The sequence below is a fragment of the Centropristis striata genome, chromosome 4, assembly GCF_030273125.1.
Source record: "Centropristis striata isolate RG_2023a ecotype Rhode Island chromosome 4, C.striata_1.0, whole genome shotgun sequence".
NCBI classification, from domain to species: domain Eukaryota; kingdom Metazoa; phylum Chordata; class Actinopteri; order Perciformes; family Serranidae; genus Centropristis; species Centropristis striata.
In genome coordinates, this window is record NC_081520.1 from 42,802,197 (window position 1) to 42,874,285 (window position 72,089).

Sequence of the window (72,089 nt, forward strand, 5' to 3'; positions counted from 1 at the left end):
ACTCATAATCATAAGGTTATTATTATTATTTATAGCTCTGCTCACTTCTCATTTAAAAGATTTATATAAGGTTATATCTCTCCAGAAACATGTTAAAGTAATTATTCTCACTGTGATTTGTTGGTTAATATTTCTTGTTTCCATTCAAATGTGTTATTGAAACTGCATTAATGTCATTATAAAAACCTTAAATATGAGCATTAAAGCCTAATATCTTTGCTGTCTTGCACAGTCATGTTCATCCTAAATGTGCCAGATTAGAATATTGTGATATTTAGATCATTTTAACTCCAAACACACATGATCCTATGCTGGCTCAGATGTGTAAAGGCTATCTACAGAATATTTTCACATCACTGCCCTGCTCGTGCTGGCAGGCCAGATCTGATCAGGGTCCAATGAGAGGAGGGCGGGACAGAAAGAGCGCGTTTGGAGAGGGAAGCTGCACCTCCCTCTCCATAGCGCAGCGCCTCCTCAGCTCGAGGAGCTGCTAGTGATTCTGCTCCGTGCCAGATCCTGCAGCTGTCTCTCTCCCCGCTGCTGGGGGAACTCGTGACCGACCCACGGCGGACTGTTTCCCCCTTCAAGTGTCAGCGCAAACCTGAAGGATATCGCAACTTTGAAACACAGTTTAGGGCTGAATGGAGACACCTGACAGCTCGGAACGCCCCATCCAGCGTGTTGACTGAAACCTTTGCAAGTGTGCAGCTACAGGAATGTGGAATACAAGTCTGTGTGAGCGGTGAGTGTTGTAATGCTTCTAATCCTCTCTGTCTGTCTCTCTCTGTCTCTCTCTGTCTGTCTGTCTCTCTCTGCTGTGTGACTGTTTATCAGACTGCATGGAGGCGTTCCGCGATATTAACTTTGGAGCTTAAACGTCGAGTCTGTGCACGACTGCTTCTGAATGCATTTACATTGAAAGCAACAGCATGTTGCAACAGCTCCCTGCTATATTTAACTTATTATTGTGTGTTTAGGATTGTTTTTGAGTTCCAAATATAAGCTTTAAAATGAACTGTGTCCTCCTCCAGGACCTGCCTCTGCCCCTGACACCATGACCACAGACCTGAACCTGACCTCCCTGCTGAATGTCTCAGACCTCCACAATCACACCCGAGGATGTTCCCTCACCAAGACCGGCTTCCAGTTCTACTACCTGCCCACTGTGTACATCATGGTCTTCATCACGGGGCTGGTGGGCAACAGCCTGGCCATCTGGATGTTCGTGTGCCACATGAGGCCGTGGAGCAGCATCTCCGTCTACATGTTCAACCTGGCGCTGGCTGACTTCTGCTACGTGCTCTCGCTGCCCTTCCTCATCTTCTACTACTTCAACAAAACCGACTGGATATTCGGGGATATTCTGTGCCGCCTGCAGCGATTTATATTCCATGTGAATCTTTACGGGAGTATTCTGTTCCTGACCTGCATCAGCGTCCACAGGTACACCGGGGTGGTGCACCCGCTCAAGTCTCTGGGCAGACTGAAGAAGAAGAACGCTGTTATTACCAGCGCGTTAGTGTGGGTGGTGGTGGTTATAGCCATCTCCCCCATCCTGTATTACTCCAGGACCGGCTTAAAGCGTAATGCCACCACTTGTTATGACACCACCACGGAGGATGAGCTGCCTGGTTATTTCATCTACAGCATGACTTTGACTGTGTTTGGTTTCTGCATCCCCTTCATCATCATATTCTGTTGCTACGGCATGATAGTCAAGTCGTTGATCTATAACGATATGAACAACGTGCCGCTGCGGCAGAAATCCATCCACCTGGTGATCATCGTGCTGGCGGTCTTCGCCGTGTCCTACCTGCCGTTCCACGTGATGAAGAACCTGAACATGCGGGCCCGGCTGTACTTCCAGAGCCCCGACATGTGTGACTTCAACAACCGCGTCTACGCCACCTACCAGGTGACGCGGGGGCTGGCCAGCCTCAACAGCTGTGTGGATCCTGTTCTTTACTTCCTGGCTGGAGATACGTTCAGGAGGAAGCTTTCACGGGCCACTAAGAAGCCCTCCAGGAAGGGGGACAACGTCCTGCAGTCCAAGAGCGAGGAGACGGCTCTGAACAGCCTGGCGGAGTACGTGGAGAACGGGGACCGGAGGCTGTGACGGGGACCGGCACGCCTGTGGGTCTCTGTTAGCTTTAGAAACCATGTTGGACTTTGTAACAAGTAAATGCACTGTGTGGACTGAAGGCTGCTGGTTTATAGAGCCGGAGGAGAAAGACTCATTAACCCTGTGGTGACCATCACCTGCCTGCAGCCTGTCATGTTGATAAGCTATCGTACTGTATCGTCCCGTTCTCTAAATGTTAGAGCCATCACTCTTCTTTCTAATCGAGCAGTAGGTGTTGCTTACACTTCGGACAAAATGATCATTATGACCAGGCGAGCTGGGGGGAAATAGGCTTCACTACAAGCTCTAGTGTGGCGTTCATCAATTTGTTGTGGAGGAAATAGGAGTGAGAGTCCTCCAGCCACCAGCTGATGCTTAATCAATAGCCATTAAGCAGGTGAGAGCTGGTGGTTAAGGAAGTGTACCTGGGATGGCTTTTAGAGGGAAAGTAAATGCACTGAAGCTGAGACTGCTGCATGGATGCTGCCGTGCACACGTTATAATGCACTATGACTGGAGACTCTGCTCAGAGTACCTATCACTCCTCATTTCTCCCTCCATCTATTACTGACTGGACCAGGAATGTGGTCTCTAGTTTTTCATTTTGACAGCTCTGAGGTGAAGGTCCACAGCGGCTCTGTTACCAGTTATTCTCTCCTTGTTAACATGTTCCTGACAGAAAAAGAGAAGATAATACTTACAGTATTTTGTGTATATGATACTCCAGTGAATGTTGTTGATGTGCGCTGTACAGGATGTTGTGACGTTCCACAGTAGTTGGTGTTGTTTTGTTCACGTCAGTCTCACTAATCCAGACGTTTCGGTGCATGAGTATCACACAGTGAAACGCTGACTAACTGCAGCAGGTTCTAACTATCCTAATGTTTATTGCAGCGTAGAGAAAAAATCACATCTTTAAATGAGCAGACACACTCGATCACTGCTTGGTGACGACATATTGAAGACTTGTTTGTATGAGATACCTCAAAGTAAATACTGCACTGTGTCCGTGTTTTGACAGAAAGTCATTTCTCTTTTGCATCTGTTGTAATCACTCTGGAGAAATGATTGTGAGCTCTCAGTGTGTTTCACCTGAACTATGTAGTGTTTGATGTCTGTGCTAATACCTTTGTAAATCTGTAATGTGGTCAGTTATTGTCAAGAGGATCTGAATCACCTGTACAGGATATATGGGGCCACGTGTATCTTTGTCAATAAATTTTTATATTTAAAACATGTCAGAGAATGAAATCAGACTTAATTATTTTAAATATGATATCTCATTTTAAATCTATGACTTGTAGCATCTTGTTTGTTCCAGCTGCTCGTGTCCTCAGCTACATTAGTGAATTGTTACGAGTGAACAAACATGTTGCATGTGGAGACATTAGGGCCTCCTCCTGCTCCTCCTGCTCCTCCTGCTCCTCCTGCTCCTCCTGCTCCTCCTGCTCCTCCTCCTCCTCCTGCTCCTCCTGCTCCTCCTGCTCCTCCTCTCTTCCCGCTCCTGTTGACTGATTTTTTAACCAAGCCAGGAGGAAGTGAGGGGACGAGGACGGAATAAAGAGTGGCACCTTTTTCTCCTGGCTTATCCTAAGACAGCTTTTGTGTCCGTCACAATGGAGCTGGGTTATTGATGCAGACAGGACCTCAGGGCCCCCCTTCACTACCAGGACCAGGAATACAAACGGCTTTTGATTTCCTGGCTTTGAGGTGAAAACTGCATAGCTGGACTTGGCAAACATGTGTCTCGCTCTGTGTGTGTGTGTGTGTGTGTGTGTGTGTGTGTGTGTGTGTGTGTGTGTGTGTGTGTGTGTGTGTGTTAGAAGCCTGAAGGCAGCAGAGACCTTATCCAAGTAGGTGGCTGTTGTAGCCGTTATTTCTGTTTGTTGGTCATTTCTGCTGTTTTATCATCAAAAGGAGACACTGTGACATGCACATGGGCCAAGCTATATTAATATGTATGTCCATGTGTTTATGTGCAGAATATATATCTCCTGTGTTCTGTGATCAGATGAAAGGAAGGTTAGATCCAGCCTGCACATATCGAGCCAGCCTCAGAGCTTTGGAGCCTGAGTGTCAAATCTTGACTTGCAGAGTCGGGTGCTTGCCAGAATCTCCTCCCTGCTTTCTCAGCCACCTTTCACCTCTTTTCACTCACATCCTCCTCTCTTTTATTCTGACTCTAGAATTAGAAAGAGGCTTTTCTTCTCTGCGTTTAACACCTTCAGGGGAATACTATTTGAATAAAGCTGGGAAGAGACAGAAGGAAGAGCCGATAGGAAGAGTAAAGCAGCTGTGGAGGAGAAAGTTAGTGTGTTTTTTACCAGAGCCAGTGTTGGTGGCAGGCCTGCAGGGTAATCACAGTCAGCCTGCTTTGTTCAGGGAGATTTACAGAAGGAGCTGGCACCACCACATCCATCACAGGCCCTGCTATTCACCGCTAACCACACAACAACCAGACATGATCCAAATGTCAGGCTGGTGTTTGGAGAGGAACACATGATAGAAACCGTCACGGGACAAACTGATCAAAGTGGTGTGGTCGAACAAAACCTAGTGGATCCATTGATCATGTGACAAAAACCACATGAGGAAATATAAGAGCCAATAATTAAGTTCCCACGTTTCTGCTGCATTAAAGTGAATCAGACAACAACCTGTAACCCTTTTATGAGGACTTCTTTCCCGATTTTACATGCATAATAAAATTACATAATTAAATAAACATTGGGCCTCATGCAGAAAGCATCATACAAAGGTCCCCTTATTTTAGTTTTTATCCATAATTTATTAGTTCAATTTAGTTTTCTTATTTTGCTACAAGCACTAGTAAAATAAAACAGAAACAAGGAAACAGCCTATACGTTTTCTATTTTAGGAAGATAAACACATTAATTGATTATTATAAAAGTAGATAATTGTCTTCATATATTTAAATATTATATGTTTTAATATTGTGTTGTTTGTGTATGTTTTTTATTAAAATATGTTTTACTATATTGACGCTCTGGAAAGTATGGTTTACTTTCTGAAACTTTGATGACCAGTTTGATGGTTTTACTGCTCAGCTTCCTGTTTTTAGCCAGCAGGCCTTATAAGGAGCTCAGGGGGCGTTACCGAGCAGATTTAGATTATTTAGAATGTTTCGTCCATCTGCACTTGACTTCTCTTTTTTTCTCTTAACAGAAAATGATGAGAATGTACAAGATACATGAGAATGTTACTGCATGATGCACATTATGCATGATTTTTTGATTATATTTTTTTGTACTCAGTGGAAACTCTGCTCTGCTGAGGATGTGCAGAGCCGGAGAGAGCTAGTGTTTGTACATTACACCATGCAGTTTATCAAAGAACTCACACAACCAGGTATTCATGTTTTCCAAATGTAGCAGTGAAGTAAACATGTTAGAGTCAAATATTTTGTTTAGTGACTCTTGTTTACAGCACAGTGCTCCTGCTAGCATCCAGCATGGAGCGTTATTCTACTTATATGGTCATGTCACAGTGTAATGACATACTTGGGACGTTATTTTGAACTTTGTAAAATGATAAACCATGCAGCTGTGTACCTTTGAGACAGGACTCCAAACCAAACAGTGGTGGGCAGGTAAGCATAGATCTCACCTCAGTGACAGGATGTTAATACAGACAAGTGTGAAGAATATTTTCTCAGGTTGGACGGAAGACGCCGCTCGAGACTAAAGCGTCATCGTTTGGCTGCTGAAGCTGATTGTCAGTGTGTGAATGTCAGATAACACCTAAAGTCTTTTTATAGAGTTCACAGACGAGTGTGTGTTCATGTGACACAATGTGTTTATACTCAGATCTTCTTCTGGTTTCCTTTAGAACAGACACTATCAGCTTTATACAGTCATGGAAACAATTATTATGAACTAAAGGTTCATTTGTTTGGACAGATATAATTATAACAACAAAAATAGCTCATGAGAGTTTAATTTAAGAGCTGATATCTGGACATTTACATGTTTTTTTTGATAATGATTTTGATTATTATCAAGAAAACCATGAAAAACAACTATATATATATATATCAGCTCTTATTTAATTAAACTCTTATGAGCTATTTTTATTGTTATAATTATATCTGTCCAAACAAATGTACCTTTAGTTGTACCAAGCATTAAAATGAACAAGAAAATGATGAAAACAAGGAGGTCTAATAATGTTTCCTTGACTGTATATAATGGGTAAAATGAGCTCCTCTGCAGCAGCTAACAGCTAACAGCAATGGCTTTTTTATTTTGACTTTCATACTTTACATACATTTTGCTGATAATTCTGACAAGTCCATTTTTTAATGTGCCATATATAAAAGAGTATTTTTACATTGTAATCTTGCTACTTTTACTTAAGTAGCGCATCTGAATACCTTTTCCACCACTGTAGGTAAATATAAGATTTATTTATACCACATTAATTCACAGTTTAATAAATTAATATGAAATAATAAGCATTGTAACAAACACAAGAGCAACTACATTTATAAAGCAGAAAAAAATACATAAAAGCAAAATATATGTTAATAAAAGCAAGAAAATATGAGTAATTACTGATTGTTTTTGTTTTAATTGTTAATTTTATTGTATAATCTAACGATGACCATCCATCCTGTTGTGTTTGTCTGCACCCACAACAATCCTGCCAAGATAAAAAAAATAAAAACTGTATGCTGCCATGGAGCATGAGTGATAGAATCAGAATCACGATGACCCGGGGCGTGGCTGCTCTCAACCTGGAGACTGATTTGATACGAGAGTCTTCAGGCAACATGTCCGCCGTCCCCTCTGGTGGCTCTGAGCCAATGAAACCACTCCATGTTCATCATGTTGTCAGACATTCTGCACATGTTAAAGCTAAATATAGACCTCCATCTAACATATAGACCTCCATCTAACATATAGACCTCCATCTAACATATAGACCTCCATCAACACTTCTTCCTCTGTTACTGTACAGATGATGTGAGCATAGGAGTGAATGGGGACTGTCACCATTATGAACTCTATGAGCTGCTGTAGAATCATGCCTATGGCCTGGCCTGCTGCCAGTAACAATAACATTAGACTGGGCCTGTATATAAGAAGTGTGATATAATATAATAATATAATATATTATATAAGGATGAGATGGGAGAAACAGTGTGAGAGGGAGCGTGTGCTGTCATATTTCCACTGTCATCAGGTTTACGATCAATATCTCTGCAGCCACTCCCGTCTGGCTTCTGCTTGATTTTCTGCCGCTTCTTGGCGTCGTCATCGATCAACTTGAACGATCGGCTTTCTGGCTGACACCCACAAACTCATGTCGTTGATTTCGTACAATGGGCTTCCAATGACCCGATCAAGCGGTTTGATCCGGACCTGCAGGACGTCTGAAAGTCTCAAAGCGGTTTGGACTTATAGTGGATCTGGAAGGTAAAGCTGAGGCAGTCTGCCCTTTAAGAACAGATATCAGAAATGCTGCTGCAAGGTGACAAAAGCGTTGTGAGACGGAGCCAGACGAGCTGGCCTGTCTGATAAGAGTTATGAGATAGCAAGTGGAGCTCTGAAATGAACTGAGGTTAAATAAAAGGTGCTCGCTGCTTTAAAGGATCGGGAGGGACCCGATAAGGCAAACAGGCTGAACTACGGCCTGACCAAATGTGCTGTAGGCACAAAAAATACTGCAGCAGAAAGAGAAAGAAGTGTTAAGGATGAAAGCTAAAAATAAAAGAGCATCTGCTGTTCTGTGCAGTATACATAGAGAATGTATAGGCTCAGTGAAGGAGGAAGACTAATGGATCAAGGTCACAATCATAAAATAAAGAGATTTTGTTGAAAAGGAACAAACAAACCTGACTCATCTATCTGATTCTATACCAGGAGCTGTTTCTCTTTGTCTGGAGTCAAAATACACTGTGAAATGTAAAGGCTAATCTAATAACAAGGGCAATCCATCATGAAGCCAAAAAGAAAACAGTTTAGAGTTTCTAGAAATATTTGCAATCATTTCTGAAACAAGATCCACATTAAAATGAAGTTAGAACTAAATGAGTACCAAAGGCCTCACCAGAAGAGCTTTAGAAGACAAGCGTGACTTCAAAAACTAAGATATTGTTCAAAAAGTATGAAATAGGAACTAAAAACTAAGCATCATTTAGCCTGCAGCTGGTCTGCAGGTTGTGATTCTACAGTAAAGGATGATGAGCTGTTCACTCCACTGAGAGTCCAACGCTTTTATTAGCTGGAACCCGTCAGTCTGCTGCAGGCTGCAGGAGGAATCTCTGGAGAACTAAGTTTATGTAGCAGCAGATCACATCCACGGCTCCGTATTCACACAATGTCAGCGTGTTACAGAAGAGAATATGCTTGAAGCGAGATGGAACAAGAGCTGTGCAATGAGTGTTATGTAGGCATATCTATATATACAGCAGGTGAATAATGGAGATATTGAGACATAGCCACATCAAACACAGCCGTCCAAGGAAGGAGAGGAGTCGTCTTTCTCCTCCTGCAGCTCCGGGTTAGAAGACGGACCACTAGACAGCTTGAGCCAAGGTTATAATAGTTTTGGATTTTTCATTTGTTTTAGTTTTAATTTCGTTGTGAATTTTTGTTTTCAAATTCAGTTAGTTTTAGTTAGTTTTTAGAGTGAGTTTGCTAGTTTTAGTTTAGTTTTTATTTTTTGAAAATGCTTAGTTTTAGTTTAGTTTTTATTAGTTTTAGTGTTAGTTTTAGTTTTTTTGTAATGAGTATGTGCCTTCATTTCCTTTGGTTTATCATCTCAGCCCCAATAAGGTTATTAACTCTTACAGTTCTGGTGTTTTGTATTTTGGTTCTAGTGTAAACATCCCAGTCTCAGTAAACATATTCACCATGTGTTCCTGCATGTTGAAATAGAAACACTGAATTATGAATGAAAAAAGTTGGCAAAAACGAAAACTAAGGACATTTTCAGTTAGTTTTAGTTAGTTTTGTTACCACACAATACAGTTTCAGTTAGTTATCGTTTTTGAAAAAACTCTAGTTTTTATTTTTATTTCAGTTAACGAAAATGTTTTTTCAATTTTAGTTTTCGTTATTTTGTTAGTTTTCGTTAACTATAATAACCATGGCTTGAGCTACAACTTCATGAAACCCTTTAACAATTTAGCTTGATAAACATAGTTTATGGCTCTGTTATTATCTCAAAATGCTCTTCAGGAGATCTCAAATATTAGAAGGAAACCACTAAACTCAGGAATTGATTCCATGCATGAAGCTGAAGATCTCATTGGCTGCAGGTCTCTCGCTCTGTGGGCTCCAAAGAACCCGTGTGTTTAAAACAGATATAGATATCTATAGAAAATATAGAAAACAGATAATAGATATCTATAGAAAATATAGAAAACAGATATAGATATCTATAGAAAATATAGAAAACAGATAATAGATATCTATAGAAAATATAGAAAACAGATAATAGAGAGCTGAACAGTCAGACAGACAATAACTAAATGGGAACTTGATCTGATTTGATTGACAGCGATCAAACACACATTAATGTTGCTAAACTATGCTAGAACTATGACATTACCTCTCGGAGCTCAAAGTGAAAAAAAAACAAAACAATACATCTTAGAAATTTTAATTTTTTTGATATTTTTTTGCTGCAGTCGATTATTTTTAAAAAATCCAACATGTCATCAATTTTATGTCATTTGTAATTTAAATATGTTATAGAAGGAGAAGTAGAGTCCAACAACAGATAATGCTCCAATATATTACATTTATTTATTTTACTCCCATGATGATATTTACAGCGTCTCTTCTTCAGACAGATAATCAATAAAAGAAGACCCAGGCTCTGATCATGTTATATTTAAGTTATTTATAAGTCATTAGACCTGACAGACAGATGAATCTCTACTATACATGTTTATCATGTGGTTTCTATAGAAGCTTTGAACAAGTTTATAATGCATTGTACTATAGTGTTCACTGATGTGTATTTATGCATATATGACTCTTTAAATAGTCATAAATGAATTTATATGATGGATCTATTTAAGCTACAGACCTCTAGTTCAGATGTAATGTGCCCAGAATCAGATCATTATACTGTAGGGAAATATTTAGAATGTTTTTGGAACATATGAAATATATTTATTTACTGTTTTTCAGTGATCAGACCTTTATTATATGCTGTTATTGCATCCAGCTGCTCCCTGACTGTGAGGCCATCAGAACTCATAACTACTCATAATGTTCAATAGATGTCTGTGTTTAGTTTATCACACCAGCAGCTGCAGCCACAAACAATCAAGACTTTTTAAATTATGTTTTTATTGCTTTTCCTGAGCATTCACACTAAAATTACTGGAGAATGTTTGGTGCTGCAACATGCTGTTATGGTTCTCAAGCAGCTGCTCCTGGATTTACATCTTTTCTTTTCTTTTCTTTTCTTTTCTTTATTTTTATTTTTATTTTTATTTTTAAGGCCTGTCCGTTGCCCTTATTAACAAGAACATTTAACTATTATCATTTAACTATTATGAATGTGAGTGACGTCAGTTAGTTTTATGTCACATGATGAAAAGGTGAAAGGTCATCGTGCCGTCCGTCTCGCTGTCACAGTGGAAGCGTTTAGATGATGAGTTTTTTTATTTTTTTATTTTTCATTATTATTAATTTATATCAAACAGCAAGACATTGCAGTTACAAAGAGGTGGAAACGAGTTACACAAAAATAAACAATACAAAAAATAGAAACAAAAAAAATAGAGGAGAAATTAAATGGAAAAGAATGAAGCAAAAACAAATAGATAAATAATAATAAAATAAACAGACGGTAGATTACACGTTAAAGACATTAAAGGCCGTGCATATGTTGTTGAGATATACTGTTCAAACTCTGACTTCAACAAAAATAAATTTGTTTCTTTACTTGAAAACTGTGGTATTTTAGCAAAAAGAAAAATTACATTTATAAAAAATATGCATCATCATCGTTCTTTTTGTGATCAAAACAGCCAAATATGACATCTTTATAATAAAGTTAAACCAGTGAACATATAGATGGTGAGTTTTGTGATTATGACGTTTTATCCAGAGCGTCACGCAGCATGGAGCATTATGTAATATAATATGGGTCCTGACCTTATTTCTATAGTCTATGGTCCTGACTGCTGCTTCTGCTGCTGTATATATATATATATATATATATATATATATATATATATATATATATATATATATATATATATATATACTCTCAAAATCCTCTCTGAGCCTTTTATATGTTTCTATGCTAAGAAGATAAATAAGAAACATGTAAGTAATCTATGGCATGCATGGATGATTCACCATCTTTACTGATTGACGTGTTCTGCTGTTATACATTATGTTTGTTGTTATACTCTATTTCAAGTTCAGAATATAATTTAAAAAAGGAAGTGTTTCATCTTTTTTTTTTCACTGAGTTTAGAGTTTTTAGAGTTTCCAGTGACTGATCTGGTGCAGGAGGTAAAATGTGTGATCTGGACCAAAACCTCTAAGTTTGGCAAGAGTTTGACATAGTTTATATCCCAAGTGTCCTTTTTCTGATTCTGGCCATGCACATTTATTCCTGCATGTGGAATGTAATGTGAAATAGTTTTGTTGTGTACTGTAATTAAAGTATATTGAAGTTATACTGTATATAATGATTTGGCACAATAGCAACAAGCTGGACAGAATGTGCAGCTGCAGCCTGTTAACTCTGGGACACTATGAGTTACTGGGACACTATGAGTTACTGGGACACTGATGAGTTACTGGGACACTATGAGTTACTGGGACACTGATGAGTTACTGGGACACTGATGAGTTACTGGGACACTATGAGTTACTGGGACACTATGAGTTACTGGGACACTATGAGTTACTTCCTGGTGCTCAGTGAGAGATCACAGTGGATTAGGAAACATGGGGAATGGGAATGTTAATTTTTTTAAATCGTATTTTATTCATTAAAAACAACCAACAATAATCACATCCTGTTAAGCTCGGCCTTTGTCTCTGTGATTTATATATAAATCAGACTGACTGCTACTGCTGGTAAAATGAAACAGTAGAAATGTTTCTATCACAAATAACTCTAATTCAAACTTATTTTTATTTTATTTTATTACAAATCTGATAAAGTTTAAAACATTTTTAGTGAAGGGCTTAAAAAAATCATTTAGAATCTAATTAACAACTGCAGCTTTGAAAATTGACATGAAAAAGCCGTGATAGTAAATCTCCCTTAAAGCGGACACATGGTGCTAATTGGCACTTAACTCTGCCTTTGTAACAGTAATTGAGCTACTTCAAAGAGAATCACTTCAAAGTAATTTTCTGTACCACCATTGTTTAGTCACTTTCTCTCCACATACTGTACGTGTGCAGGCTGCAGATGGTAGAAACAGGATTCTTCTCTCTGCAGCTTCTGGAGCTGAACTTCCTGTTCTGGCATGTGAGTGTTAATGATCCACCAGGTAGAGCTTATCAGCAATCGATCAATACACTGAGACACAGCATGCATGCTCTGCAGATGACTCTCAGTGTTTTATTGCTGCAGCATTGTTGGTTTGGGTGTGTTTGGAGTGTGAAATGTACCAAAGGAAGGTCTAATTATTTCCTCTTTACATCTAAACAAAGTGTGACCACTCCCTGGTTCACTAATGAATCAAGCAGTGAATTAGAACTGTTATGAAATGTGAACATTGCTATTATAAACAGTGTTTATCCACTGATTTAGATTTTAATGGTCAGAGGTCAAAGGTCATTGTGATCTGATCTCACAAAAGGTGTATTTCACCGTAGCTCAAGAATTTGCAAGACAAAATTTCACACAAATAATGAAAAGATGTCATGTTGCATCCAAAAAGTCAATGTAACCGCAACATCTCAAGTTTCTGCAATAAACACTTTTCTGGCCATATTTCATCACATTAGAGGAGATTCTGATCATATTTCACATTTAGTCAGACAATGAATTGGTGACACTAATCTAGTGCGCCCAACTGGAAGCTGTGGTGACTGAATATATCTTACTGGGCTGAAGATGTCTGTGAATAATTCAATTTTGTAATATATAACAGGGTTGTCTACTGTCATGGCTATATTAGTTTGGACAGGCAGAGATTTAAACTTGTCTGCAGAAGCATACATGCATAACTGCAAGGAAGAAATTCTTTTTTTATTTCTTAACATCAGATTTCCTTAAATTTTCATTATGTTTTTAAAGTATCCACTCAAATGTATTCACAATTATTGACAAGCCTGCACACACACAGGCATCCTCAGTCTGCCCATCCACTCCATCCATCATCCGTTAGAGAAAGAGATGATCAGCAGCAGCATTCTGCTCTCTAGAAACAGCTGACGGAACATTCTGCCTCTAAACTGCTGCTCCTCTGCACATCTAGAGAGAGTGAATCAAAGAAAGACAGCTGGACAAAATGAATTTGTACTTTTCCAACCCAACACCCACTCCGTGTTACTAGTTCTGCTTGTGACCTCTCCCACTCCTCCATAAATTCACCTCCTCCTCCCCGACCTCCTCCTGGTGATCAGACACCTCCTTCCATTCCTCCTCCTCTCCTCTTCTCTGTTCTCCCTTCAGCCTCCTTGTTTAGATTCTATTATCCTGTCCTGCTTGGCTGCCTCACCCTATTAATTCTAGCACTTCTGTGTGTGTGTGTGAGTGTGGTGTGTGTGGTGTGTGTGTGTGTGTGTGTGTGTGTGTGTGTGTGTGTGTGTGTGTGTGTGTGTCAGTGTGTGTGTGTGTGTGTGTGTGTCAGTGTGTGTGTGTTTATAGATGTCTGTGTAGACTATAAGTGGTGGCAGTGTGAGAGTGGAGTGGCTACCGAATGGCTCCTAATGATTAATGGTGTGTGTGAGGCGAGGTGAGGAATGGCAACACACACACACACACACACACACACACACACACACACAGACATGTGGACACACACTCTCCTGCCTGGTGCAGGTGTCAGGTGTCAGGTAATATGTTGTGTGTCCTCTGGATGAACAGAGCCGTTGTGTCTCTCAGTGTGTCAGACAGAGAAGTGAGATGGGGAAGCAGTTAAATGAAGTGAAAGCATGGATCATTAAAGAGGAATATACTGTGATTGTGAAACTACGGATCCTGACCATAACAGGTTTAAACGGTTGTGAAAACTCCTTCTAAACTCTCAGGAAACTAAAGTCTGACAGTTAGGAGGAAACTGCACCAATAACAGCCTGTAAATGACTTGATTCTGATTCTGACTTGATCCTACAGTTTCTGCACGGGCTGCAGTTTACTTTGATCCTTGTTTGGGATTCCCCTCTACGTGTGTGTGTGTGTGTGTGTGTGTGTGTGTGTGTGAGTGTGTGTGTGTGTGTGTGTGTGTGTGTGTGAGTGTGTGTGTGTGTGTGTAAACTGATCCACTTGTCCTGGATTCCCTGCTAAACTTAGCTGAGTGTCTGTGGTCAGCCTGAGGTCCTGGATCACTGAGACCCTGTTCCTGTGTCTGCAGCAGGCTGGAGGACCTGTAGCTGATCTCAGACTATAAACCTGATCAGAGATATTGTAGATATTGATCCAGCTGGGACAGCGTTGGGTGACGGCAGCGTGAGGCTGGAGTCCAAGGTTTTATGGCTGACAGGGTCGAAGGTCATTCCCTCATTAATGTAGATAGATGCACTTTAAATGAAGTCAGAGTTGACCCTGAGTCCTCGTCTAGTCTGAGCTGCTGACCACTGGAGACAGATTTTACTTTTTATTTAAAAAAAATAAATCTCAAAATGGATTAATTTGAAAGTCCTAGTTTGTCGTTGTGGTCTGGAGCGACCTTTGACCCTTCTCTGTAGTCACTTATACTGTGTTTCCACTGAAGTCAGTCACACAGAGCCAGTGTTATAACACTGATCTACAGTGAATAATAAAATGAATGGTGGCTGATTTCTGTTTCAGGATTCCTGAAAGTGATATACACGGCTCATAAAGAAACATAAAAGAAATTAATATTAACCATAACAATCAAAGATGAGTGTTATTATACAAGTGGTTTGATAATGTCATTACTCAAGTTTTTAAATGTTTAACAAATGGCAATTTTATAGTTGTACTGGATGATTGCGCTGTTATTTATATGTTAATATGTGCTTCAAATGTGTCTGATAATTGTTTGGATAAAGACTATTTAATGGCTGCATGTTGTGCATGGAGATGAATGTTGTTATTGTCTGAAGATCGTTCTGTGTTTCTGCCCAGGGCACACAGACGCATATGGAAATGGGATTTCCAGACACTTTCCATGGGGAGTTAAGATGGGTAATTTTGTTTTAATATTTAAAATAAAAACAACAACATGTGATGGAGGAAGTGGTCTCAGGAAGCAGTGAGCTATGTACACTGATTGAGGAATAGCAGAGATATTGAAGTGTACTTGCATGAAATCTGGGTGTTTTAGTCAAGATTATGCTAAGATATATTAACTATATTTAAATTCCTGGTTATGGGCCAACCTTCAATTTTGTAAATTCCCAGTTTATTCCCATAAATTCCTGTTAATTACCTTGGAAAGTTTCAAACTTTGAAAATTCTCTTAATTTTGCACCCCTATTTATTAATGATGGTCAAATCACAAATTTACACCTATATGTGAATTATACTATACTGAAACACAATAAAAGTAATCTCAGACAGAATGACACAATCAAAGTCCTCCTATTAAGACTATTTGTATTTTATTTTATATCATATAGATAGTTTTACTGTACTTTTTCCATACTTTTCCTGCAATCCTCATAATGAAGTCTATGTGAAAAAGTGAGTTGGGAATATTTTGTCAAACTGCTACTTCCAAAGTCAAGAATGAACTTTCATGCATAACCTTCACACCGTCTTGGGTCAGAAGGCCTGAAAGTGTGAGAATAAAAATCAGGCTTCAGGCACAAAGTAGAAGTTCTATTTCTCAAAAGCTGCAGCTTTTCTTTTATTTCAGCTGTTGCAGCTTAAAGTCTTTAAATTTTGTCACATAATCCTCCATGCCATCATTTTTACACTTCAGTATTAGTATGGATTAAACAAAATTAGATATATTGCATTAATTAAAGAGCTTTAGAGGTGCTTAGAGGTTTTTTCTCATCTTTAAACAAAAGCTAGCTGCTTCCCTCTGCTTCCAATCATTATTTTCTATAATTATTCTTAGATTAAAAATAATGTTTCTTGACATGAGAGCGATATCAATCATATTATCTGAAAGCAAGAAAATGTAGTGTCAATATTTGGTGTTATACCAGTATAGATTTAACCGCAAAGGAAACAATCTAAAACTGCTCATGTGAACACACAAACATATTTCTTATTATTGTATCCAAAATGTCATCCAAGTCCAGTCAGTCACGTTATTAGAGTCGAGTCGAGGTCTTCGGTGAAAAAACCCCCAGCGGACCTCGGAGCCATTCCAATTCCTATTTAGCACAGATAGTGTGGAGAGGGTTAGAGACACACACACACACACACACACACACACACACACCTCCTATTTTAATGGATGAATTGCTCCCATTGTGTTAGCAGCAGCAGTAATTACGTTGCTTCTGGGATTGTGCCGCTCGTCTTCGACCACAACAGTGAGCGTGGACATCACGCTCCAGCATGTCGTCTGCTCTGACTGAATATATATTAATATTATATATTAATATTCTCGTCTGCCGGAGGATTCTCAGAGCTGCTGCAGCCTCCCGAGGCGCCGACGAGCTCCAACCATGAAGAGAACACACTCCTTACAGCGTTCTCATTATCACAGACTCCTTCAGCCTCAGTGGAAGTGAGAATGTCAGGCTGTTCTGTGAGATGATGATAGTTGCTGTTCCTCTCAGCCCATCAACTTTAACCTCCAGCAGTCAACTGTACTGAACTGAACAGAACTGTATGTATTATTAATGACGGCCACATTCCACACATGAAGGCTGGCATTGTGGGCCGCATAAAGACCCTGTGTCTTCTCTCCATCGCTGTCCACTTCCTCTTTATTTACTTCTTCTTTCTCTTCTTGTCTTGTCTTACATCATCTATTCTCTTGCTCCATGTTTCTTTTTATTTTATTAATTTTGCAATCTGTTTTGTAGAAATGGTATATGTCACAATCTCTCTCAGTTTCTGTCCAGACTGTTCTGGCTTTGTGGGTGAATATAAAGCCGTTTGACTAAAGACAACAGACTTTTGTCTTCATTCCTTCTGCAGTTTGAACAATAGTGAGTTCTCATACAGCAAGATGTCAACATCTGCATTTTTCACCATATTCATGTCTCTTTAGGAACATCATCACATTCATGTCTCTTTAGGAACAGTAGTATCCGGCTACACGGTTGTGCAATAAAACATGTTCTGACACAAAACAAAAAACAATCACGTGGGTGTTTTCTTCTTATGCAAATTCCCAGAAATGTTCAATGTGTCATTCCAGTTTTTCTGTGTAAAATGACACATATGCTGCACATTTCACAGCTCTGTCTCATCAGTGTGGAGAGAATCTGCCTCACCTGAGTTATGAACAACATCTGAACATGTGAACCGACAGGTTGATGTGAGTCTGCTGCCCTCCAGTGGACAATTAGCTTCACTGCACAAAATAAAGGTCCAGTCTTCCCAACCTTTGTAGCTGGAATAAGTCCGAAAAAACAACAAAACAATGAAGCAGATTCTTTTTATTTCTAATGTATCATTTAGATCATAATCCTGCATCTCCACAGATTGATCCATCACTCTCTCAGGAGGTCCCAACGTCTGGAACCACGGCTTGTTCTGCAATTCCACAATAAAATATTTAGCTTTTAATCTGTGTTTTGTATTGTGGTGACTGAATGGTCTGAGTTGAAGTCATAACCCTGATGGACTTGATTTGTGTCTGATCCAGAGCAGCTGTCACTCATCCCAGTCTTCCCTCTTGAATGCTGGAATATCTGCACAAATGTATGCCCAAAAATTATTCTTTTAAAAGTTCAGCTAATTAAGTTTAATTAATTTCATGCTTTATGTTATATGGTCCATGTATTAATAAATGCATTTAGTAAGTCAAACATGGTTGTGTGTAGTGTATCCTCCATGTGATTTATGGTTGAGGTTAATTAAATCATGGGCTATCATACAGAAGGAACATGCAGACGTAAACATTTGACTGATTAAAAATAGTATTTATAAGTTATTTTCTGTCATTTTGTGTTTATTGGCTGTTTAACAGGGTTTGTGTTTCCAGGGCACCAAAAAGCTCATTTGGCTGATATTACCAGCATTTCAATGATCAAGAATAAACAGTTTCTCCCTTTCTTTAAAAGGGAGAAACCTGTAGAGACAACATGCTGAGGTAACAATGAGAGAGGAGCTGCTGGGACCAACCTCTGAAGAAGAAGAAAGAAGAATCGATTGAGACATAACAACCCTCCACAGCCTTAATCTGAGTTATTATGTGTCATGAGTAACACTTTAAAGCCCTAATGTATGAACGCGGCCATGTTGTGGCCATAACTGTGGCTTTATAGCTGCAAGCTTTTTATTTACACTGTGCTCTGATGCTATTGGAATGATGAATGGGCAACTCCCACCATCTGAATCATTCATAAATTAAAACACACACACAGGAGTGGTGATACAATATGAAAATATAATTAATTCAAGGTCAGGGGGCGATAAACGTTGCATCCAAACCAAGTAATAAAATGTTGCCACAAGTCTTTTTACAGCCTGAAACTTGTTTGAGTCCCAGAGGGATGAAAACATTGGAGGGGACTTATCTCTGCCATTAATTAGCTCAGTGGTCTCAGACATTTTAATTAGTCTACTGTCACTCTCACAGGACAAGGAGAAGGATTAAAGGCTGTCGCTGGATGTCTTATTGTGTTGCTGAAGACGTTCACCTCGTACTGAGCAGATCACACAGAGCCTTCCTCAGGCTATTTCAGGCTGTTTCAATTAGAGCATGCTGGGATGATATGAGATGAGAGTGGTATGAGGTCAGGGGCAAAGAGCCCGGGCCCCTCGGTGCAGGTAATGAGCTATAACATGAACGCTTAAATATGTGGATTAGAGAAGTTTTATTAAGGTATTCTATCTTAGGTTGAAGTTGAAGCAGAACAAGAGTAAAGATGTTTCCAAAGGGACACAAAGACCAGTTCCTGCCTCCAACTGCTGTCCTTCCTGTCCTCAGAGTGTCCCTCGTCTGGATGCTACATAAATTGACAAACTTTAGTGGAATATGAGATTCAATGCATTACTTTTTGTGGGAGCTGAGCCTGCAATAGCTTCCTGATGCAGTAGGCAGCTGTTTCTGTGAAAAAGCTCAAAAACTCAGTGTACACAAGCTGCTGAGCCCCAAACGCCAGACAGGGAAAGTTAGCATCTACCTTCACAACATAATGTATAATTTAACAACTAAAACACAGATATTTCCCTCAGGGGTTGGTAGACACACAAAAACAGAATCTACATTGTCAGGTTGCTAAAAAAAGTGCAAGTCATCCACCAAACAAGTCTCCATATGAGGAATCAGCAGTCTAATGAAGTGGCGTAATGAAGCGATTATCTTCTAAAGTTGGTCTGAAAGTTACTTTTAAGTTTTTGTATTTCAGTTGACACCTTGCTGAGCTGCAGTAGAGGGAGTTAAAAGTTAAAGTAGACTTAAAAAAAATCTGAATCACTTATCTGTGTGTCGAGAAAGTAGCCCAAACTGCTACGAACCTTATCGCATCAACTATCTATCAGCTAATTCTGATCATGTGACTGTGAGCATGAGAGAGAGAGAGGAACATTAGGACACAAGCAAACAAACCAGAGCCTCAACACCAGGACAACTAAACACCAGGACAACTAAACACCAGGACAACTAACCACCAGGACAACTAACCACCAGGACAACTAAACACCTGGACAACTAACCACCAGGACAACTAAACACCAGGACAACTAAACACCAGGACAACTAAACACCAGGACAACTAACCACCAGGACAACTAAACACCAGGACAACTAACCACCAGGACAACTAAACACCAGGACAACTAACCACCAGGACAACTAAACACCAGGACAACTAACCACCAGGACAACTAAACACCAGGACAACTAACCACCAGGACAACTAAACACCAGGACAACTAACCACCAGGACAACTAAACACCAGGACAACTAACCACCAGGACAACTAACCACCAGGACAACTAAACACCATGACAACTAAACACCAGGACAACTAGACACCAGGACAACTAAACACCAGGACAACTAACCACCAGGACAACTAAACACCATGACAACTAACCACCAGGACAACTAAACACCAGGACAACTAACCACCAGGACAACTAACCACCAGGACAACTAAACACCATGACAACTAGACACCAGGACTACTAACCACCAGGACAACTAAACACCAGGACAACTAAACACCAGGACAACTAGACACCAGGACAACTAAACACCAGGACTACTAAACACCAGGACAACTAAACACCAGGACTACTAAACACCAGGACAACTAAACACCAGGACAACTAAACACCAGGACAACTAAACACCAGGACAACTAACCACCAGGACAACTAGACACCAGGACAACTAACCACCAGGACAACTAGACACCAGGACAACTAAACACCAGGACGACTAAACACCAGGACAACTAACCACCAGGACAACTAAACACCAGGATAACTAACTACCAGGACAACTAAACACCAGGACGACTAAACACCAGGACAACTAAACACCAGGACAACTAAACACCAGGACAACTAACCACCAGGACAACTAAACACCAGGACAACTAAACACCAGGACAACTAACCACCAGGACAACTAACCACCAGGACAACTAAACACCAGGACAACTAACCACCAGGACAACTAAACACCAGGACTACTGTGTGACATCACCATTATCAGCTCTTTGTCCTGGTTGTCATGGTCACCATGGGGCTTTTGGCGTAGCATTAATTGATAAAGTAACGTGTGTATCTAATTATCAGTGGTGTGTGAAAACAAACTGTGACTGTTTTACATTCAGGCTGATCCTCCCACTGATCACAAGGCTCCAGGTCCCATCAGCCCCCCCATGGGGCCGAGGGTCTTCAGGCTGGATGGTTGTTAGTTAAAGGGGAGGGGGGGCTGCAGAGACCACATGATGGGCTAGTCCACATGTTTCACCTACTGTCATCTTAGACTGTTGTTTTTGTGAAAATGTTTTTTATGTGAAAGTTATGACATATTGTTTTAGGTTCAACAGTCCCAGTGGAGCCCTCTGACTCAGGGGTTTCCTTCCCCATTCATGTGTCTAACCGCTCTGCATGGGTGTGAGACGTGTTGTGATTGGTGGATGAATTAAAACTCTATCGATCCAGCAGAGTTTCCCAGCCATCCCTGGAGGTGATGAGGTCACGACTGTGGTTTAATCATCAGTGTGCTGCGCTGACGGGCATTGATTGGAAACAGTGGTTATTCCACGATCTACAAGAGGAGGTAATGATGAACACAGAAATAGAGAAATGCGGTGACATTTATCACGAGGATTAAAGATTACACCACAAATCACACATCACTTTAATCAGAATAGTTTGAAAGACAACCAAGAGAACAAACAACTTTATTTCCTGCTGCGTCTGCAGGTATTGAACTGGCTGACAGAAAAGTCACAAGTCAGTGAACAAGGAAATTAAATGAATGTGAAACTTGATGGCATCAGGAAAACAACATCAGCAGGTGACTTACAAGACAAAAGCCCCACAATGATTCACATGTGGGTCCATCAGCAATAAGTTTTACAGTGAGTCACTTCCTCTTCTCTGTGATGACGTTCAGGTCTGCTGATACTTTTGTTTTGAACAACATTGTAACTGTGGGAATCCACATATTACCCTAACTCTTGGTTTGCCCCTTACATTTTGAAATGTTCTGGATCTTCACTCCTCTTTGTAATTCATCTTAACTTAATTGGTAACTTTGGAAACTTTTAAGAGGAGAAGAGAACCGTGTTGTGTTTGGGCCTGAAGCAATAAGCTGAGTGCACACATTGCAGAGCTTTGGCCTTTTCCAGTAAGTTGTGTGTGTGTGTGTGTGTGTGTGTGTGTGTGTGTGTGTGTGTGTGTGTGTGTGTGTGTGTGTGTGTGTGTGTGTGTGTGAGTGTGTGAGTCAAGCAGTAGTAAGCTCAAGGATCAGAGATGTCGAAACTAAGGTGTGGCAGTCTGCGTGGGTTCTGAGTGGAGCTGACTGCGATAACAGCCGCACTGCACCTTTAAGTGGCCGCTGAGCGCGTCACTGAGTGACGTAGGACGCAGACTGCGTGCTGAGAGTGGGCAGGAAGCGCAGACAGCTCACGGCGTCAAGCTGGCGGGAACAACACCGGAAGTCCAATACATCGCCTTCAAGACCATTTACTTATTGCATAAATATAATTATTACATAAATATTATTATTACGAAGAAGAATACGTTAATCAGCAACAGTTAATCAAAAATAGGTAAAGAACCATATTTGGTAACTTGAGCGGACATTATTTTTTTAATGAGCGGACATCTGTAACAGTCTCCTCATAGAACCATATGGGTTTCTACACCACAGATAGAGACACTGTGGCATCTGACCAATCAGTAAGTCATACAAGATTCAAGCTTTCCTTTATTGTCATTGTATTAAAAAAGTATACAACTAAATTTACGCATGCTTCTCATATATAAAGTGCTTTAAAAAAGACATTCAGACATTAAGCATATGTAATAAAAAGTCTAAAAAGATAATAAATAGTTTAAAGGTAAAAGATAGTGGTGATGGTGCTGTGGGAAGGAGACTATAATAAATATAATAATGATAATAATGACTCAATTGACCTCGATATGCAATATATAAATGAAACATTTTGCAAAAAGTGTTGTAATGTCCTCCAATAGCACTTCAGAGTCGACATGTTTATTTTCCAGGAGTCCCTATGAAGGTTTAGTGTTTTATACAGAAAGCAGCTCAGGTTTCACTGGACGGACTTTGCGTGACACATCAGCCGATCACACTTTTATTTTGAAATCTCCTACAGGAAGTAGGCGGTGCCCGTTAGGGCCGGCTTGACTCTACCGAGCAGAGAAACGGGCGCACAGCGGCGACTTGAACGGAAACGGGGGAAGCTGCAGAAGAACCGGCTGGTTTATCGGGACCTCAGCATGCCACAGGACAGATGTTGAGGAGGGTCCGGGACTACCGAATCCAGCCCTGAACGGACCAGCAGACGGCCACGCCCCGGATCACCGACCACACCGGACCGACTGCTGCCGGGGAGCGGGCTGACCCAGCGGGAGAGGAGCCATGAGAGAGTACAAAGTAGTGGTTCTCGGGTCCGGAGGGGTCGGGAAATCCGCATTGACCGTCCAGTTCGTGACGGGATCCTTCATAGAGAAATACGACCCCACGATAGAGGACTTCTACCGGAAGGAGATCGAGGTGGACTCGTCCCCGTCCGTGCTGGAGATCCTGGACACGGCGGGGACCGAGCAGTTCGCCTCCATGAGGGACCTGTACATCAAGAACGGCCAGGGCTTCATCCTGGTCTACAGCCTGGTCAACCAGCAGAGCTTCCAGGACATCAAGCCCATGAGGGACCAGATCATCCGGGTCAAGAGGTACGAGAGGGTCCCGATGATCCTGGTGGGGAACAAGGTGGACCTGGAGGGGGAGCGGGAGGTCTCCTCCGGGGAGGGCAAGGCTCTGGCGGACGACTGGAACTGCCCCTTCATGGAGACTTCAGCCAAGAACAAGAGCTCCGTGGACGAGCTGTTCGCTGAGATAGTCCGCCAGATGAACTATGCCTCGGCCCCGGGCGGCGAGGACCAGTGCTGCTCGGCCTGCGCCATCCTCTAGGAACTCTTAATAAAGTTATAATGTTCGGTTTCAGTTTGCAATGGTGAGTTCACACACTGGACATGTAGAGCTGACAGCAGCGTTATGAAGCGACACTATGTAGTTATAAACATGTTATAGCTTTATGAAGGGACACTATGTAGCTAGTAGTTATAAACATGTTATAGCTTTATGAAGGGACACTATGTAGCTAGTAGTTATAAACATGTTATAGCTTTATGAAGGGACACTATGTAGCTAGTAGTTATAAACATGTTATAGCTTTATGAAGTGACACTATGTAGCTAGTAGTTATAAACATGTTATTGCTTTATGAAGTGACACTATGTAGCTAGTAGTTATAAACATGTTATAGCTTTATGAAGCGACACTATGTAGCTAGTAGTTATAAACATGTTATAGCTTTATGAAGCGACACTATGTAGTTATAAACATGTTATTGACTTCCTTTCTCAGCACATGTTCATGTTAGTAGAGAGCAGCAACACACCGGATGTGTTCTCTGCTTCACTTTAAAGCCTTTTACTGTGTAACTTTAATGCCAGCTCCTGTTAATATAAGCTAGTGTTAATATAAGCTAGTGTTAATATAAGCTAGTGTTAATATAAGCTAGTGTTAATATAAGCTAGTGTTAATATAAGCTAGTGTTAATATAAGCTAGTGTTAATATAAGATAGTATTAATATAAGCTAGTGTTAATATAAGCTAGTGTTAATATAAGCTAGTGTTAATATAAGCTAGTGTTAATATAAGCTAGTGTTAATATAAGCTAGTGTTAATATAAGATAGTATTAATATAAGCTAGTGTTAATATAAGATAGTATTAATATAAGCTCGTGTTAATATAAGATAGTGTTAATATAAGCTAGTGTTAATATAAGATAGTATTAATATAAGCTAGTGTTAATATAAGATAGTATTAATATAAGCTAGTGTTAATATAAGATAGTGTTAATATAAGCTAGTGTTAATATAAGATAGTATTAATATAAGCTAGTGTTAATATAAGATAGTATTAATATAAGCTAGTGTTAATATAAGATAGTGTTAATATAAGCTAGTGTTAATATAAGCTAGTGTTAATATAAGCTAGTGTTAATATAAGATAGTATTAATATAAGCTAGTGTTAATATAAGATAGTATTAATATAAGCTCGTGTTAATATAAGATAGTATTAATATAAGCTAGTGTTAATATAAGCTAGTATTAATATAAGCTAGTGTTAATATAAACTAGTTTTAATATAAGCTAGTTTTAATATAAGCTAGTGTTAATATAAGCTCGTGTTAATATAAACTAGTGTTAATATAAGCTCGTGTTAATATAAACTAGTGTTAATATAAGCTCGTGTTAATATAAACTAGTGTTAATATAAACTAGTGTTAATATAAGCTAGTGTTAATATAAGCTAGTGTTAATATAAGCTAGTGTTAATATAAGCTAGTGTTAATATAAGATAGTGTTAATATAAGCTAGTGTTAATATAAGCTAGTGTTAATATAAGCTCCTGTTAATATAAGCTAGTGTTAATATAAGCTAGTATTAATATAAGCTCCTGTTAATATAAGCTAGTGTTAATATAAGCTAGTATTAATATAAGCTAGTGTTAATATAAGCTAGTGTTAATATAAGCTGGTGTTAATATACAGTAGACAGTCTATTGTTTAGCTAGCAGACTGGGAAAGTGTCTGGCTCATTAGCAGAAGTGTCTCTGTGACTTCATTAGTTTACCAGGTTAGTTGTTGAGTCTGAACACCTCCATTCTGCTCTGAAGGCGTTTAGCAGAATGAGGTTAACAGGAGTCGGGAGACTCCAGTGTTCCTGTTTGGCCTACATTAGTTAGTTACATTAGTTAGTTAGTTACATTAGTTACATTAGAGTCAGTCTTTGATGAGCCCACAATCAGCTTTAAAAACATCTTTTCTTTATTTCTTGTCTTGGCTCATTCCTGACTCCTGTTATCTTGTTTTATGGCAGTGTGTTGCAGCGAGTGTGTACTGTGGAGCTCTTCTTGGTGTCTCAGCCCGGCCTTGGAGGAAATACAGGGAGGAATGCTGCAGGGGGACGAGAGGAGGAGGAGGAGGAGGAGGAGGAGGAGGAGGAGGAGGAGCAGGAGGGGAGCCACTGAGACTCAGAGGGAGGGTCCACTCTTCAGGAATTCTGCTGGGTTGGAGTATCTCTGCTGCACGATCAGTGTCCACCATTGATGTCAACACAGTCAGATCCAGAGTTTCAGCAACACCTTCACCAGCTTCACCTGTCCTCACAACTGGAACTAAACCCCAACGCAACAGATACGGAGGGCAACACTTAGAGACACTCACAAATGGATATTTCTGTATGAGAAGACAGAGAGAGAGTATATTTTGTCAAATAAACTGCACAGTCTGGGGCGGGTAAAGATCGGGGTGATTTCTCTGCCTAACCCATGTTGGAGCAGTGCTCCTCAACACTCCAAATCCTATTTTTTCCAAAGTCAAAAGAAATTGACACCACTTATCTGCTGGTGGAGTAAACGTGATGAGTGCCACTTCTTTTCTTCGTCTCCTCTTCGTGTGTGAGGACCTTAACTGAAGAGACATGGGGACGGTGACCCGGTCGCCCTTGTGTCGAGTGCCTTTCCAAAACAAATCAGCTGTTCAGATTTAGTGCCAACCTACATGTATCACCAAAAGAACCCTTCAACATGGCAATCCACAATTTAGTGAACTGTTCTTCTGGATAATCTCGTAGGGGTGGAGGCTGAAGAGAAACTACGATAGGCTTTTTGTTCATGGAATGGCGGTTTTTCTGTATGTTTTCTGTTGGCCTTTTTGAAGTCTAAGGTGTTCATTCTGCAATGTCTGCTTAGTCTGGCCAAACCTATATCTTGAAATGCACAGGTACTGGAACCTCCTAGACGTGGTAACACCAAACGCTACCTTCCAGACCACTTAAATCAATTTCTGTTTCTGTTTATTTTGTTGTTTTTAACAGGAAATGTGATGATGTACCGTTGACAAATCTAACCTGATTGTAAGTTTAATTTCAGACCAGCCCTTTAACAATGGGCAGTCTGTTTAAAAACAAGACTTTTAATACAAATTGCATTTTTTTAAAAAGAAACCAGGCTGTGTTTTCTCTTTGTTGATGTCAACTTGTTTCAACGTGTTACTACGGTGGCTGACTGCCAGTTTAGTTATCATGAGCAGTTTATGCTTAAACAGCAGCTTAGTACGTCTGAATACACAAATAACTGGATTACTACACATTCCCACAGTGATACAGTAGATCAAAGAGTAAATGTTCAGATGTTTGCATAATTTATAGTGACACAACCCAAATGTGCAGGAGGTGTTTGTTAGTTGAGGTTAACCCACAGGAACAACAGAAACACGGAGTACAACAGGGAAATGTGTTGGTTGAGTTTTATATTGGCAAACTTCCTCCACCAAGCTTTATTGCATGTTAGTTGTAATATAAAGGCCATTTCCCCAAAAAAAATCTAGTTTAAATGTGTACTGTGGCCTAGCTATGCTCCCTTTTCTAAGCACAAACTTCCCATGTGTTTCATGCTGAGACCACTGAGATGCAGCTGCAAAATCCAAACCAGACCAAGGTGTGTTCCTGCTATTAATAGTTTAAAAAGAGCTGAGTGACTCACCTGTGTGTTTGACACAGGTAGTCTTAGCATGGTTATAGTCAGGCTATGTAACATCAGCAGGAATGTATCGTAACCTAAACCTGAGACACATTCACCAACAACATGATGGAGATGAAAACACCTCCATCTACTCAGCATTCCCATGTATTATTAGACACGGCCCGGCCATGCAGCCGGACACATGTCTCTATCTGTGTGGTGTAGCAGTGTTTCAGCCTGGATGCTGTGTGGGTGTAGCAGTGTGTGTGGGTGTAGCAGGCCCTGCTCTGCTTGTGTTTACCTCCAGGGATTAGCCAGCCCCGGCTGGCTGCTCCACCACAGGATAGCTGGGGGGAGAGTAAACAAACATAAGAAGGCTTCTCATAGAGTCCAGTCTGTCTGAGGGTGGATGTGTGCTGCTTTTTAAGCTCTACTCTATATGTGTTTTATATATATATATATATAAGGTGTGTATATATATATATATATATATATATAAGGTATATGTGTCTGCCGGTCACTGTCCTGCAGCGATATTTGGGCCTGTGCAGGCCTGCTATCTGTTAGCCTGTTAGCCTGTGTAGCAGTGGTATCATGTGTATTCTTTGGCTTTGCCTGCACCATGTGACCCGGGGCATGGGGGGGTCCCGGGGCATGGGGGGGTCCATGTGACCCGGGGCATGGGGGGGTCCATGTGACCCGGGGCATGGGGGGTCCCGGGGCATGGGGGGGTCCATGTGACCCGGGGCATGGGGGGGTCCCGGGGCATGGGGGGGTCAGGGTACAGGGCTTCACTGTTAATATTACATGCAACAGGTGCCATTCAACAGGCCTTTAGAGCTGGGCAATATGCTTGAAATCAATATTGTGATATTGATGATGATATTCATATCTACCACATTATAGTGATTGTAAGCCAAGTCCCATTAACATGGGATTTCCCATTAATACGACTAGAATGGTGTATACAGTGCTGCTTGCATGGCTCCACCTCAAGTTGGGAAAATTAATTTTTATTTTGTCGTAATTGTATTTTATTTCTCAAAGCATTTAAGCAACGCCTTCATAGCGGTTCCAGTATTTGCAAGACAACAAAGAACAAAAGAAATAGATGAAATATGATTGGTAACTCATTTTTTCAATTATTCCGACAGCACACGAATGACAATTAATTTGTGTATTCTCCTTGAATCACTTCACAATTGAATGTGTTCGTTCTTGTTTCAGTATAAATAACTATTTATCTAATTGTGTCTTAAGCTACAATTTGCTTTAAATTCTTAATTTATACATGGACGTTTTCTAAATAACTGTCATATCCATCATATTATCACAATACTGGTTGACTGAATGTAAGTTTTGAGTTGTTGCCCAGCCTGATATATTCATACAACAATCTTTACAGTATTTGCAGTTTCTTTCAGAGTCTGAGTGGAAACCACAGTGTAAGAAGCAGTGAACAGTCTTTGTGACTCTTCACCCTGCTGCTGTAGAGATGTTGATGTGTAGCTGCTGCTGTAGAGATGTTGATCTGTATCTGCTGTAGAGATGTTGATCTGTATCTGAGGTGTTCTGATAACAGATTAAACCACCACACGCTGAGGAGACTACAGCTCTATCTCTGTAAAGTTGAGGCCGATGGCACTTCTCTCAGGCTTTGATACAGATGGTGTGAAAAGAAATGCACAGAGCTGAAGTTGAACTCTGAATATTAATAATAATATAGTTAAACTGGTAGTAGGTGAGAGGGTCCAGTGAATCTCTGCTGCAGCTTCTCCTCTTGCTGTGGTGTAAACATCTGATAGCAGAAGAATTTGCCCTTTGGAGAGAAAGGGGCCGTGGAGTTCCTGTTTCTTCTTTATCTGTCTCTTTCTAAGTGAGAAGGTGAAAGTTTCACTTCCTTCCTTCTTTAACTCAGCACCAATGTTGTTGTGACTTTAACTGCTTTCAGCCTTTTGGTTATTAAGTTTCAGTTTGTTGCAGCCACATGTTTGAATACTTGAACTGCAGTTTTGTTTTTTTATTCCGTATTAATGACTTTGATTAGGCTATTTTTAAATCTTTGGTATCAACAGGAAATGAGTTGTGTTCAGGTTTAGATGGCCGTTCTGTCAGTGGTTGCTGGTCATGGGAGGAGGTCATGTGATGTGGTTGCCATGGTTGGGGGGGGGGGGGGGGGGGGGCTCGTGACCTATCTCCACTGCTGACTGTAAGAAGGAGCTCGTCTCTGTTTCATCGCCTTTCTTTCATATTTCCTTCAGTCGTGACAGGAAATGTTTCTCTCCTTTTAAAGCTCGTTTCTGCTGTGTAATGATAACTCTACCAGCACATTTTACAACCTTAAATTAATAAATTCCCTCAGTAAACATTGATTTCTTTAATGATTACGATATATAAGTGTGTTGTGTGCAGATCTGTGGTGTTTCAGGGTTTTTGCTGCTGGTAGCAGTTGCTGTGACAGGAAGTGTTGCCACAGAGCCAGAGAGAGTGGGTGGTGTGTGTTTGCATCTTTTACATGGGCCTTAATCACTATATAGGCTCCTCGCTGAATTACAGACTTCTCTTTCTCTCCCAGCGTCATCCAGCTATTTCTGAGGCTCTGCTGTGTGTGTGTGTGTGTGGTTTTCTCTGGTTTTCTTGGCAGATGTGCAGTGATGAACTGTGTCTGTCTGAAACCATCTGACTCTATTAGCATGTTGTTTATCTCCACACACATGGCTTGACACTTCTAAATCAACCAACCCCTTGTGACGGTGCTTTCAATTAGTTTATATGCACCAGCATTGTTCATTTTCAAGTTTGTGTCGCAGCCATTTCTTTTTGTGCTGGCATTACCATAACAACATGGGAATAACCATTCACCACTTGTTTGTCTTCCCCTGAAGGCTGAATGAGCTTTGTTTTTTCTCTCTTTCAGTCACACATGAACACACACTCACTGCAGTAACCCTCGCTGAGCCATTTAAACCAGCTGCAGTTTAGATTCCTGAAGCCTCCGACACCAAGACTCAGTCCAGACACCAGAAACATCTCTCTGTGCTGGATCAGACCGTCAGCTTCCTCCAGATATTACTTCATCCAGGACACTAAGGAGTGTCATAATCTTTGACCGCAAACGCACTTTGAAGTGTGATGTCATGTTATGTGATTGACTGATCTTGAAATACAGTCATGTTAAATAATTATTAGACAACCTTTGTTTTCTTCAGTTTCTTGTTCATTTTAATGCCTGCTCCAACTAAAAGTTCATTTGTTTGGACAAATATAATGATAACAACAAAAATATCTGATAAGAGTTTAATTTAAGAGCTGACATGGAGACATTTAACATGATTTTCTCAATAATTATTTTGGTTGTTATCAAGAAAACCATGTTAAATGTCTAGATATCAGCTCTTAAATTAAACTCTTATGAGCTATTTTTGTTGTTATCAAACAAATGTAGCTTTAGTTGTACCAGGCATTAAAATGAACAAGAAACTGGAGGAAACAATGGTCTAATAATATTTTCCATGAGTGTATGCAGATTTAGCTGGAGATGGTTTTATAGTTGCTGTGTCTCTTATAAAGACGTGTGATATTGTAAAGTAGTTTGTTTTCTCAGTGTGTAAGTAGTAAACATAAGGCTGAGTTGAGAATAAGAAGTGTCAAAATGATCCATTAATTTCTCCATTCAGCTGTAAATCAGGGAGTGGCCTTCTCACTCAGAGCCGACTGTGCCGAGACGGGAATGCCCCGAGATTCCTCTCATTCCTGTCATTCCTCCAGCTGTAGTGTCTGGACTTGTTGAACTGAAGGAGAGACGGATTAGAGGAGAAAGTTTGGATGTGACTGATAGTTCTTTATGTCAGGCCTTGAAGTTCCTCTTCAAGTCTGATTTGAAGTCACTTTTCTTTTCTTTCCCTTGTTTTGTCTTTCCTGATCACAACTTTGAAAGAGGAAATCTCACCAAGAAGGCACAACAAACACAGAGGTAGCAGAGAGAGAGAGAGAGAGAGAGAAAGGATAAAAGAGAGAGAGAGAGAGAGAGAGAGAGAGAGAGAGAGAGAGAGAGATAAAGGGTTTGTCTCAACAGGCCTCCTGACTCCGCCCACTGTGTCACAAGATGGATCCACTGGGCTCGCACTCCAACTTCTCTTTCTACCATCTTTAGATAATCATAGCACAGGGCCTTGGTTGGCATGGAGCTCCATCTGAAGAGGAAACTAGGCCACAGGAGCAGTCAGACAGGACTAGTTAGTGCTCCGTCCCCTATGAGGATAAATGGCTTTTGTTCACTGGTGTCAGCGAGGACGAGGAATGCTTAAGGACCTGATTTGTAATTGAGCTCAGTTGCAATCAGTATTTTAATTATGATGGAGGGAAAAATCAGGTCATTAAGTTTGTGGAGGCATGGCAGAGTGCAGTTTGATCTTTCTGAGCATAATTTAATATCTAATTGACATCTGAAGCAGCCTGGATAAAGTCTCCAGTGTTCAGTGTCTTCAGACTTCAGTAACATGTGTTATAGCGTGTTATAACCTTTGCTCTGAGTGACTCAGTGTGTCAGCAGGCCTGGTGCAGCTCCTGAGGTTAGGGTGTGGTTTCTCTCTTGAATGACAGGCTGGCTTCTCTGTCAGGGCTGACAAGAAGCCAGCGGCCTTGAATACTTCCTGGTAGTTTGTTTGTGTGCCTGTTTGATGGTAGGCCTACATTAGATGTTTAAAAGTGATGCGTGAGGTCATTTAGCGAAGGGAAACGACATCATTCGGACCCCAGCGTGCTGTTTGTGTGTTTCTGAAAGGTTGGGGTGAAACCGCAGAACAAAGCAAAGTTAGAAGTTAGAAACCATTGGTTGTGATAAAGTCCTGGGAGACTTTCTGAGTGATATAATAATACCCACGCCCCCTCACCACGGCCGCCCACCACAGGGACGCCTCAGGGCACGCAGTCAGGAGGCAGTTAGCTTATAGCACCATTATAGTGTTTAAAGTCCTGTCCAAGTCCTTAAAAACTGAACTTTTTCAACCAAGTGTTCTAGGATATCAGGTTGCATCTTCAAAGTGTAAATAATGTGTGAGCTGGTAAAGGCTCGCTAATCTTTAGCACATCAGATGAAGTCACTGTAGCATCGCTAGCTGTAAACAGCTTCTTTAGTAAATAATGTTTTTATGGGCATCTGGGACACACTTAACAACAGTTCTAGGTGTTTGTTGTTTTATACACACACTGATAAGTGTGTTTCAGAGTTAGTTGTGTTAATGCAGTTCAGAATCTGTGGGCAATATGTATTTAGCCTAACAATATTTTCTCTGTTAGTCTAATGTTACTGGCCTTATCTTTGTCATTTGAGTTATATTGGTGCTGCAGGAATGAGATCTGAAACCCAGAAATGACGTTTCGTTCCGTGACATAAAACACATGAGTAAATAACTTTTTTTTAAAGATAACACATTTTGCTCATTTTCAGGTTCATATTTGTTTTTTGAGTTTCTACTTGAACATTTTTACAAGCTTTAATGTCCAAAAAGCACATTATTTTATCTCACTGCCAGTCTGAGCAAAACTTAAAAGTATCATGATTTTGTTTACCACAGTTTTTTCCTTCTAATAATCCAAATTGAAAAATGGAAATCTAATTAGCTTTTTTTCTGAAGTAAACAGGGAAATAATAACTTCTGGATTGGCTTTGAAACGTCCCTGCAGCACAGAAGTCTTCTGTTTTAGTTAAATGTTGAAAGTTCAGCTCTAAAATCTAAACTATATATTAGCAAGCTAACCGTAGCATCATCAGTTGGTCAGGTTCTCTTCATAACATTTACACCAAAAAGCTTAAATCATTCTGATATTTTTTTTTCTGATGTGAACATTTCCACCTTCTAAACATTATATATATTATATTATATTATATTATATTAACTATAGGTTAATAACCAGGCTGAGTTTGAACTTGAAGAGCTGCTGCTGGTTGGAGATCTATGGACAGGATGGTTGAAGTCAGTGGAGTCTGAACTTTGACCTTCTGCTGAAACATTATTCTGCTTCCTGCTTCGTTCACAGTTGAACTTTTTCACGTCCACCTAACTTCAGTCAGCTCTTCTTCTTCTCTTCCTCTCCATCCCCCATCTGGTTTCTCCGTGGTCAGTTTGTGGCGTCTCCTGCAGGCCTGATCTCGGGTCATGTGACCGCCTCCCACCGCTCTGGTGTTGCCCTCCTGTCACCACGGCAACGTCAGCATTCTGACTAACACGCTGTGACACCCGTGACCTTCCTCCCCCATCTGCAATCCCATTTCTTCTCTCATTCCATCATCTTCCCCCTCCACCAAGTTTCTGACTGTCATCGGTCTCTTTCTACTCGTTTGGTTTCTCTGTGTCTTTCTAGGAATTCGTTCCTTTTGTGCTTTTTCAGATCGGGATGTGCGTTTATCCAGAGAACTGAAGGCGTTGTGGATAGATACCATAGGTGCCTTTCTATAGTTATTTATTCCTCTTCTGTCTCCATCCGTCTGCATCTTTCTCTCCCAGTCAGGAGTCCACATTCATCATCAAACTTCTCTCCAGAGACAGTTGGAGAGTTATGCAACATCTCTTTTATAACCTGAGCAACCAGGGGGCAGAGAGGAACCTGTGGGAGAGAGCAGATACAGAAGAGGAGCTGAAGTTGACACGTATAGTGAGAAGCATAAAGCCTTACTGCCTTTATATGTCAGCTCTTATTGTCTTATTGTCATGTTGTTCTTATAGTGAATATTCAGTTCATGGTGGGCTGGGCGATATGGACAGACGTTCAGATCCCGATATATTTAGGCTGAATATCGATTTACAATATATATCCCGATATTTTTATCTCAAAGTGAGAGCAAATGTTCAGTCAAAGTCAAATATAACAAGTCACATGTAGTTTTATTGAAACCGTTTATTTAAGTGAACATAAATACTGTTTAACAACAGGAGTCAAAGCTCCATGAAGTGAACATTTAAATAAAAAACATATTAAATAAAAATAGCCTATGAAATTAAATAGGTCAATCTTTTTCTGAAATATATTTATATGAGAAAAGAATTGAGAAAAGAAGAATCTTTTTTTTAGAGGTTTCAGATAATAATCTTGCGGTCTTTAAATTAAACAAAATAACAATAATACACAAAATATAATCTTTTATTTTCCTGGATTTTATCTGCTTACCAACCAAGAAATACACCAACCAAATTGCAAGGAATTGAAAATGTAATATTTCTTAAAAATGTATGGCCTGTTTTATTCATTATATATATATATATTTATTAGGTTTCTTTTTTTTATTGGATACTTGCGAACACATTTAAAATATTATGTAAATATAATAATTGGTTAAACATTACCCTTAAGAGTTAAAAATAAAATCTCTGAAAGTTTTTAAAGTTGCACAATTAAAAAAAAACTTGAATGGAATGAGATTTTTAGAAAAAGAAAAGAAAAGAAAACCGCCAAGGTGTCAGAGCATGTTTATCTTTCGGAAGCATTTTCCAAATATGGTCGTGACAGGAAGTTTTCTCTTAGTTTACCCTGTAAAATGACACAGCAGCCCCACCCAGAGAGCCTCGGTATCTGTCTCTCAGCAACACGCTGCAGGAAGTCAGCGTGACGGTGCAGTCAGCACCAAACATTCATTCCTCTGCAGCCAAATCACTGTTAACACATAATACCAGGTCATCACCACATGACTCACACCTTGGTCTGTTTCATTTTCGCTGAAACCGCTGTGATATTTTTGTGCTGACACACACACAGTGTGTACAATCATATCTTGATTGTACACACTGTGCTGTGCTTGCTCGTTGTTCCCACTAGGCCTAATGATCGTACATGTAACATCGTTTGTTGTGTTCAACATGTAGTGGATGGCCCAGATATGACCTTCTACATTGAATAGATTTCTGGGAATGTTGCAGAGACTAGGCTCTGAGGAAATTGCTCATATCCTGTGTGGAGCTGTGGAAGAGGAAGTCTCCTGTGACAGTGGGAATCTCCAGTCTACTGACCCACATCTCTGGGCTCAGATCCTGCTGCACTAGAGTTACCCCGCCTGCTCTGCAGTGTTAAAGTATATACTGTATATAACTGTAAGTATATACTGTAGACCTGGAAATCTGAGCTCTAAGTCATAACTCTGCCGTCATTAATGCATTTTGCATTGACATGTTGATGCAGTTTGCAGCTTGTAAACAAACAACATTCATATTTCTAATCTAAATGACTGTTTCTCTTCAAATCATTTTATTTGGATATTTATCAAACACCATAAATGTGTTTCCTCAAACATGAAACGTGCACAAACACATGTTTTTTTAGTTTTGAAACCTGCATTGTTATCATAGCCTTGCAGAGCTCTTCTTCCCTTCTTTTACTTGTGCACTTCTGCTTCCTGGCAGTGGATAGATGAACGTGTCACTTTCTTGCTTGTGCACATACTTGCGGCCTTGTGTGCATGCTAATGAATATAATGGAGCACCAGATACAAACAACTGATCAACAACATTGCTCCATAGTGGCACTAGTGATCAGAACCTCAACATTATAGTAAAGGTGCTTTTTAGTGCATCCATGCAATGTTGGCCTAATGGAAGGAACAGGCAGACATCCTGATTTAAACTATTCCGAGATGATTACTCCCACTGTATACTGTAGAAATAACACCAAATATATCTCTTTTATCAACTTAATTAGCTAGTTCATTCGTTTTTTTTTCCTGTTTTATATTCTTAGCGATTTGCCAACAGAGCTTTGCTAGATTTAAATTAGCTGAACTGATGGTCAGTGCAGGATTTTATTTAGATTCAAGTGCCAGCGATGGTGGCTTTGCAACCATATTCCCAGTAGTTTGCTGAAATATTTGTATTTCTAGTACGTGGGAGATATGGAAGCTGTAAAAAATTCTAAATATCTCAAGTCAGAGGCTGACAAGATGTGGTTTTCCCACTGGGATATATCCCACTGGTAATAATGTGGTTTCACTCTCAAGGTCAAATGAAGTCCCTCAGTGCCAACATCTCCAGCCATGTTGGGTACAATTAGTGGAGAAATGGCAGGACTGTGTGTGATATCCAGTTTGAGACTATTGTAGCCATAGTTTCCATTTTCCTCCAATACCACATATCACACTCTTAGTGGTGTGATCTAACTTAGCAAGTGTCTGCCTGTGAAAATTACATCCAGTTCTGCTCACTTTTTTTTAAGGTGTGAAAATGATATTTGCAGTCTGTTTGTGCTCATATGCAAATATCTTGCTGGGCTACAGGCACAATAAGAAGACTGAAAAGCATGTTAACAGATGGGAGCTGCACATAAATCTGGAGCTCACTGCTCCTTTCTGCCTTTGGCACTGTGTGCTTGGTTACAAAGTAATTTGCTGATCAATGGGTGTGCTCAAATTCACTGTCTGGCTGCTGAGATTTCAGTGTGTCCTAATCCTTCTGCCTGAGGGCTTTTACCAAAAGAAAACACTAGGATGGATAAAATATACACCCCCTGGAGATCAATTTTTCATCATCACAGGCACTGAAATCAAAAAGCCCAAGGTGGGAAAAACCTACTGTTCCCTGAGAAGATTGCTCACTGGCTGGCTTCATGTGGAGTCAGAGTCTTGGACTCATGCAGCAGTTTTACTAAAACAAGTAACTACGGGCAACAAATACCCTGAGAGCACAACTCCAACTGCACAGAGCAACTCACGCCGTTGGCCCCGTAATACTTGTGACATGTGTCATGTTGTGTGAGTGAATGGTGTCTAGTGATCAGTGTGCTGACAGGAAGGAAGGGTGTCTCCATCGAAGACTTCCTGTCCTGCTGTGACTCAGTGTCGGTCCTTGTGCTGCTCTTTTCCTTTTCCCTTCACTCTTCTCTTCCTCTCAACAGTCCATCCTCACTCACATCTGTCTTCATCTAGTTTGTAGCTGTGGTTGCCCCCAACTGTTCAGTTGTTTGTAGAAAATCAACTTGTTATTGACGAGCTGCTTATTGTAAGTCATCTTTTTAAATATTGCAACTCATGCACCTGTTTGTCCTTTAGAAGAATATTTCAAGATTTTTTTTTCGGAAACACTGATGAGAAGTTTGATGCCATTCCCATCATACGAGGCTACTTCCAGCAACCGTAGCTTAGCACAAAGACTTTAAACAGCTAGCTTGACTCTTCCCAAATCCACCAACTGGACTGTTTGTTGGCCAAGCACGACGCCAGGAAGTCACTGTGGCCAAGAAATAGTTTAGCACAAAACCCACTCTAAAACCCTAAACTATTGTTTTTTTACACTTCTGTTTTTGTACAGATTAAATAACAAGATGAAAAGTATTGGTCTTTCAAGGTGCAGGTAGACATGAAATCAATTTTCTCTTTTAACTCTCAGCAAAATCAAACTATTAATTAGTGTTCTGTACTAGTTCAATAAGCCTCCGTAAAACTCCAAGCAAATCCATAATCCAGTCCGTCTCTAAAGCAGTTATCCACATGTAAAAGACTGACATATTAAAAACAACAAAGCCTGGTTCACTTCTCCGGATAATTACTTAAACAGGCACATCTCATCTTCAGTATCTTAATTGCTTCCCTTGATCCTCTTTTAATTTGGAACTGCGAGTTGACTCCAATCACGATAATTCTGATTGATATCTGGGATGTTTATCACACAGTGTGTGAATTGTCAGCTGTAATGAGATGTCATCCAATTAAGAAGGTGGGCGCGGGCCTAATCATGGCAGTAAGAGTCTGTCTAAAACAATCTAAAACAAATCAATAAAGCAGATTGAACAAATGAGTGCAAAGAGGAGGGAAAAGTGTTGGAGACAAGCTGGAGCTGACAGAAGAGAGGAAGCAGAGGAGAGGGAGGAAACGAGGATATGAGGAGGAGGAGAGGGAGGAAACGAGGATATGAGGAGGAGAGGGAGGATATGAGGAGGATATGAGGAGGAGAGGAGGCCACGCTGCAGCTCTCTCTCTCAGGCTAATGCCATTAGTGTCAGCGTGCAGGCGGATCATATGACACGGAGTCATTACTGCTCTTTATTTATTTACCCCAACACACACACACACAGAGTCCACCATGTCACATCATGTCCTGTAGTTAGTTTCCCTCGGTGGCCTCTGAAGCAGATAAATCTCATCAGATGTTCCTGAGACAACCACTCCTTCCCTCAGTGTCTCATGGATGACCATCTCTGATAACATGTTCCTGTTTCTTCTGGTCCAGCCTCTGGGCTGCCTTCTCATGTCATGTCGGGGTGCGTAAGCCTCCGGACCATATGGGCTCCGAGGGGCTTAGTGGACCTGCAGCCGCCCCCCTCGGAGGCTCCAGCCTCGGAGGCTCCAGCCTCGGAGGCCTGCTGTGTGGTTTCAGAGGGCATGTTGTCATGTTTTAGGTGCTACAGACTTCCTGTCTGGAGAAGGAAGAGAAGTCTGAAGAGTGATCATTTTGTTCTCTCACTCTCCCTTCCCCTCCTCCTCTGCCCGCCTGTCTGATTTTATTTAAGCCCGAGCATTTTGCATATTTGTAAGCAATTATAATTCATTGTTTGACTCAGCACAGTGTTAGCTTGTTGTGTAATGATTATTTGGTTTGTGATCTGTGGATCTCAGCAATCCAGGATGGGCAGATGGCTCAGCAACGACTGAGTCTCTCTCCCTCTTCTTCTCTCCAGCACTTTATTTCCTCATGTGCACACGTCTGTGTTCATGTGTGAGCCTATGTGTCTTTGTGTCTGAGTGTGTGTGTGTGTGTGTGTGTGTGTGTGTGTGTTGTTTTAGGAATATCTACTCTGAGGACCATATGGTACAACCCTGCCTGCTGGGCAAAGATAAATCCCGCATGCAAAGGCAGCAGAGCCACCCGTACACACACACACACACACACACACACACACACACACTCGCACTCTACACAATTAGTCCAACCTCAGTATCATGTACTTGTATTGTGCGGTGTAATGAGTTTGCACCTTCACGTCTGTTGTTGTATAACAGCGATACTGCGCCCCTCACTGCCGTTCCTCCTCCTCCTCCTCCTCCTCCTCCTCCTCCTCCTCTCCAGCTGAGTTGCTTTCTACCTGCCTATACTTGTCTACATCTCATGCTTTCCATCTTTCTCTGAAGCAACTTGCCCCAGCCTCCCTGAGTCATCAGGCCTTTCCAGAGCCATAACTAAAGTCAGCTCATAGCTGCTGCCCACGCGTCCATATGGAGGTCTGTCTATCTACTGTCAGTTCAGAGAGCTGTACATTCTCTTCTTCTTCTATTTTCTCCTTCTGACTCTTGCATAATCTCTACTAACAGATATTTGCATATAAATGCCAAATCTGTATGTAAAAACATTTGTGTATCCGAAGCGTTCTGGTTCAGGTTGTGATGTGAACAGTTTAATGCAGTTTAACCGTGTGGAGAGCAGACAACAAGTCCTCCAACATAAAAGGTAGAAGAGCTCGTGTGTCACTACCACAAATTACAGCATCTCAGGGACATATAAAGTAAAACGGTGCTTTCTAAAAAGGTTTAGGGCAAAAAACTTCTGGGAAGGCGTTATAAAACAGTGGTTCTCAACCTTTTTTCAGTGATGTTCCCCCTGTGAAATATTTTTTCAGGCAAGTACCCCCTAACCAGGGCAAAGCTTTTTTGGTTGAAAAAGACTTAAAAACATACAAAACAAACATTTGGGGAAAAAACAAACTATTTCAAACATTTTAAATGTTAATAATCCATGACTAAATTTATTGCAAATATTGTAGAGATTCAGGCCCCGTTCACACGAGGACGGTCTGAACAGAAGACGCAAAAGTGGCGTTGCGTCTTCACTTTTTATTCCTCGTTTAGACGAGCGTTTTCGGGAGGAAATCTGCTGCATACGGTGACGCAAAAGATTGTATGCAGCCAGGCGGCATCACTTAAAGCCATAAGAGCATCTTTGGGCATGCAGAAGTTTTCACGCCACACATTTTCATCAGCTACTCCTTCCACAAAGTTCTCCTCCATCACTAGATCTCCCAGGTCTCGTTCACAGTCGTCTGGCTCGCCTCCGACGAATCGGTGCATCCAAAATGTCCATCCATCCATCCATCCATTCTCGTCCGCTTATCCGGGGCCGGGTCGCGGGGGCAGCAGGCTAAGCAGGGCATTCCAGGCGCCCCTCTCCCCAGCCACAACGTCCAGCTCCTCCTGGGGGACCCCGAGGCGTTCCCAGGCCAGGAGAGAGATATAATCCCTCCACCGTGTTCTGGGTCTTCCCCGGGGCCTCCTACCAGTTGGATGTGCCCGGAACACCTCTAACGGGAGGCGCCCGGGAGGATCCTTACCAGATGCCCAAACCACCTCAACTGGCTCCTTTCGACGCGAAGGAGCAGCGGCTCTACTCCGAGCTCCCTCCAGATGTCTGAGCTCCTCCCTCTATCTCTAAGGCTGAGCCCAGCCACCCTACGGAGGAAGCTCATTTCGGCCGCTTGTACCCGTGATCTCGTTCTTTCGGTCACTACCCAAAGCTCAGGACCATAGGTGAGGGTTGGAACGTAGATGGACCGGTAAATCCAGAGCTTTGCCTTCAGGCTCAGCTCCTTTTTCACCACAACGGTCCGGTACAACGCCCGCATCACTGCTGACGCCGCACCAAACCGCCTGTCCATCTCACGCTCCGTTCTACCCTCACTGCTGAACAAGACCCCGAGATACTTGCACTCCTTCGCTTGAGGCAGTACCTCTCTCCCCACCCAGAGGGGGCAGTCCACTGTCAGACTTGGAGGTGCTGACTCTCATCCCAACCGCTTCGCACTCGGCTGCAAACCACCCCAGTGAGTGCTGGAGGTCTCGGCTTGATGAAGCCAAAAGAACCACATCATCTGCAAAAAGCAGAGATGCAATTCTAAGGTCACCAAACCGGATCCCTTCCTCCCCCCGGCTGCGCTTTGAGATCCTGTCCATGAAGACCACGAACAGAATCGGAGACAAGGGGCAACCCTGGCGGAGGCCAACACCCACCGGGAACGTGTTTGACGTTGTGCCGAGTATGCGGACACAGCTCTCACTTTGGTTATATAGGGACCGGATAGCTCGTAGAATGAGCCCGGTACCCTATACTCCCGCAGTACCCCCCACAAGACTCCAGAGGGACACGGTCATAAGCCTTCTCCAAATCCACAAAACACATGTAGACTGGATGGGCAAACTCCCATGACCCCTCCAGGAGCCTCGAAAGGGTAAAGAGCTGGTCCGTTGTTCCACGGCCAGGATGAAAGCCGCATTGTTCCTCCTGAATCTGAGGTTCGACAATCCCCCTTTTTGAAAATGGGAACCACCACCCCGGTCTGCCACTCCACTGGCACTGTCCCAGACCTCCACGCGACACTGAAGAGGCGTGTCAACCATGACAACCCAACAGTGTCCAGAGCCTTCAGCATCTCAGGGCGAATCTCATCTAACCCTGGCGCCTTGCCGCCGGGCAGCTTTTTAACTACCTCAGCGACCTCTGCCAGGGATATTGATGAGTCTTCCCCCGAGTCTTCAGACTCTGCCTCCTCTGCGGAGGACATTTTGGCTGGATTAAGGAGTTCCTCAAAGTGTTCTTTCCACCGTCTAAGGACATCCACAGGTCGGGTCAGCAGGTCTCCTCCCCCGCTGAACACAGCTTGGGCCAAGCCCTGCTTTCCCTTCCTGAGTCGCCTGACGGTTTTCCAGAACCTCTTTGAGGCCGACCGAAAGTCCTCCTCCATGGCCTCCCCGAATTCCTCCCATACCCGAGTTTTCACTTCAGCGACAGCCGCAGCTGCAGCCCTTCTGGCCGAACGGTACCTGCCCGCTGCTTCCGGAGACCCCTCGGCCAGCCAAGACCGGAAGGCCTCCTTCTTCAGCTTGACGGCCTCCCTCACCGCTGGTGTCCACCAGCGGGTTCTTGGGTTGCCGCCACGACAGGCACCAACGGCCTTCAGGCCACAGCTCCTACCAGCCGCATCAACAATTGAGGCTTTGAACATGGCCCATTCGGACTCCATGTCCCCAGCCTCACCCGGGATGCTGGAAAAATTCTTCCGGAGGCGTGAGTTGAAGACCCTGCAGACAGGGGCCTCCGCTAGACATTCCCAGTTCACCCTCACTACACGTTTGGGTTTGCCAGGTCTGTCCAGCATCCTCCCCCGCCACCTGATCCAACTCACCACCAGGTGGTGATCAGTTGACAGCTCTGCTCCTCTCTTCACCCAAGTGTCCAGAACATGCGGCCGCAGATCTGATGACACGATAATGAAATCGATCATCGATCTTTGGCCTAGAGTGCTCTGGTACCAGGTACACTTATGAGCAACTCTATGTTCGAACATGGTGTTTGAAGTCCAATAACAGAACACCACTCGGGTTCAGATCGGGCAGGCCGTTCCTCCCAATCACCCCCCTCCAGGTACCATCATCGTTACCCACGTGAACGTTGAAGTCTCCCAGAAGAACAATAGAGTCCCCAGATGGTACCCCTTCCAGGACACCACCCAGAGACTCCAAGAAGGCCGGGTACTCCGAACTGCTGTTTGGTGCATAAGCACAGACAACAGTCAGAGACCTTCTCCCTGTGACTTGCAGCTGCAACGAGGCGACCCTCTCGTTCCTCGGGGAGAACTCCAACACAGCGGCGCTCAGCCGGGGGCTTGTGAGTATCCCCACACCCGCCCGGGGCCTCTCACCCTGGGCAACTCCGGAAAAGGAGAGAGTCCAGCCTCTCTCCAGGAGTTTGGTTCCAGAGCCCACGCTATGCGTGGAGGTGAGCCCAACTATTTCTAGTTGGTAACGCTCCACCTCCCGCACAAGCTCGGGCTCCTTCCCCGCCAGCGAGGTGACGTTCCACGTCCCCAGAGCTAGCCGCTGGAGCCGGGGGTCAGCACGCCCAGGTCCCCGCCTTTGCCTGCTGCCCGACTCTCTGCGCACCCGACCCTTATGCCTGAGTCTGCGGGTGGTGCTGCTGGTGCACCAGACGCTCGCCTGCGCGCTCCCCTCCCGGGTCTGGCTCCAGGAGGGGGCCCCGGTTTACCCGTGCCGGGCAAGGTACACTGGTTTAAATGATCCTGCTTCATAAGGGTCTTCATCCAAAATGTGATAGAGGTAATTCCAGATCCTTCTCTGTTCACTAATACTATCTGTACATATCCTGGACATTTGGTGGAAAGACTCCTGTAAGTTTATTAGAGCTGCCAGAGCAGCTTGAAGGTCCGACGCATGGAAATAATCCCACGTTTCTTTATTTCCTGTCCTGGAGCATGTATGTGACGTAAACACATACGTGACGTGAGCAGATCTGAGCAGAGTTTTGCGTCTTGTCAGTGTAGACGACACGCTACTGCGGAGCGGATTTAACTTTTCCACTTTGGAGGGTGGTTTCAGATTTTTGCGTCTTTGCGCCCCCAAAACGGCGTCACCGTCTAAACGAAAGGCACTTCCGATAAAATATTTTGTCGTTTTTACCCGCGAGTGTCCTCGTGTAAACGGGGCCTCAAACTAATGTAGTAAAAACAGTGAGCACAGAACCATTTAAAACTGCTCCGCTTCAACCACGACTCCATCTTTGAGTCTTCAGGTGATTGACAGGTGATGCCAGGTGATTGACAGGTGATGCCAGGTGGACTATGACAGGTCAGGTCCAACCATCCTGGTATGGGGGACACTGCAAACTTATACTAATATTTCCCTAAAATATTTCTTAAATAATTATTTTAAAGGATTTTTGCATGGATGCTACTTTTTAAATGTATATTTTTAAATCTCCCGTCCCCCTGGAGTGCCTTCATGTACCCCCGGAGGTATGCGTACCCCCTTTTGAGAACCACTGTTATAAAAGACAGTATAAAAAGTAAATAAATGTACTGAAATGCCGGAAATGAAGTAGTTACAAGGGTCACATGACTGCTGCAAGTTACGTAAAAAAAAAAAAAAGTTACGTACAAATATGTGATTCACGTAACTTCTGTTGCAAGTCTGTTGCTTGTTTGTTTAAATGTATCTACATTCATATGCAGTGAAACATCCCCAGAAATATTGCCACTTGCCTCCAGAGACCAAATTGTCATCACACTTAAAACAAATGGGTTCCAAGACTGATCGTAACAATTAAAAGGATCATATCAGGCTTCTGTATGTTTTAGCCCATTCACTACTGCAAATACAGATTAGAGCTCATCATTTTCAAAAGTCATTTGGATGTACTGTATGTCTGCCTACTCTTCAGGCAATCATTGGTTTCCTTTAATTCATTTTGGTTTGTTAGCGGGCTCTAAAAACTTCCTTGAATTGTGTCGTGAATCATGATGAAAATCAAGTCTGTATTAATTTCACTCCAGTGAAAAATCATTGTGTGATTATGTGCTGTAGTTAAAAGGAAAAGCCTGTTTGTTTGTTTTTACAGCTCTGATCTTAGGGCATGTATAAAGATTTAGGCATAATTTCTGTCTGATCTGATGCTGGCATGAATACAAACAGTTCTGCAGTCAGTCAGAACTAACAAATCGTTCTGGACGAGAGGCAAAACTGCTTCAATAATCTTGTCCAGTCGCCTTTCACACAGCACTTCTGGAGCCAATCACACAGGTTAGCCACATTTATTTGATATAGGGAACAAGAAGGGAAAGGCAGAATTATTACCCAGACTGTCCAATGCAAACATCCTTCACAGTTTGCAGACAAACCTCCTGCTTCAACTTTGCTTTCCCCCAAAATAAAGCAGTTCTGATAATCTATTTAAACTGTTTACAAACTGATTGTTGACCTCTCGTGTTCCTTGCTGTGTCACGGCTTACCTCGCTTGTCAGATTGCATCAATTCCTTCGGTGAGTACAATGTTAGAGCTAATAGAAATGATTACACTCTGAAAATAAGAGCCACAATGATCTGCACTCCATTAATAAGCAGCCAGGAATAATGCAGCTCTGAGAGATTATACATCTGGAGCCAGTTTTCAGTCTGCAAACTGATGTTTGGAAACAATAGATACCTCAAACAATCCAAAACTCTTAAATACAGGATTTTAAAATGCATGATATCTATTTGCACAAACTTGCAAACCCACAGCTGTAATCCCTTAACCTGTTCAGTGTCTGCACGTCTGTCTGTTTATACCTGCGTAGACTTGCAGCAGAGCCAGACTGCATGAAAAGGGAAGGTCACTGAAATTAAAGTACTCTAAAGCTCCCACGCTCTCTAGTCAGACTCCCTCTCTCTCTCTCTCTCTCTCTCTGTCTCTCTGTCTCTCTCTCTCTCTCTCTCTCCGATTAGACAGATCACATAAAACCATTTACCTCTGTGTCTCAGAACACCGGGGTAAACAATGAACAACATGGTGTTTCTCTTTGTAAATGTGGGGAGAGACAGATTGTAAACCCCCGTGGCACTGATTCTCCACCCCCACTGCATCTTGTGCCACAATGTCTGCTAACTGTCGAACGTGGTAACATGGATGAGGGCACAGCTGGAGGAGGAAAGGAAAGAGACGTACAAAGAGAAGGAGACAGTGGAGCTGGTTAGCTGGGAGACAGTGGAGGTGGTTAACTGGGACTGGTTTTGACGACTGGTTCTGACTGTTTTCTGATGGAGGTTTTTTCAGCCAGTCAGACGGTGAAGTGAGAGACACACACAGGGAGGTGAAGGATAAAGAGACGGGCACAGGAACAAAAGCAACGGCATTTAATATGAAACAGAATTTCAGAGGTAGCCTGCTAGCTTAGTCACCATGACAACAACACACTTAAACCAGCATTTAATTGGTGCTGTCTGCACTTGTCTGTTGTATCTCCATCCACTCCCTCTGTGTACACTATATAATTACACTGCGATTTGTGGTATCATGTACCAGCACAGACATGCCTGTGATATGGTATATATGATTGTGTTTGTAAAGTAATACTGTAATATGGTTCAACTTACTGTGACTGCCACTTCAGATTAGGCTTGCATTTCTGGATCACCGTAAGCAGCCATTAGGTGTTAAAGTCAGGAACATGCTGCCTCTACTGTGTGTAATGAACGTTTCTTTCACCGGACAGAGTTTAAGAATTTAGGAGTGCAATGTGAGAGATCTTTGGAGAGCAATTAGAGTCAGTAGATGAGTCAGTAGATGACAGGTGATATAATTTAGCCGCAGGCTTCCTGAAAAGACAGACAAGGCAGATTGTTAGTGGAGATATTCAGGCTGTGTGTAAGGATAGGGAGGGTATATTTACACTGACTTGTCTCATGTTTACCTCACCTGCTCTTTAACTCCTTAAAGCTGCTGTTACCGGACACAAGATTAAGCTACCCGCTAATTCTGAATTCAGTGAAGATTCTGGAAAACGTCAGTTTGCTGTTTCTCAAGGTGCAGAGCTCTGAGCGCGTCTCTCAGGCTCCCCACGGGTTATTTGTCTATTTCTAGAGAACTGTAGGCGGTGAAGAGCAAGTATTCAAGCCAGGACAAGATGGAGATGTTCTCTTAAGAATGTAACAGCTGCAGTGACAGAGAAATACTGGGAGTCACAGTTCAAATGGATCTGTGAGGTGAATGTAGAAAGATGCAAACACTCAAAGCAATCCTTATATATCTTACTGTAAAAAGAGAGAGATTTTTTTTATCACCTTGATACTTCATGATTTTTCCTAATTACATAAGAATTGCTTACTAACATGATTCTCATTTCTGCCATGAATGCAAATTTCAGCATTAATTATATTTTTCCACTGCACGCTAGTATAGCATATATTGTCCCACAGTGATCACATAATATGAAGCATGTGAGTGTTAGAAGAACTCATATTTACAGGACAGAAGGTCAGGTGTTGCCATGAATATCCAATGATTTTTTTTGCAAACCATCAGACTACAGTTATTGTGACTCACAGCTACAGAAGAAATGAGCCCCACCTGTGACAAGGTGTTATGATCCGCTAACATCCAGACAAACCGAGTGGCGACATTAGATATTAACACATTAACTTTTTCTAGTTCGTCCTTCTCTTCACCACGTGAACCGAAGAACTATGGAATAACACTAAGCACAGAGTGAACTGCATCCAGAACTACTGGCATTTCAGAGGCAAATGACTTGAACTTTTGGTCCTTTGGTTCGTTTTCCGATCTGGATAGTACTCACGGCATTTTAAACTCACGACATAGCTCGACAAACAACTCTGCACTTTGTCAGTTGTTTAATGTATTTTTGGGGACTGCCATTTTTAAAAAATCTGGGTCAAGTAAATTAAAAGTTGTGGTCACTACTGACAATAGCTTGGCTATTTAAAAATGTCAAGACTTCCTGTGTCGTGCTGGCGATGGTGAGGGAAAAATCAGTGGTCTGATGTGTCTTCACCTTTTAGAATCAACTCAGCTCATTTGGAACTGAGGTGTTACTAATAAAGTTCAAGTTGAATAGTGCCGAGCTGCAGCGAGCTGAGCTCCAGTGGAAATGCGGCATAACTCCCACAGGCCCCACTCCCACAGTGACAGGCAGTCAGGCCTCGCTGGGCTTTAACTGACCCCAAACACAAGGAACATCACATGTTGTCTGTGACTGGCAACTGAAAAGAATACATGTTTGTTCATGCAGGGGCCTAATAACGGATAAAACATGACATTTCTCCTCATGGCATGTAGTGCTTCTTCGCATTTCATTATTTTACTTGACTTTTCTTCAGTTCAGGAGAAAAGAAAATGTATTTCAAGGGGGGAAAAAAGGCCAACTTTGCAGTTAATATTATTGTTTTGCACATACACCTGAGGGGTCTGTGGAACCTCAAAAACAACAAGAAGGGAAAGTCAACAAAAGAGAGAGTTAATAGAAAAATGAGGAAATAGTAGCAACCGTTTATCAAAAAACATACAGTAGGTGTTTTGATGTAAAAACACCCAGACTCAGCTGTGCATTCCTGTGAAGTGAATTCATTCCCCATGCCTCCTGGGGCACACACACACACACACACACACCAACACACACACACACTCACACACACACACATACTTACTTAAGCCCTCTTTGGGGGCGCACACTTAAACACCCTACTTTTGAGAGCACTACTTTCTGAATGGTTTAGAGAGATGCCAGCAGGTAGGATGTATCACTGGGACTACCCTGATTATGAAAATCACCTGAGATTTTAGTTTCAAACAACTTTTGTCCAAATAAATTTTAACCTTGAGATTGAGGACAAATAATTTTAATGTCAATTTTGGGGGCTTCAACTGTACACAGATACACAAACTCACAAAAATCACTTTTAGGTGCCTCAAATTCCTTTGGGGACAAAAATCTATGAAAGTAATTTTAACATGTATGTTTGCTATGTTTAGTTATGAGAATATTCAACCTTCAAATTCAGTCTCAACACTGTTCCTGAGTAGCTCTTGACATATCTAAAGAAATGCATTAACTTACTCTTATTTAACTTATTCAATATAAACGAAAACAACTGAAGGACGATGGCTAAACTAATGGCCAACCCTTGCCATACTAACAAGTTTTATATTGACAGGACTATCCCCGTGCCTAGCCACAACAGTTGGGTTTCAACAAAATTCTGTAGGAAACACCTTGTTCTAAATAAGATCTAGACTGAATATATTAGCCACATTGGCACCACAATCAAATCTGCATGAAAATAAATCACCCAACAAAATAAGGTATGCTGTCAAAATGTGTTTTACTAACACAATGCATGAACATCATGTACCAGAGCCCAACAGAGGAAATGGAAAGTCTTCTAAAATTACAGATTTTCCATAGGAGTCAAGAACTTGGCTGACAGTGACAGACTGACAGTACAGTCGTTAGTTGACTACGAAGCTCAGAGCAACAATTTCTGTGGCATACAACATATTAATGCCATTAGAAACATACTAATGGCTACATAATTGGCCATTTAAGTAACAGGAAGGGCCAGTCTCAAAGTGCTACTATTCTGTAAACCGAAACAGGTTCAAATAACAGGTATGCTTCAACTTACAGTATACATCAAACAAGTATACTTTACCAGGGTACACTTTAACAACAGAAGAGTTCAAGATTTTGTCCATTAGCTCAGTAACAAGCTGAGTCTATTACTTCCAAAAGAGAAATATGAACTTAACAATGATCTGAAAAGCAACATAAAATGTTCTTATTGTTTAGCACAAGCCTTTCTCTTCAAGGCAGTGATTCGATTTCTGACGTAATTTTTTACACCAGTCCAGTTGCGGTCTCTCAGTGCATAGGGCTCTGCATTGATACACCGAAGACAGTCAATCTTCTGCGGTACCTTGCAAGCGTGTATGAAGCGCATCATGTGTCTTTCAACAGCACGCACCTCACTGTCATCCCACTTACGTTTAGAGTTATCTCTATCTGTAAAGAAAAGAGAAAAGGGGATGTCAAGTTACCCTTCTGTCAGTACCAATGTTAAATGTGCAAGGACAACAGAGGTCAAGTGACAAACAATGGAAGACCATAAATAGTTGGTTAGTTACAAGTTAAGAGTTTTAAAACGAAAAGGCATCATAGTTTGTGATTTTAAATTACATGTAAATTAATTTAAACTTATCTGAGGATAATATGAATGAGTTATGTTAACTACTTTTACTAATTATCCAATACTACAACCTGCTATAGGACTGCTACAGCATGTACTGACTGAGTACAGTGCAGATTCTGTCATCATACCCAACTTTGGGGTTTGACTGGATACATTACTGTCACTTAGTACAAAACATGAATCCTATCTGAATTTTACCTTGATTGAGAGTGGCATCAGAAGAAGTGGGGAGAAGGGCAGATGTCACCTCTGCCTCATGATCGTCTTCAGCTGTGGTGTCCGTGGCTGAGTTGGCGGTGGCAGGCTCATCCTCATCACTTGATACGTCTGGTTCTTGTGAACACTCAACTCTTTCTGAAGTGACAATGTAAGAAAACCAAAAAAAAAAAACCCTTAGGAATAGTAGCCTTAAGATTAAAACTCAGAATGGACTTCCTGCATTACTTAAATTACACATTTACACAAGTAGTTTTGTATATTAATATTATAGATAACATGATTATACACATTTGCCAATGAGGAAAAATACAGAGCAGTGATGATGCATTTCTCATGAGACAATAGCCATGGCTTACATCTAACCTTAATATAATTGTACTAATATACACACATCCATACCTTCAGGGTCAATCTCAATGTCGTCAAGGGCTTGACCTTTATACTTTGAGAGGGTCCCCTTCTCCACCGCCAAAAGCACTTTGCTCATTTTGGCGAGCTGTAGTGTTCCCTGTGGCAGGCGGTAATACTGCCTGTGCACACGAATGTCGTGACCCAGAAAGTCTGCAAGTTGGTCTGATTCATTTTCTTGAAGATTGAGTACCTGTGACATTGTAGCGATGTGCTTTCGCAGCCTTGTTGATGTTAAGACCTCTGGATTTTTAGCACCACTCTCCCTTGCAAACTTTTGGATGCATTCTCCCCCTCTGTAAGCAGACAAAGCACCTGGTCTAGCAAACATGTAAAAGTTCTCTTTGAGGACTCCACACAACTCACGAGTTTGAGCTAGGAGCTCCATGGCTGAGAGCATTGATGGCTTTAGCAGCACAGGGACTGCTCTTCCTCGTTTTCCCCGGATTTCGACTCTGGTGAAGAAATCACACATCTTCTTCTCAAGAGGGGTGAGACAGGCCTCCATGTCCTTGTTGAGTTCTGACTTTTTCCTCGCCATGAAAGTGGCAAACTCCATCCTGGACACCTCTCCTTCTCTTCTTCTGTTGAAAATGATCACCTGTGCCAACGTCACTTTGGCAAGTGTTGCATAGCTGTTTGCAGAGGGAGAGAGTTTCATCATTTTTTCAGCAACATCTTTAACCTTCTCCATGTGAGAGTCCAAACATTTGACGTCTTCAGTGAAAGGTAAAATTGGAGGTGCATTCCACTTCAGCTCTTTCATAGTGGTTGTTGCGCCTCTGGTTATCAGTGCCTTCCATCTGAAACTTTTAATGGTCTTGAATTCACGAGCATATTCCACCAGGGTGTTGTCTCTGTTGACTGTGGACAAATTATCAGTCTCTACTAGCTCGCAAAGTACACCCAGACTGTGGCCAACTTTTAGGGCTAAGGAAGGTGTGAGAAATGTGTTGTTCTCTGGGTTGTACCCAGCCAACTCTTTCACTGCAGATATCACACTGCTGAAGTTGGATGGGTAGATGAGTTCCTCTGCTTTCCGAATAGAAGTTTTCTTCTGAGCAACTACTAACAGTCGCCCAAGTTCTCGAAGTCTTTGTCTTATTAAGTCATGTCTGTTCTTTCTTGACCCGTTTAGATCAAAGAGGTGTTGTCCAAACTGCAGTAGAAGTTTGTCATTTTGGATCGTCCGAGTGACCTCATCATAGGTCATGCAGGAAATCACACTCTTCAAGCCCTCACTAATCTCATGAACAACAGCAGTTTTAAGGGCACATTTGGATCGAACTCGCTGCTTCCCAGTCCTGGATTCATCATCGGTTTCTCCCCGGGCTGGACAGATTTTCATGTGCTTCCACAGAGTCCTCTTGGCATAGAGTCCTTGACAATGAAAACAATGAATAAAATCAAAAGCAGATCTAGCTTTTCGAGGTCTGTAGCAGGCCTGGAGCTCTCCAGCTCCCTTACTTACAACACAAGCATTATAGGCAAAGTTTCCACGCCGTCTCAGAATATTTAACGCATTGCGTCTCTCTTTTGAGTTCTTCGGATATAGAAATGCTCTGGCAACCTCTTCTACATTTCCGTGCACAGCTTCCAGGTGTCGTGCAATTTTTGAAAAAGGCTTGAGGCAATAGAGACAGTAGTTTCTTTTGTTATATACTCGACGACTTTGAGACTTTGAGGGAGGGAATACTTTGATTGAGTCCGAAAGATGTTGGATTCTGCTTTTCTTTGGAGTGTTCGAGTTGCTCTTCTCCGAATGAGGAGATGACCTCTTTCTCTTCCTTGGAGTGTTGGAGTTCCTTTTCTTAGGGCTGTCCGTGGTGGGTTTTTTTACGGGAGTTTCAGAATCAATGGCTTGGCTTGTTGAAGATAAAAGGGGATATCGTAGAGACAGCAGAGGCTTTTTTGCAACTGGATAGAGTTCTATGTCCTCATCAAGCTCAGAGGAACTTCCTTCAGAGTCCGGAGCGTAGTCTGAGTCATTATAGTCTGTGTTATCGGATGAATCAGGGGATTTTTCCTTATACCTAGGGGCCTTGAGGAAACAAAAATGCAAAGGTTGTTGCACTGTGTTGATGGACTGCACTTTTATTACATAAACTTTCTCTCTTTTAGCTGTATATGGGAAAAATAAGGCACATTTACCAAATTTTATTCAAATAAAAGAGATAATTCACACATCAAATTGTACACTACTGTTATGACTCAGGGTGCAACAGTACAGGTGTTGATCCTGCACCAACTGAATATAGACATCATGGTCTGATGTACATATTCATACAACGAATACACTTGGCTGTCAAATGGCAAGAGAATTTGTGAGATTGTTACCATTCTGAACCATACTCCTCACGAGTAAACTGCAGTAATGTGCCTCAAAGCTGTTTTCCAGCCATTTTTAACGTAAAAAGCAAAAGATGACACAATAAATGAATACAAAGAAGACGACACTGTTGCACTATCGCTAATTCACAAGAGACAGTGGAGCTGGAGGACCCACCCACTGCTTTCAAATCAGCTCTAAGGGAAAGGGTGCTGGGCTGGCATTGTTCGACAGTTATTTCTGAGTGGAAACATGTCAAACATGCTAACACATAGACAGCATCACTAACGTGTCAAACACTGGAACAAGGTCATAAATAAATAATGAACAATATTCCTGCCATTTTTAGGGTAGATTCTAGATGTGAAAGGAGGCAGGGCCAAAGGAACTTACAACTTAACTTAAATTACATTTATGTTTGTTTTTGTTTTGTAAATCAGCCCTGCATAAAAATCTGACATATGCGAGTGTGTATGTTCATTGCTTAATGCATTCCCAAACAAGGTGAAGTAGCTACTTCTCTTGTCTCTTCTTTTTGAAGACTTTAGGTTTGCCATATTTAAATCAATGATCATCAGTTGATAGTTAATGCAGGGCTTAAATAATTTACATTTTCCATGGTTTTAGCTAAGTTTGGTATCAGCCTCTATAATCCGAAGTCATTTGCTTGCTCTTGTTATTGTATTTAAAAGGCAATTTATTTAATAAAACATTTCTGAGATTTTGTGCTTTGTTTTATTGTCTTTTAAATCAAATTTAAAAAATCAAATTTTTAAGTAGGTCGAAAAGAATAACTGCACTACTGTCAGTTAAAAATTGTTGAACCAAACTCATTCTAAACCGTGATGTTTTTTATAAATGATGCCAAATGATAACACTGATGTTATCCATGTTGTGGAAAACTGCTGAAAACCAAATAACAAGCTAATGTTACAATGCAGTAGTGTCACCTTTGTTGTTGCTGCTGCTGGCTCTCCACTGTCCACTAGATCACTGGCCATTGTTGATTCATCCGTCGATGAAGAGTCTGATGAGGCTAGTGTCTAAAAAGACAAACCAAACATTCTATTTGCAATATTCAAATTCAGTTTGACTTTACAAAAAGGCAGATGAATAGCAACCCTTTCAATGCTATAATAATGCTCGATTAATTAAGAACATGTGAGTGATTATAAACATGGCCCCCAGTCTAATGTGAACATACTTGAATACCATCATGCTCCTCCTCAATGGCATCATCCAAGGGAGATTGTGAAGTCAGCTGAGGAAAAGATGTGAGAAAAAATGAGAAATCATCTAAAGCAAACATGATACTCTGTTCAAGTACAATAACAAAACTTTCAGTAATATTAAACCAATTGTTATTAAAATAAACATTTTGATAATGCCTTATTCTCACTAATGTCTAAAAGTAAGCAAGTCATAAAAGAAGGCACAGTATCCTGTCTCTTAAATTCTGTATTTCTATAGCTGTACATAGCTATAAACATGCATTACATTGAAGTGAGGAAGCTGCATTACATTTACAGCCATGGTTTGCAAAACCATGCATCTGCTGGCAGATGGAAAATAAAGTGCACTAGAAATAAATAAATTAAGAAACATAAAGTATTCATCTAAACATTCCACAAATCTTGTGCTGGTAATTTCTTTAAATAGTTGTCCTAATTTCAATATTTTGTGCCAGAGTAGGGCTGGGCAATAAAACGATATCCATATCACCCAGCCCTATGCCAGAGGTATTTTGCCAATTTGGAATTGGGGCCTGAAAATAAAAATGTTACCAGTTGACAGACAAAAGTTTTAATTTCAGATGTTTTTTCTATCACTGCTTATGCATGTTCACAGGTGCAATTCATGAGTACAATTTGGACTTATGGCTGCTGTAAATCATATATTCTTATCAAAAGTGTTGAATAGTTCCAATAGTCATCAGTATTATAGAGTGTTTGGTCAGTAAACCATGTATCTCTCTCTCTCTTTCTACGCAGAAAAAAAAGGAAAAAAATGTTCTGGAATCCCATCGCACTTAAACCAATCAAGACTGAGAACTCATAAGGAGGCAGTCTGGTTTCCTTGCTGAAGCCACAGAAAGCAGGATCCTCCTGTTCTGTGTCTCATTTATAAAACATTGCACAGGATCCATACTAAAAGAGCATGTGCGCCCAAAAAACGTAAATGACATGCCCTAAAAAGAAAAGTAATCAGATTTTTAAAACGGTGCCTATACATACTGGCACTCAATGTTCTCTTTATTTTAACAGTCCAGCTGAAATTGTGTGCACGTGGATCAGCCTCATATTTTGCCCTCTACACACCCAAATTAAATTGGTCAAAACATTCAAATGGTCCAACTGAGGGGAAGACAAAGAAAATAAATCTCTGTATTTTTAGGCTCTACACTGATATACATTTGGTATTATTGAGTACTTAATTTTTAATTGTAGGTCAAAGCCATATCTGAGATTACTTTTGCCAAGATTACTTTTAATGAAAACAGACTGATCAAAATAAAATGCAAATGGCTGCCTTCCCTGTCCCTGGCAAATATATAAACCGGTTTGCAGTGACTCTCCTAGTAATACACATGAGGAAAAGAGTTGGGCAGACAGCAATGTTCACATTACTCACAAGAGCATCCAGTTCTGCCGGTTTCTGAGCCTGCCGTGCACGCTTTAACAGAATCGTGGTATGTTGTCTATCTTTAGCATTTCGCTGCTCCTCTGCAATTTTATGTCGATTGAAGCATTCCTCATGGTGCCTTCTCAGTTTTGCCATTCGACACTATGAGGACAGCAATTAAATTAGATAAGACCTTGTTGAGCAAAGCAAATATTACCTGGAAACACAACACTTAACAGTCAAAAATGTGCAATAATGTAATAGCAATTACATTGAAAGATGAAAAGTGGCTGGTATTTGCCCCTGGACTGCTGCTGTTGCAGTTGATCTTATCTTCCATTGGAGATGTATCCACAGGACCAGATAACAGCTAAAACACAAAAAGCATGTGTGCATGTGAGTGAGCACTCTTTGACCAATGTATCAAATCTTAGACCCTATGCACTATATGAAGGAAAAAAAACTGGTGGTTTTAGGTTGACAACATAAATTGGTATGGGTTTGGCTCTAGAATATTGTACTATATTGTGGTTATGCATTGCAATGTTTTGTTGGGGTGTTCAAATTTATTCGAACGAATTACAGGTAATTTTAAATTTGTTCAAACTTGATTTGTTGATAAACTCACAGCCCTAGTAAGAACACATATAGTGGAATAATCAAAGGTCGATATAAACCCACTTAATAAAACAAGAGCCTTTGATCTTCATTTTCAAAAATGAACCTATTTAGTGGGCTTTATGTCACATCTGGTAACATTTTAACTACTTAGTGTTAACAAGAGACGTTCAAGCAAGTTAAACTTAGTTTAGTTTGTCAGATTACCAATACCGTCTCATCCCTGAGGGATTAAGTAGTCTATGCAGTAATGTGGCTCCTACCTGAGGTCTGTCACTCTCATCCACAGTCTGCTTCCAGACTTCAGGTGATGATTTCTGCTGGAAACAGAAACAGGATACAATTTAAGAAACCAACAAGACTTAAAGTTTGAACTTAAGTGTGTGAGGATGTAGGTGGCTCCATTTATGTCACGTCTGGGAACATTTTAACTGCTCAGTGTTATGAGACGTTCAAGCAAGTTAAACTTAGTTTAGTTTGTCAGTCTAGACATACTTTTGGGGTCGTTCAAAACACACACACTTGCTGACCAAACCCAACTGGGGACGTCCGTTAGATGAAACCTTTAGACACCAGTTTGTCAGTCTAGACATACTTTTGGGGTCGTTCAAAACACACACACTTGCTGACCAAAACCAATTGGGGACGTCCGTTAGATGAAACCTTTAGACACCAGTTTGTCAGTCTAGACATACTTGTAGTGTGGTAATTGACAGACAGAGTCCATCCCAACAGCAGACACACAGACATGAGAAGTACTTATGGACACAGACTACTTGGGCTACCATAAGAGAAGTGCTGGGAGGTAACTCATGCTCACTGACCCACTATATACAACACAGATTACCAATACCGTCTCATCCCTGAGGGATTAAGTAGTCTATGCAGTAATGTGGCTCCTACCTGAGGTCTGTCACTCTCATCCACAGTCTGCTTCCAGACTTCAGGTGATGATTTCTGCTGGAAACACAAACAGGATACAATTTAAGAAACCAACAAGACTTAAAGTTTGAACTTAAGTGTGTGAGGATGTAGGTGGCTCCATTTATGTCACGTCTGGGAACATTTTAACTGCTCAGTGTTATGAGACGTTCAAGCAAGTTAAACTTAGTTTAGTTTGTCAGTCTAGACATACTTTTGGGGTCGTTCAAAACACACACACTTGCTGACCAAACCCAATTGGGGACGTCCGTTACATGAAACCTTTAGACACCAGTTTGTCAGTCTAGACATACTTTTGGGGTCGTTCAAAACACAAACACTTGCTGACCAAAACCAATTGGGGACGTCCGTTAGACGAAACCTTTAGACACCAGTTTGTCAGTCTAGACATACTTGTAGTGTGGTAACTGACAGACAGAGTCCATCCCAACAGCAGACACACAGACATGAGAAGTACTTATGGACACAGACTACTTGGGCTGCCATAAGAGAAGTACTGGGAGGTAATTCATGCTCACTGACCCACTATATACAACACAGATTACCAATACCGTCTCATCCCTGAGGGATTAAGTAGTCTATGCAGTAATGTGGCTCCTACCTGAGGTCTGTCACTCTCATCCACAGTCTGCTTCCAGACTTCAGGTGATGATTTCTGCTGGAAACACAAACAGGATACAATTTAAGAAACCAACAAGACTTAAAGTTTGAACTTAAGTGTGTGAGGATGTAGGTGGCTCCATTTATGTCACGTCTGGGAACATTTTAACTGCTCAGTGTTATGAGACGTTCAAGCAAGTTAAACTTAGTTTAGTTTGTCAGTCTAGACATACTTTTGGGGTCGTTCAAAACACACACACTTGCTGACCAAACCCAATTGGGGACGTCCGTTACATGAAACCTTTAGACACCAGTTTGTCAGTCTAGACATACTTTTGGGGTCGTTCAAAACACAAACACTTGCTGACCAAAACCAATTGGGGACGTCCGTTAGACGAAACCTTTAGACACCAGTTTGTCAGTCTAGACATACTTGTAGTGTGGTAACTGACAGACAGAGTCCATCCCAACAGCAGACACACAGACATGAGAAGTACTTATGGACACAGACTACTTGGGCTGCCATAAGAGAAGTACTGGGAGGTAATTCATGCTCACTGACCCACTATATACAACACAGATTACCAATACCGTCTCATCCCTGAGGGATTAAGTAGTCTATGCAGTAATGTGGCTCCTACCTGAGGTCTGTCACTCTCATCCACAGTCTGCTTCCAGACTTCAGGTGATGATTTCTGCTGGAAACACAAACAGGATACAATTTAAGAAACCAACAAGACTTAAAGTTTGAACTTAAGTGTGTGAGGATGTAGGTGGCTCCATTTATGTCACGTCTGGGAACATTTTAACTGCTCAGTGTTATGAGACGTTCAAGCAAGTGAAACTTAGTTTAGTTTGTCAGTCTAGACATACTTTTGGGGTCGTTCAAAACACACACACTTGCTGACCAAACCCAATTGGGGACGTCCGTTAGATGAAACCTTTAGACACCAGTTTGTCAGTCTAGACATACTTTTGGGGTCGTTCAAAACACACACACTTGCTGACCAAAACCAATTGGGGACGTCCGTTAGATGAAACCTTTAGACACCAGTTTGTCAGTCTAGACATACTTGTAGTGTGGTAACTGACAGACAGAGTCCATCCCAACAGCAGACACACAGACATGAGAAGTACTTATGGACACAGACTACTTGGGCTGCCATAAGAGAAGTACTGGGAGGTAATTCATGCTCACTGACCCACTATATACAACACAGATTACCAATACCGTCTCATCCCTGAGGGATTAAGTAGTCTATGCAGTAATGCGGCTCCTACCTGAGGTCTGTCACTCTCATCCACAGTCTGCTTCCAGACTTCAGGTGATGATTTCTGCTGGAAACACAAACAGGATACAATTTAAGAAACCAACAAGACTTAAAGTTTGAACTTAAGTGTGTGAGGATGTAGGTGGCTCCATTTATGTCACGTCTGGGAACATTTTAACTGCTCAGTGTTATGAGACGTTCAAGCAAGTGAAACTTAGTTTAGTTTGTCAGGCTAGACATACTTTTGGGGTCGTTCAAAACACACACACTTGCTGACCAAAACCAATTGGGGACGTCCGTTAGATGAAACCTTTAGACACCAGTTTGTCAGTCTAGACATACTTGTAGTGTGGTAACTGACAGACAGAGTCCATCCCAACAGCAGACACACAGACATGAGAAGTACTTATGGACACAGACTACTTGGGCTGCCATAAGAGAAGTGCTGGGAGGTAATTCATACTCACTGACCCACTATATACAACACAGATTACCAATACCGTCTCATCCCTGAGGGATTAAGTAGTCTATGCAGTAATGTGGCTCCTACCTGAGGTCTGTCACTCTCATCCACAGTCTGCTTCCAGACTTCAGGTGATGATTTCTGCTGGAAACACAAACAGGATACAATTTAAGAAACCAACAAGACTTAAAGTTTGAACTTAAGTGTGTGAGGATGTAGGTGGCTCCATTTATGTCACGTCTGGGAACATTTTAACTGCTCAGTGTTATGAGACGTTCAAGCAAGTTAAATTCATGCAAGGCTTTAAGGCATCAAAAGCTGGATACCACCCAACTCTAGGATACATCATGGAAAGGCACGTTACATTCATACTCAAACAACCAAAATAAATGGCATCACAATTTAACTCAAATGCTGGTGTACCTGTTTGCGCCAAGGCCAGTCTGCATCGCCGTAGTTGTATGTTACTTCTTCACCTGGGGTAATGTCTTTTATAGCAAACAAGCATAGGTGTGGCATCCCAACAATATCAATAGTTTTCATCTTGCAGTTAGGCTTTCGGTTGTCATCGTTCACCAGCCTTCCAAGCGACTTGTCTTCAACTGATGCATCAAGACTTAAGAAAAAGAACAATAAAGTTGAGACCAAAAGTTGCTAACTTGGTTTGTATACAGTGTTCAGCATAGTAAGACAGTTAAAAAAAACGTAAAATTTGGATAAAGAAAGACTGGAGAGAAGGGAAAGTTTAATTCAACAGCTGAGCAAGCCACTGAAGTATGACATGAACCTCGTGCTGGGCGCTGCGATTTTCTCAGTTTTACCATCAACTGGTGTTTTTTTTCGAGAAGGATTATTGTAGAGATGAAAGCATCACAATATCTGTTACTGGGGCTGATTAAATGAAGATTTACACTATATTTCAATTTTCGGGTCAAAGACGAGACGTCTCAATTTCAGGGTCCGAAGCATATTTATTATGTAATAAATAAATAAACATTTTAAAACACTACATTATGTTCTCCAACTCACTCCTCTTTACTTACTTATATCATTACCTATTGTAAGAAATAAACATTTAAGGAGCTATGGTGCTCAAAAGTACCAAAATGTCCTTCCTGAGTAACGTCCGGGCTTAAATCTAACTATAAAAATTTGACAAAATGGCAAAAAAAATTAAGAAATGTATACATAATCTACTTGGGCATAATTGTGGTGTTGTTTGCAATAATACCTACTAATACAGTAACAACCCAAGGCTTTTTTACATTTTTACACAAGTAATACTTTTGTCCGCATTTTTGGATTTCCCTAATGTCCTCACTGGGTAACAGACATTGAAATTCCACCATTACCCATAAAGCATTTCTGTAGTCATTTGACCAGCTACATCATAATCAAGAAGACTCTGATGCACCCAGACAACTTCTTGAAAGGTCAATAAGTCTCTCTTTAAATGCTGATATTTGGACCTTTTTGGTCACTGGTGTATGATGTCCTAAAATCATGTGTCTTTCTGGATAACGCTTATAAAACATATGCTGGTTTTATTATTTAAAAAATGGCTTTTCCATGTGAAATCTATCATTGATGTGATGAAGACTACGTTATGTTTTAGTTATCTAGGCCATTGTTTGGCCAAGTTTTGGCGGGAAAATAGCTTATTTGTCCTCCCTGGATGACAATAGGTCCTCCCTGGATAACGAAGATCTTCTGTTACCCAGGACATGTCCTCTGTTATCCACAATGGACATGTTGATGAATATAGTATTTTATTTCGTATTTTGTCAGTTTTTAAGCATCAAGTTGATATTGTAATATTATATTAATAATAGACTTATGTGTGTCTGATATTTTATGATGTTTAGTTGTATTTTTTCTTCAATTCATGATAGAAACAGTTAAGATTTCCTTCTTCTTCCAAGTTTGAACTATGAACATGTCCACATATTTCATACTACATGAACACTTTATACAGTACATCCCTACATACATCAGGTCCTACTCTTTCTGAAAATTTATGAATTTACATAGTGAGATCCTCAGTTTTGAGTTATGAAGATTTGTTTGGAGCCTAGCATTAAAATTAATGTTAGGCCTCATTTGTGATCATTCAAAAGGCAGAGTCGTTAACCCCCCGCACACAATTTATGAAATGCCAGCAAAATTAATTTATGAAATGCCTACATTTAACCCTCATACCGTCCTCAAGGGTCAAATTGACTCCATCTCTTTCTTTCTTTCTCTTTCCTTCTTTCTTTCTTTCTCGACCTGACTTGTCTTCTGTTAAACGGTCAGTTCTGTTTTTGAAATTGAGATTGAAAAATTATTTTTCAAATATTTAACAGTTCTCAGTGTCTCTCCCTTTGTACTATGTATGACTGTTGAAAAGATATATTCATGAGTCGTGAAAAACTTTGAAATCTTGCAGTACGTCATTCCTGGATAACAACATGTCACTCCGGGTAACAGTGATGCAGTGAAGTAATCTAACCTAAAATGTAATATTATCTTACACAATCAGGTTTTCTTGAGTTGAGGATACAATGACAAATATTTTTGCCTTTACTGTAAAGTATTCTAATACATTTTCCAGTTTTTTTCTCTTTTTGGCATGAAAGATTGTACGATCAAGAGCACCTAGTAAGCCCATTCCAGTATAACTAACCAAATATATCGCAAACATTTTTGATAAAACTATGTTTTTCTGAGCAGTAATTGTTTGTTTAACTCTAAAAATTGATATCTATTAACTTTTATAAGCTAACAATGGTAGAAATTTGAATTATTTTAAAATCCATTCCCGTTACCCAGGAAGGACATTTTTCATACATTTTGCATACAATCCACAAAAAATACGCAAATTTTATTCTTAAAGTTATTCTCTGTTGTTGAGTTGTATACAGAACAGTCTAATAAACATAGAAAGAGCTTAAATAGGCATTTTTAGACACTGTCATATATTTTCACATTTTAAATCCTTATTCGTCTTTGACCCTTTCACCTGACAAAATGTACTTTATTTTAGAGTGAATATCCATTTTACATGAGGCCAGTGAAGACACAGAACTCTAGAATCCAAGTGCTCGTGAAGTAACCATGTTTAACCATCAAATGTCTCATTTGAGTTTTCCTGGGTAGAAAACTGTACAGATAAGGGCTGGGCGATATGGCCTAATAATAATATCATGATAATTTCAGGCATTATCACGATACACCATATATACCTCAATACTTTAAAAGCTCCTCTAAAGCATTTCAAGAATGTGTCATTCGCACCTTTTGATGCATACAATGACACCAGTATGATGGTTCAAGTCGTCCCTGCAACATTTCTCCACATTAAACGTTCCTGTTTGTAATATATTCCATCAGTGGTTTCTGTGGATTTTTAAAATGTAATTTGCATGGAAAAAGGGGGAAAACTGCCCATGTCATGCATTCCTATGGATTACACCTGCAAGGAAGGGCATATTCACTCTTACTTACCAATAATTTTTCCCTTTCCACTGAAAATCAAACAGGAACACTGCTTCTGTGTCATCATAGTGCCTCAAAGAAAGGGGGACGTCCTGTTTGAGAAGTTTGCCACGGTATTCAAGCACAAAATCTCCTATTCTGAAAGCCTCAGTAGCAAAAACACCCCGACCTTTAAAATAAGGAAAAATAAAACACCATATCAATATTTTTCATCTACTACAGCAGCATGCCATATTTTAAATCAGAATCTACTGTTCTGGGAGCTATAGCAAAGCTGTGCAACAATATTGTGTTAGATGGTGGGCCATCAGCAAAGTCTGTGTGTGCCTTGGAAGTTTTCAAAACCACAGAGTATTACTAAATTCACAATTATATAACAAGTAATGAATGGAAGTGTGGACATTTTTTTGATTACAAGATGCATCATAATGCAGACATGAAGACTCTGCATAGAGACAGGGACCTTGTAGCAAGAAAAAAATACAGGGTGTGCAGCAGCATTGGGTGGAGTTATTTCTCTGAGCATCTGATTCATTACATGTATGTACAGAAACTTTAACCAAATATTACCAAAATGGCTCAAAAATACTGCATAATCCAGCTCTCCCAATCCACATAGACTTATTAACAAAGTTACCTTAATAAATGAGATATGCATCAGATGCAGTGTTGACTTAACAATAATAGAAAAACATTAGATAAATCAAAAATACAAAAACTAACCTTTGTGCAGATTGATAAAACGCTCTTCGAGTCCAGCCTTATCAATTTTCAGCTGAATGTGTTGCTCTGCATCTTGTTGTGGAGTGACTCGTTTCTTCTTCCTCACTCTCTCCATTGAACTTCCAATGTTAGCCATCCTACCTGTTGGAGAGAATACTTATCTATGAGACTCACTAAGATCAGATTCTCAGTTAACTAACATTAGTTTCATACATGTTTGGACATAATTTTGTATTGATACCATACCTAAACACTAAAGCAGACTATCAACCCTCATAATAAAAACCTCTTAAAAAGCAAATGCAATGTGAAGGTCATTAAAGTATTAACCCTTTTCTATCAAACACATTGCTTATTTATATTATACACACAAGATGGATATATTAAAGTTATTTATAGATCCCCTTTAAAATCTGACAATGTACAGTCCTGGAACACAATTTCAATTAAATAATTGGAACAATGTGTTTTCATTACAATACACTAAACACATTGGCTTGTAGCAAAGTTTAAACCACAACTGATTGAAAAGCTTAGTTCAAGACCCTTCAAGAAATAACGTTAAATAGCGGATCATTCTTATCACTGCAATCAGCAAAATCTACTCAAAATTCAATAACGCATCCCCTCCTCGAAAGACTGTATAATTAATTTTTTTTTTAATCACAAACTGTAATAACATTCACAGAATAAGGCTCACCAAGACTGGCGCTAATCTGTGCGCTTTTTTTCTCTCCTAACTAAGTAGTGCACCTGTGTCCGAGACTCACTCTGCTAGCTCACTTCACAATTAGCCTGCATAGCTAATGCAGCTATGATATGCTGCATTACCTTTAACTGTCAGGACCAGGATCTTTAATACAAATGGCGACAAAACTCTTTGGCCTTAACTTGCATGCTGCAGTGACAGGTAATCTAACTGCTAAACCCTGCTACGAACTTCAGCACCACAAGCTCCCACTACTTAGCATTAGTTAGCTAACAGCAGGTGTTACGGCCATTAGCGCTCAAGCTTAAATGTCCGGTCATCTGCACCAATTCAACAGAAACTAGGAAGCAGCACTTTTTTTTATTTATTTTTTTACGGATGTCAGTCAATAAACGGCTGGATGTTGGCACACTGCACAAAACCCTGTTGTTTCAATAAAACGTTTTGCTTACCTTAAAACGTTCCTCCTCCGTGGCATCCTGCTGGCAGTCTGTGCAACACTGACCATGGCACATGCGCAGACCTGCCGGGAAGACACGCACGTGCTACCTTTCGGAAGTGGGGGGGGGGGGGGGCGGGGGCGGACTTTACAATGTAGTTTTGCTTATTGGAGGCGGTGTTAATCTTATTTTTGTAGTCGTGTGTGGATTGAATGGTGCATTATATGAGTGTTTTACACTTTAGTCAGTGGTGACTATTTTTTATTGCATAAGTCACAAGAGTACAGACCTTTTAGAAAATAGCTATAAAGATATAATAATAATAATAATAATAATAATAATAATAATAATAATAATAATAATAAACATTATTATTATTATTATTATTAGTAGTAGTAGTAGTAGTAGTAGTATTAAGTTCAACTACACTCACAAATACTGCTCACCCAGTATGCAGTATTGTTTACAATTTTCAGAATACTGAAACTCATCCAGCAGTGCTATATCCTACCCTGTATAGCATGTAGCATATTGATAATTAGGGCCTATGTTATCAGTAGTTTATTAGAACAGTGATTAAAGCAGTCGGCTTGATTTGTAATATAGAAGTCAAGAAAAAATTGTTTCACTTCCATTCACCTTTAGTTAAATCAAGATTACATTATAACAAAAAAGACAACAAAAGATCAACTTTGTCACCATACCATAAGCTTTTACTGCTGTTCAGAAAATGGAGTTAATACATATAATAGATGAATAGAATAGATTAAGTCTGCTGAGGAAAGACAAAAATGAAATATGCATGGTATGAAAACATAATACCTCTATCCCAGAACATTTGGATCCATGTGACTCTAAATAATGGGGAAATATATCCTGATATTGGTTTTGTGAAGAAGGTTATTATGATTTATTCCAAACCTTAGTGATCTGTTTCACATTAAGATACTGCAGATACTGCAGCTAACAAGTTCTTCACATTTAGACATACATTATTAGTTCTATACTCAGAGTTCAAGGCTCTGTTGTTGTCAGTCATTATACAGTGTTTGTCTTTGTTTTTGTTCCCTCAAACTAAATACTACTGACCAAAATCCACACCTAAAATGATGTTTATTTTTGATAAAGCAGGAACGTCAGTAAGTTAATTAACTCTAATCATTTTTGTATCAACAAAAGGCTGCATACGCCTTTTTAAACTATTTTAAAATGGTTGTTTGGGGGCACGTGGGTCCAAAGAAGATCTATGTAGACTAACTAGCAATAGCAAGCTATCAACATGGTTTGCTCCATTGGTGGTTCATACCGACAGAGATAAAAAGGGGGGTGATAGAGGGGAAGACACGCAGCAAAGGGAGCTCAGGCCGGATTCGAACCCAGCTCCGCCGCAGCAAGGACTCAGCCTACATGGTAAGCGCTCTACCGGTGTGAGCCACCAGGACACCCCAATGCTATGTTTTTAACAGCAACATAATAATGAAATTAACATAGGTAAGATGTCATCAAGGAGAGCAAGGAGGTTGAAACCAATGCAGGAAATGGCAGGCAGGGAACTCTATGGATCAAGTTTAATTCATCATCATGTCAGGAATAGGCAAACACAACAGAGCATAACAAATGACCAAAAAAAAATTAAATCAGTCACAAAAAAGTCAGAAGCTTAAAGGTACTCTAAGCACGGTTGGTTGATGTCACTTCTGTTGTCGTTGAAAAATGGTATCGAACAAAATGGAGCTAGCTTGCCCCTCCCCATCTCCACCTCTCCCCCTCTCGTACTCCCTGACATGAATGCGCATAAGGGTTAGAACATTTAAATACAGACTTGGCTTGTTCCTTCTTCTTTTCCCTGTTCTTGGCCAGATGAGCATCTGAACGTCTCCTTTTTGGTCCTGTGTCAGCCATATCAAAAAAGACAGTCCTCTAGCTAACTTTTCTCGTCTACTCTACTCCCCCAACCCTCCTTCATGTGCATGCATGCAAACTCCCAATCCTTCTTGTCAGTGATTGGCTGGTTGGTGCAGCCTGGACCACAATGTTTTGGAGCCTGGGCTGTTCACAGAGACCAAGGTTTTTCACAGTATATTCAGAGGACAGACAGCCAGTGGATCGTGAGGAGATGTTTGTTGTACGTGACTAGCTTAGAAACCGCGTAACAAGACTTAGAATAACTTTAATATTGGGGAGGTTTTGGGTAGGCACTGGTTCGTGATGGAGGGGTAGTGCAACTAAACAAGATGGTGTGTCGGCCAGGACAGAATGAAGGGGGGATGAAGATGGTGTACTGAATTCTGTATTGTGCCAGCTTGATATTCAGTATTGTTACACACTGATAATAGCAGTCTGAAATAATAAAAAAATAAAAACCACAATAAATGTCTAGTACTTTAACAGCAGTAGATCCATATCACTGTTAAACATAACAAGAATAGCTCTATTTGCATGGACAAAATTTCCTGAACATGAATGCATTACTGTTATGCATATAAATGCTCTTAAAGCAAGATAAACCAGCTGGATACACAGGAACTGATACACTTCAGAGAACGACATTCAGCATTGTTTTTACTCTCACTGTTTGACTGTCATGAGCCACCGTACTGTGTACTCTCATCCAGTCAGAATGCACAGAGGTCTAGTTAACTTTCCCTTGGGTTCTGTATTGCACTTGCCAGTTACTGAAGACACGGATTAGATGCAGTTATGTACATTCTGTGTGATCATTGACTCATGTTGACAACAGACAACTTCTACAGTAGGGTTTGGAGAAGTAGGCTCAGTAATGGTAGCTATGTGCTTCCAAGAGCTTGCAATGCATTAGAGTGCACATAGACTTGGCTAATAATGCCAACACGGTCTTCAAGTTAGTGCAAATTGAGGAATTAGGTTTCACAAAATTGACTGAGTGTCTCACAATTGTACTTAACTTTAAGCAAGTTAAGTTTATTTAAAGTTAAAAAAGCCCTAGACAAATCCACATCACTTCAGCAGATAGCATGTAGCATGTAGCACTGGTATATGCATGCTACTGCAGTGCCAGCTACATTTCTAGCTATGGATAGAACTAGATAAATCCTTATGAATATTCATTTCACAGTCAGACTTTATTTTTTGTTAAGTTATTGTTTGCTAAGTTATCATTTACTATGTAGGCTTCCAGGTTCATATTTCCCTTCTATGATTTTATTATCGTGTAACCTACTTTTGGGGTCGGCAGTTCCACACACTTCCACTAGGGGGAACATAGAGTCATACACAGATTGGTGGGGGGAGTGGAGTCAGGACCACACACACACACAAAATATCTGACAAAAACAAGTTTTGGGGACTATGGAGATTTTCAGACAGAAACCCATATTGGAGCATGCTGAATGCAACTGCAATGAAATCTAATTGGGGACCGTGGTTTTCGTCCTCAATGGCAATGGTGTCCCCAATCAACTGGTGTGTGAGCTGATGAAAATCCCCAATTTGGACTTAAGTAAGGACACACACACTCTCACACACACACACACACACACACACACACACACACACACACACGCACACACACACACACACTCACACACACACACTCACACACACTCTCACACACACACACCCACACACACACACACACACACACACTCTCACACACACACACTCTCACACACACACACCCACACACACACACACACACACACACACACACACACACACACACACACACACACACACACACACACACTCTCACACACACACACTCTCACACACACACACACACACACTCACACTGCAGAGTATTGTGGCTGTGTCTGAGCCTGCAGTTGATAAGATAGGGTTGGGTTGCACAGCTTGCAGGCAGATACTATTGTAGCCGTTGACAGGAAACTGAAACAGGGTGGGATGGTGCGGCTCCAGATCAACATGGCTGTGTGTGTGTGTGTGTGTGTGTGTGTGTGTGGTGCTTGTTTGAACGTTTGCCCTGTCCCCTCCTGTCAAACGGCGGCCAAATGGTTTTCCCCAATTCACTGTTTTCCTCCATGAATGCCTCTTCTCACTCGTGGACTGAGTGGCTCTTGTGCTGTGCGTGAATGAGTGCGTCTGCCTCAGAACGAGTAAAGAGAGAGCAGCCTTACTGTAGGTCAGTCTGCATTCTGCCATGTGGCCACCAGACGGACAGTAGGCCACTGTACTAGCTGGCACTATTGTCTCCTGGTGAATGAGGCCCACAGAGACCCACAGACACACTGACCCACTCTGTTCTGTCCAAGTCACTGAGTTCAAGTTATTAATTATAGAAGCACATGTAAAAACAATCGCTCCACATATACCATGTCTGTGTGATTAATTTATAAACATACATATGGACATATGGAACACATCCGCACATTTAAATGACAGAATAGGATGTTTGCCAGCGACCATCTATTTAACATTGTGAAACAGTCATACGGTCCTAGTTTAAAACATGAGACAAGGTTAGCATCAAACTTAAATACTTGGTTCTATTTAGGTATTTTAGGAAACATCAGGCCTGGGGTTTAAATGAGCATGTAAAATCATTACACTAATCACTCACAGCATAACCAACAGTTAAGTTAAATAAGTTGGACAGTCAATTAATTTGTAATACTTGTTCTTTTTTGCATATGCTTCACCCTCTAAGAGCTGTTGGATTTTTTTCCCTTGTGCATGTGTAGTCGTAAATCTTTTTTTTCCATTTTTTGCCTTAGGTCTGATACTGTAGTATAAAAGCAGAATATTTTCCAGTTTGTGCATGAGGTATCTTGTCTTTGTACTGTATTCAATTGAATATAGGTTGCTTTGAATTTGCAAGTCATTACAATCTGTTTTTCATAGAACTTTTTGGGAATTGGGGTTGTATGTCACTGCTTGTGGTTTCACAGGGGGCATTGACTGCATCAGCTTCACCAATAACCCTTTTAGCGGGCAAAGCCTATACAGAACAGAACAGTAGTTATGTATCATAACTCCAGATCCTGTGAGTATTGTCCTCTAAGACCCCATTCACACTGGTAATCGGACCACTTAAACCACTTGTTGAGGTGGTCTAGGACTAGGTTTAGGCATAGACTGTATAAATAATGGACCTAGTGACCGTGACGTCAGCCGTTGGTTTGTGGACTGCCTGTCGGAAGCGTTCAGCGTTACACTCATTGCCATTTTGTGTCGCCATCTCTTTTTCAGAAGCGGGAAGCAGACCATATTTGGACTGTGGAGGAGTGAGAGGGATCTGATGACACTGATACACGCCTACACTGACAAACTTACTGAGCGAAGTCGCTGCTAATTCATGTTAGCATTGACTGGGATGTTAGTTTTGGCTAGCCAAAAACAAGAACAAAATGTACGTTACTTACCCTAGAAAAATGAACAACGACTCCTTAGAGTGTCTGTTCGTCCAACCAAACACTGAACAAGACATTTACTGAACAAAACGTTCAAATAAACTGTCATTGTCAGGGCTGGTGACCAGAACTCAGACGCAGACCAGAGATCAGAGAGATATTGGTAGTTTATTTTTGAGGTTTCACACAGAAAACAGGTTGTGGTGGTGTTGCTGGGAATTCTGCTGCGGGTTTGGATCCAGAGCTCTCGGTCTTGGCTGGCTGGCGGGCTGGACTGGGTGCAGGTGGAAGCGAGACGGTCTGAGGCGAGGGCAGAAAAAACAAGATTTAGATACATGCAAAAAGGTTAGAGTTTACTTGCTAAATAGCTGGTGTGTCTCATACAAACTGATGCGACGATCCGGCGGGGACTGGAAGGCTGGTCTGGTCTTTTATAGGTGAGTTGATTGTGGAATGAGGAACCGGAGTGCAGGACTGATGAGATGCGTTGCAGGTGTGTAGGCTGGAGCTGCAGCGACCACGCCCCCTAGCAGTAATGCATGCCAGAGACAGGTCACAGCCGGGGGTTGTGACAGTCATTAAGTGTAAATACAGTGAAAGGGTCAAAGTTATGAGTCCAAACCAGTAAACTTTCTTGTGTGTGTGTATATATATATATATATATATATATTGATACAGTGCCGTGGATACGCATTGCTCTGCTTCTCTCCTGATGACGGCTCGCCTTGTTAGTGACCTGTCAATCAAAGGTAGCCCCGCCCCAAATCATATGATTCTTTTTCTTATATTTTCTTCTAAATGGGGCCATTATTAGAACTATTAACATCAAATTGTCTTGAAAAGATTTTTACTAACGACTAAGACCATAGTGTTTCATAATTTCTGAGGTAATAAATCAAGTGAGAAGTTTTCTCATTTTGTATTGAAATGGATGGACAAAAATGCTTCTGCAGCCACTGTCAGCAACCCCTGTTGGAATTGTTGGTAGAATGCAGCTTAAGGCACTTCCTGAGCAGAAGATTCAGTCCAGAGAAAACTTGAGGACTCATTTTGTACCGTTTACGAGGGTATTGCTAGCAAGATAGCAACTAGCAGTTAGAGTTGTTGTTACTGGACGTAATAAATGTGCGTGGGGCAATTTTATCCTCCTATCAGAAGTGGTGTAGGTAGAAGCGAAATCTGAACACAAGTGGCCAGCTGGAGACGCATCAAACACACAGGTGTAAACTGTGAAGTGTCTCATCTGACCACTTGTGATCTGATTGTCCAGAACACATTTTAAAACCAAGAGTAAACAGGGTCTAGACCCAGGCTGCCTGCTCCACCAGCCTTACCTGAAGAAATGTAGATATTTCTGGAGCAGAACTCAGGTCACACTGTTGAACAAGTGCAGGACAAGCTCTTCAAGGGCTACGCCTATAATCATAGAATTATGTAACCACCCATAATGAATTGTAACAGGGGGTTTCAGATAACCACTTGTAAAGCGTATATATTGTCCCGCAGTGATCACATAATATGAAGCATGTGAGTGTTAGAAGGAAAACTGGGAATATTTACAGACAGAAGGTCAGGTGTTGCCATGAATATCCAATGAATTTATTGCATTAGACCACAGTTATTGTGACTGAGAAGAAACGAGCCCCACCTGTGACATGGTGTTATGATTCGCTAACCACATCCAGACAAACCCAGTGGGTGACATTAGATATGGAGTGTGTCCACAACTATAAACAAAATTAGTTATACTTCGTCCTTCTCTTCACCACATGTGA

General features: G+C 41.0%; 4 protein-coding genes across 5 annotated transcripts; 2 read left to right on the forward strand and 2 right to left on the reverse strand.

The window, feature by feature from the left end:
• Positions 1-464: 464 nt before the first annotated feature.
• p2ry1 (purinergic receptor P2Y1) lies at positions 465-3,360 on the forward strand. Its single transcript, XM_059331316.1, has 2 exons — positions 465-742; positions 1,032-3,360. Exon 2 carries the CDS (start codon positions 1,055-1,057, stop codon positions 2,114-2,116), a length of 1,062 nt encoding a protein of 353 aa, XP_059187299.1. The 5' UTR covers positions 465-742; positions 1,032-1,054; the 3' UTR covers positions 2,117-3,360.
• Positions 3,361-23,245: 19,885 nt separating this feature from the next.
• Positions 23,246-27,127, forward strand: LOC131970619 (ras-related protein Rap-2b). Its single transcript, XM_059332051.1, has 2 exons — positions 23,246-24,064; positions 26,000-27,127. Exon 1 carries the CDS (start codon positions 23,470-23,472, stop codon positions 24,019-24,021), a length of 552 nt encoding a protein of 183 aa, XP_059188034.1. The 5' UTR covers positions 23,246-23,469; the 3' UTR covers positions 24,022-24,064; positions 26,000-27,127.
• Positions 27,128-49,259: 22,132 nt separating this feature from the next.
• On the reverse strand, positions 49,260-57,013 carry LOC131970519 (uncharacterized). The gene is made up of 8 exons (XM_059331936.1): positions 56,605-57,013; positions 55,995-56,093; positions 55,733-55,885; positions 54,306-54,362; positions 54,052-54,144; positions 50,764-52,813; positions 50,344-50,499; positions 49,260-49,958 (listed from the first exon to the last, which is right to left on the reverse strand). Exons 2-8 carry the CDS (start codon positions 56,061-56,063, stop codon positions 49,735-49,737), a joined length of 2,802 nt encoding a protein of 933 aa, XP_059187919.1. The 5' UTR covers positions 56,064-56,093; positions 56,605-57,013; the 3' UTR covers positions 49,260-49,734.
• Positions 57,014-59,428: 2,415 nt separating this feature from the next.
• Positions 59,429-64,734, reverse strand: LOC131969455 (N-lysine methyltransferase KMT5A-A-like). Of its 2 annotated transcripts, none has more exons than XM_059330461.1 (4): positions 63,818-64,734; positions 63,104-63,263; positions 60,041-60,233; positions 59,429-59,758 (listed from the first exon to the last, which is right to left on the reverse strand). In XM_059330461.1, exons 1-4 carry the CDS (start codon positions 63,951-63,953, stop codon positions 59,645-59,647), a joined length of 603 nt encoding a protein of 200 aa, XP_059186444.1. In that variant the 5' UTR covers positions 63,954-64,734; the 3' UTR covers positions 59,429-59,644. The 2 variants fall into 2 exon arrangements, with proteins under 2 accessions (XP_059186444.1, XP_059186443.1); XM_059330460.1 differs by having other exon boundaries at positions 59,429-59,761.
• Positions 64,735-72,089: the final 7,355 nt, after the last annotated feature.

Coding starts and splice junctions, on each gene's coding strand:
- p2ry1 (XM_059331316.1), top strand. CDS start 1,055: ATGACCACAGACCTGAACCTGACCTCCCTGCTGAATGTCTCAGACCTC.
- LOC131970619 (XM_059332051.1), top strand. CDS start 23,470: ATGAGAGAGTACAAAGTAGTGGTTCTCGGGTCCGGAGGGGTCGGGAAA.
- LOC131970519 (XM_059331936.1), bottom strand. CDS start 56,063: ATGGAAGATAAGATCAACTGCAACAGCAGCAGTCCAGGGGCAAATACC. Junction 55,886..55,994: donor GCCACTTTTCATCTTTCAAT/GTAATTGCTATT, acceptor CTGTCCTCATAG/TGTCGAATGGCAAAACTGAG. Junction 49,959..50,343: donor TGATGCCACTCTCAATCAAG/GTAAAATTCAGA, acceptor TTTTCTTTACAG/ATAGAGATAACTCTAAACGT.
- LOC131969455 (XM_059330460.1), bottom strand. CDS start 63,953: ATGGCTAACATTGGAAGTTCAATGGAGAGAGTGAGGAAGAAGAAACGA. Junction 63,264..63,817: donor TTTTATCAATCTGCACAAAG/GTTAGTTTTTGT, acceptor CTTATTTTAAAG/GTCGGGGTGTTTTTGCTACT. Junction 59,762..60,040: donor ACTGGCCTTGGCGCAAACAG/GTACACCAGCAT, acceptor TTGTGTTTCCAG/CAGAAATCATCACCTGAAGT.